The sequence below is a fragment of the Hirundo rustica genome, chromosome 16 (assembly GCF_015227805.2).
Source record: "Hirundo rustica isolate bHirRus1 chromosome 16, bHirRus1.pri.v3, whole genome shotgun sequence".
Classification (NCBI taxonomy): Eukaryota; Metazoa; Chordata; class Aves; order Passeriformes; family Hirundinidae; genus Hirundo; species Hirundo rustica.
In genome coordinates this window covers 5,123,226-5,195,038 of record NC_053465.1, presented here as the reverse complement: position 1 = coordinate 5,195,038, position 71,813 = coordinate 5,123,226, and the positions used below count along the sequence as shown (strand labels likewise).

At 47.2% G+C, this 71,813-nt stretch overlaps 1 long non-coding RNA gene across 2 annotated transcripts; it reads right to left on the bottom strand.

Annotated features, from left to right (window-relative positions):
* Nucleotides 1-22,260: 22,260 nt before the first annotated feature.
* LOC120760238 (uncharacterized) lies at nucleotides 22,261-35,471 on the bottom strand. 2 transcript variants are annotated; one of them, XR_009208353.1, is made up of 5 exons: nucleotides 35,401-35,471; nucleotides 35,112-35,270; nucleotides 31,863-31,950; nucleotides 23,202-23,308; nucleotides 22,261-22,957 (listed from the first exon to the last, which is right to left on the bottom strand). It is a non-coding gene; the product is annotated as an uncharacterized LOC120760238 (long non-coding RNA). The 2 variants fall into 2 exon arrangements; XR_005703342.2 differs by lacking the exon at nucleotides 35,401-35,471 and having other exon boundaries at nucleotides 35,112-35,311.
* Nucleotides 35,472-71,813: the final 36,342 nt, after the last annotated feature.

Sequence of the window (71,813 nt, the reverse complement as noted above, 5' to 3'; positions counted from 1 at the left end):
CAGTGCACATTTCTGTGCCTGTGACAAATGATTTCTAAAGTTAGACTCAAGGACACCAAGCTTCCAAGAGGTCACTCATCTCTGGTGTTTATTTAATTTGCCATGCCCAAAGAATTTTTTTAAATAGTTAAATCTAGGGGCGGGGAAGGGGGGAAGGAATGACATGGTGATCTGAAAAGGATTGAAGCGTTTTGTTTTAACAGGAGTGATGCTCAGAGCCATAAAGTATGAAATACAGGAGGGGAAGCAGATTTGGGGCTAACCTGTGATATCACATTAGACTTTAAAGCTGTTCCAACAGACTAAGCATTTGAGAAAGAATCGGAGCAGTTGGTGATAAGTTGCTCCTCTTATCGGCAAACTGTCATCTGTCTTGAGTGAGAACATTTTGTCCACCCTACCAAAACAAGTCAGAAAAATAGGATAAAAACAAAAATATAAATCAGAAGGGTAGCTGGGAGCAGAACTGAAACGATGGCAATTTCCTGGCAAGGATCGCTGTACAGCTAAATGTCAGATGTGGCAGAAAGAATTATATTTTCGACTTGAGGTCAGGAATTATGTGTGAGCATGTGGTGGCCAGAGCCCAGCCAGCTCAGGCACTGCGGGCCCCGTGTGGCCTCTGGTGACAGCTGTGGTGTCCCCACGGGCAGCGGAGCCCGGCGTGTCCCGGCTGCATCGCCCTGGAGTGCCACAGCTCTGTCCCTTCACCGTCCCTCAGGATGGATCTCTCTGCATGATTTCAGCTGGATCTGTCCCTTCAGCAGCAGCCCTTGGTGCCTGCAGGTGCTGAGGGCGCCCGGGCAACCTTTGCAACTGGAGCTAAATGATGCCAGAGCCATCCTGCCCTGTGCCTGGCTCCCCGCAGACACTTGCCCATGGCAGAAGTGCTTGCAGACAACAAGAAATTAGGTGCTTCTCAGGCTCTTTCTAGATTGTTTCTTTTCTATTTAGTATTCAATTTACATCTTAATTTACTTTTTAAACCCTAGTTCCATTGAATTTGCAAAGCACACCTGGAGCCACGGTGTCGGATGGGGAATGGAGGTGCACGATCTCCCAAGGAATGTTGGTGTGTGCAGGGTCCTGGGGCCCAGCTGCGCTGCAGGTGCTGGGCTCCCCCTCTCCTTCTGGTCTCCTGCAGGTAAATCCTGCCCAGTTCAGGGGGAAACATACTGATGCATTAAGTTTTAACTTTCATGTTTTACAGACTCTGTGCCGCCCAGGGGTGCAGTTCTGAGCTCACATTCAGTGTTAGTGAGCTCTCCTCACAGAGTAGGGAGACAAAACAAATCCTTTTCCTGCTGCACACCAAGGACAACTTTCAGGCCCAAAAGCACAAGCAACGGTGGCTGAAGGGAGGAACAAGAGGGATGGGACTGCATAACCTGGAGCTGTAATTGGACAATTAAACCCCAATATGCAAATGGACCAAAACTGATCAAAGTGTAAGACCTCATGACCAGTCAGTCATTTTGTGACCATTTTGGGTTCACCTTGGGTGTAGCCTTGGCCAGGCTCTTGTCCTGCCCAAGGTGCACGCTCAGGGTCTTTCAATCTGCTTTTCTCTCTAGCTGTGTCCAGTCCCTATTTCAGGTCAGCCTTCCCAAGGCATCAATACAACCCATTCCTTGGCATGGATCACCACCCTGTCTGCCCTCCCCTGCTCACAGACATTTAGCTGCGTCCAAAAATCTCAGTGCTTCGTGTCCTCAGGCTGAGGGGACAGTGCACAGGAGGTGACAAGGGCATGTGTGCCCCTAGAGCACGGAAAACTATCTGGGGACATTGGCACGATGTCACGGCAGCACCTTGGCATTTGAGCTGGGGGTTTGGGTGACACCCCAGGGATGAGCCGTGCTCCTGTCCCCTCCGGAGGCCGAGGCTCGGCAGCCCAGGAGGGCAGACATTGCTCCGTGCTCAGGGCACGCACCAAATTTAGGCAGAGCAGGGTGGAGGGGAGCCAAGGTGCTGCCTGCCAGCCGTGCCTGCACTGCACCTGATGCTCCCCGGTGTTTTTCTCCTTCACTTCAACACATTTAACACAGTGTTCCCATTGCAGCAGCCAAACTGATATCACTGGAGGCAAGACCTGAATCAGATCCTGAAAAAATCAGCTATTTAAATGCGCCGTAGCTGCTGCGCTCTCGGCAGCAGAGAGACCACAAGACACACAAATTGGAAGTGGAGGTATAACAAGGGAAGGTTTGGTGGTTTTACAAAATCACCGAATGGGAAAAGAAAGCTGCTGGGTGGAAATGAGGCATGTGGCCCCTCAGGTCCTGACTGGTGAAGACATGACAATGTCAAAGGCTTGTGCAGCCTGGGACAGGGACAAGGCTGCTCTCTGCCCTGAGGAAAGGAGCAGATGAAAGGGACTGACTGGAAAACCCCAAAACCCCTTTGGGGCAGGGTGAGTCCTACAGCCCCAAGCACCGCTCCCTGCCCAGCCTGTCCCAAGGTCACTGCACCCCTGTACCAACAAATCCCAGCCCCTGGTGCTGCAGGAGTGGAGTATCCAACGCCACGGGGTTGTTGGACCTGTGCTATGCTGGGCTTCTCTGCTGGAGTTTGGGGTTTATTTTATTTTTTTTAATCATTAATTTTGCAACAGTTTGGTTTCAGGACACTGCAAGTCCTTCTGTAAATCTGGATGAATGAGCTGAACCTTTACTTCAACCCAGCTGGAAGCAAAACATCCTGGGAAGGCTGGACTGGAGGGACTGCAGAGCCCTGGTGCTGACAGCCAGTGCCTGTCTCCAAAAGGCTGAGCAGGGGTCTGGGATAAGGGACAAGTCATTTCTTGTTGGAAATATCCCACCTGTAGGACATCAGAGCTTCCCTTTAGGCAGAAGCTGATGAGATGCTGGTGTAAACTCACCTCCTGAGAGCACCATTAATGCAGGTTTTGTTGCAAGAGGAGGGTGACCCAGGCAAGGGTTAATCGAGGCTGTGCTGTGCACCTGGCACACGTTCACTGCCTCTGCAGCACAGTGGGTGCATATACATCTATATATATCTTATTGAGAGATATTTATTTATCTATGGCATGCCGGCTGGGGAGCAGACAGGCTCTCCTCTCACCATGGTGGGGTGTGGAATGCCACACGAATTCTCTCTGTCATTGCTCTGGAAATCCTGGCAAGCCCAGGGGAGCCTGCAGTCAATCAGCTCAGTATCACTGTGTACCACTGAGGGAGGGCTCTGCAGTGTTTTGGGACACCCTGGAGCAGCCGTCACCCACACAAACACATCATCCCGGGCACCCCAGGGACAGCCGAGCACTCAGCACCTCCTGGGCTTCACCTGCTGGGTCCTGGGTTTGCTGATGAGACCTTTCAGTTCCATTTAGAAGAGCTTTATTGGCTTTTTCTTTTTGAATTGCAATGCCCCAACATCATGGTTTGTAAGAAGGAACTGGAGGATCAGGCAGGTCACAGCCATCGGAGACACGAGGCTGAACTTCTGCTTTGGCTGCTTTTGGCTGTGTTGTTTGTTTGCTTGATTATCATCTTTCCTGCCTGTATTGTACCATGAAAATAAATTCAAAGCAACCAGGGGCCAAATTCTTGAAGAGGTTTCCCTAAGGGAATGTCAATTACCTTTCCCTTCCAGCACCGCAAATGTCCTCTGGCACTTAAAAATCACAGCTTTGTTGTGAGAAATGCTCTAATTATTCATGCTGCACTCTAAGGCAAGCGAAAAAGTAATCAAAGTATGTAGTAGGTAAACTTGAAAAGGCAAGGGGTTGGCAACTCCGGGCATGGAGAAGTACAACCCTGAAATAAACAATCTATGCAATGGTTTGTGTATGAAAATATGGAAGGAGTGGAAGAGCACTGTAGATTAACTCTGGAGGTCTCATTTTGGGTGGGATTTCCCCTGGAGGCAGCTTGTACTGCTTTCACTGCTGGGAATCTGATTAGACAAAGTGCTGCTGGAGCTGGGTGGGTATTTCAGCGCATCTGAGGCCGCTGAGACCCCTGTCCTTCCCTGTGCTGGTGGCTGTGACACCACTGCCTTTGCAAGGACAAACTCCAGAGCCTTTGGGTCCTGAAGAGGATGGAGGAGAGCCTTCCTTCCCCGGGTTTATTGACATCACCACAGGGACCAAGGGGTCCTTCTGGTGCTGGAAACTCAGGGAATCCCTCGGGGAGGAACTGTCCTACTCTGTCTGTGGGGGGTATGTTCCCTTCCCAGCACTTATCCTCCAGGTGCCTTGTCTCACTCCATCCCCACTCCTTCCTTTCCCTGGATTTTTCTTCATGGGCTGCCTGGCTCCTTCCACATTTAGATGCCAGTCTGTCCTTGCTCATTGTTATTCTCCACCCATCCCCTTAGCTCAGCCTAGTTTCAAACTGCTTTGTCAAGGTGCCAGGATCCCCTGGTGGAGGTGAAGGTTGGCACATCAATGCCACGGATGCATCCCAGAGGATGAGCCTCTCTGCACGTCTTGTGCCTGGAGAGAGGGAGCGGGGGCTCAGAGGTGCCCAGGACCCCTCCCTGCAGCAGCACTTCCAGATTTGCAGCCCCGCCTCAGCTGCCACTTTACTCCAGCCCCTGGCTTTCCCCTGGGCTCACCAGCCCAGCTAGGAGTGCTGTAGTGTTTGGGAACCAGCAGCCTTAATTATCTTTTAAACCTCATTATGCTCTTTCCTATGATCTCCTCTTTGTTCTTCCTTCCAACCCTCTGTGTCTGCGGGCGACGGAGAGCTCTGCCTCTCCCCACAGTTCCTCATGGCACCACCACGTTCCCAGACAACGTGCACACGGAATTTTCATCTAAATCACCCCAAAAGCAGTGACAAAATCCAAGGTTTATCATCATGAATCAAAACCAGACCACAGGCAGTGACAGCAACTCAAGAAGATGCAAATGCCTTTGTAGAAATGCCAGGAACATTCCCCTTTGCTGACAAGGGCTTCCAGGGATTTCCAGCCTCGTCCCATGGGAGAAAAAAGTGCTGTTATCCCGGGACACAGAGTCTGTCTTTGTGTAACGTATTGTTTGTAAGCAGAATAACCCTGTTTGTCCTCGACCAGCTCGTTCTGGAGGCTCTGAAATTAGGTGTCATTACCAGGTGTTATTACTCTGCGGGCATAAAGTTGTACCCAGCGAGCTGCAGACAGATGAGGAGGATAATTTGATTCCATCTTTGGAAATGTCAGACTTTATGGGTGAATAAAATACATTCCATTTTCTTCTGTTTACCAATATTGGGCGAAAACAGACTAGAAATTGCTTATAAATGGGGAGTGTTGAGATCAAGGCAATCTATTTGTTACCCCTTGCAGATGCACAGCACTGCCACATCCACTTCTGTGTTGTGCAGAAGAACCACATAAAGCAGCAAAATGAGGCACAGATGGGAGGAAGAGCAGCCCTCTCTGCCTTTCCATTTCCAGCCCTCACAGCCCAAGCAGGTCCAGGTCCTGCAGCTGATAATGGTGGTCACACAAAATAAAATGTTCACAAAGCCACTGCAAATTCTTGGCTTTGAAGGGGAATGTGAAGAAGCCTGTAAGGATATGCTCACCTGAGCTCTGAGCCAAAGGCAAAGCAGAGACCTGGGGGTGGATTAATGGAGCTCTGTGCCCTGAAGAGCGGATGAGCACATGGCCAAAGCAAGAGGGGACAGATAGGGCTGGTCCAGGGAAGCACCAGCACCAGCTTTGTTGCGTGCTTGAATTGCCCGAACCAGGTGACAATCTGAGCACACAGAAAAGATTCAGCCCCTGAGAGCGCCGTGATGGCAAAGGGAGGGGTTTCAGGAGGGAGAATAGAACAGCATTGAATGAACTTTTCAGACAAATTATATCTAAAGAGGAATGAAACATTATAGTTTCAATTACTGCTGTGCCCAGCCACGCAGGTAGTAATTCAAACAAGAAACAATTGCTGGATTGTCACCCTCAAATCAGACACATACCATTTAATTCCATTTACTGAGGGTTCAGTGACTGTATTTTGAATCAAATACAGCCATTAATGTGCAAAGATCTGAAAAATGCATGTGTCCCTTTTACAAATGTGACAGCGAGACTGTAATTCCTGTAAAATCTGTTTTCTTCAGGTTGGGCTGCTCCTATTGCCGTTAGTTATGCAGATATTTCTTATTCCAAGTTTCACTATGCCAAGCTAGATCCTTTTGAAATGGTTTGCACCTTTTTGTTCAGGGCACACGAAAAGCATGGTCACATCCAGCCTTGTATTCCATCACCCAAACTTAGCAAATTGATTCGATTGCAGAAAAAGCCACTTTCATTAAAACAATTAAACCCTTACTATTATTGCCATTCCAGCACAAATATAAATCATCAGTTACGGGAACTAAAAGCTTTCAGATGGAATTGCTCTAACACCTGCCTCATGCAGTGGGCACAGGAAGGGTGATGTGAGCCCGGCTTCTTCGGGGCAGCACTGCTGCCCAAATAAACCCCCGTCACATCCATAAATCGAATTTTATTGTGCTGCCCCGCTTAGCTCCGGCAGAGAAGCAGCACACACCTGTGGGCAGGCTGAGCAGCAGCAGCAGTGCTTGGGATGGGAAGGGATGAGAGGAGCTGGCACCTCTCCCCAGGTGGTGTCCTGTCCCCATCAGGGCTGTCACGGGGTGCCTGTGACCCTGGCTGGGTTTTGCATCATTCAAACCCTGCACAATGGCTGAGGTGATGCCTCCTTCACCCAAGAAACAATTCCATGGGTGGAAGTGTCCTGTTGAGTGTGACACAGGGGAATGGGTCTGGCACAAAGCTTGGGGGTTGTCTGGAGTCCTTTTCCTTTTAGAGAAAACACCTGCACATATTCCCTGTGTCAGCACTGTCACACGTTCTCTGTGGGGTCACGGAGTGTGTTGCCTAATAAAACCAGACCTTTCCATAAAACTGCACTCGCCCTTCTGCTCTGGCAGAGGATGCATCAAAGGGCAGATCGTTTAAATATTTCACTGGTTACAGTGTGGGTCATCAGAACTGGATATATGTAATTTCAAAGGCTTTTCTACTCCTGCTCCTCACATCATCCCAGGTCACACTTCCCTACGGGTGCTCGCTGTTGACTCAAGGACACTTCCAGGCAGCAGAATATCAATGGGGCAGGGATGGACAGGCCAGCTCATCCTACACATTTTAAATTGCTTAAAAAGACACAAAAGCCTTTTCTCAAAGAGAGTCTGTGGCAGGGACTGAAGTCAGTGCTCAGCATGTGGCTTAGACAAACAGAGTGGTCATTAGTGACTGTTCTCATTGTCACACCGGTGCAGACTGTTAATTCAGCACAAGAGTCATTAAAAGCAAGCCTCAGTGGAGAGAGAGGTTTTTTGTAAATGCCAGATGACTTGGCAAAAAGTGAAGAAGACCCTCAATATCCTGCACTGCTCTGCTTGTAAATTCAGAACAAAAACTCCCAGGAATTTGCTGTCGACAGGATTAGGCACTAATTATTTTCTTATGCTGAAAGCTGTTAAAACCCAACCCAGATTTCCTTCACCTTGTAACCAAGATAAACTCACTGGTCATTCCATGGGTCCCTCTCTTCCAGAAGAGTGTCACTACTTCCAGAGCTCTCCCCCTGACTTCAGTGCTGGGTTGAGAGGGTGGTATCAGCCTTGCACTGATTGATGGCTTTGGCACAAAGTTTGGGGATTATCCGTGGACTCTGTCCCCAGCCCTGCTCCAGCTCCAGGGCTTTAATTGCCTGTGAGCTCACAACTGAAGAGCAGCATCCACTCTGCTGCATGGGTGTCCCTCCCTTAGAGTTCCTCCTACCAGGTGCTTTAATTTATTTGTATTTCCAGCAGCGATAATTGAGTTATCAATTTTGTGCTCTTTTGGGCCAGAAGTAGAGATCAGAGAGCTATTTTATACACCTAATTATGGATTATTTCCCATAGCTATAAAACCACGGAGAGACAGATCCAGAAAATATGTATTGAGGTGATCTGTGTCCTCTTCATCTCTACTGGCTTCTGCCTATTGCTTCCTTAAACTCCAGGCTGAATGCCCTCCAGACAAAACAGTTGTCAAAGGCAAGGGATACCTATTTCCCCACAGGACAAAATCTCTTCCCACCCCAGCAGAGAGCTGCTTAAAATTAAATTCAGCTTTTACTGAAATGATCTGTTTAAACCTTTAGCACCTCGTTGAGTCAGGCTGAGATTTATCCCATTTCTGTGCAATTTGGCTATAATCTGACTCATAATGGTGACCCAGGGTCCTGCTGAGGGGTGAAGAATTTTATTTTCTTTCCCATTAATGGTTTTGAGGGGGGTTGAACAGGATGGTCTTTAAGGTCCTTTCCAACCCATTCTGTGGCTCCTGTGAATTGGATGTGGCTCTTCACACCCCCCATAGCTCCCAGGGTTTTTTTGCTGCAGAGCCTCCCTCCATCCCAGGCAGGTCTGAGCTGCCTGGAGCACGCTGCAGTGCAGAGCCAGGGCTGAAGTCCAGCAGATCCTATTTTTATATTTACGGAAAGAGACGGGAATCATCTGTGTGTCGGGATTAGGTTTCTGGTGGTGACATGAAGAGGCCATCCGAGATGTATGACCCAGCAAATGTACTGTAATGCACACATCACATTTGTTCTCCCAGTAAGTAGATATTGTCTAGGGTATATTACAGCTGTGCTTTGGTGTTTAATTTAATGTGAGTGAACTGCCTTAATTTCTCTAAATTGTAGTAATAAACATAATGTTAACAGTGATATTGCTAATAATTTATTTTGCAAGTGATTAATCAACAATGAACTATTTTAATTACCTGTTTGGAAATGCCAAATTCAAAATTAATTATGTGTCATTATATGAGTTCACATGTATAAATATATACACTTATATATGAATTCCAAGGCTAATTAAAATGAATAAACCATCAGATTTGGTGAATTCATAGAGCTGAGGGAGGATGTGCTCTCCCCTGTTCTTCTGCCTTTTTGCATTTCATCCTCAGCACAAAGAGAATCTCATTCCAGTGTTTTATGCAAGTCGTTTGTGGCCCTAAAAAAGATATTACCTGGAGAAAGTAGCAAATTCCCTGGATCCCACACTGCACAGAGCAGTGTCGAGGGCAGGGGTGTGGAAGTGGGAGCAGGGGAGGGGAGCGAGGGGCTGCTGCGTTTCTGTCTGTGGGAAATGCAGAGTGTGACTCCTTGGGGTGATCTCTGTGCCAGACCTTGGAACTCCCTGGAAATAAAACCCAACGGGAACTGGAATGGGGGAGAAGGAGGTGATTCCTCCCTCAGTGGTTACCAATGATTTCTAAGGGATTCAGTTAACAGATTTGGGACACAACCAAAGAGTTTTTCCTTTTCACCTGGGAGGGGGCTACATCTAGAGATGCTGCAAGGCACAAAGCCGGCAGTGTGGGGTATTTAGCAGTAGGAACACTCCCAGGGGCCCCAAAATGAGGCTGGGCAGAAAGGGGAGACCATCCCTTTGCAGTAAGACAAGCCCAGAGCTCATAGCCAAGAGGCCCCCAGGCATCCAGCACTGGCCCAGCAGCAGCCGCAGTGGTGCCCAGGGGGTTGGTGGCACCTGAGGCACAGAGGGGCAGGGGAGGGAATCTCTAATTTAGGGGTGGGATGCGAGATAGTTCCAATGGTTTGAAAACCAGAATGATTAACGAGAGCAATGCCATGGAGGAACTGGAATCTATGAGACCTTTATTTGATACATAATACCACTGGGACCTTCTATAAAGAGAATACCAGGAGTAGGGCTAAGTTTTTCTGGCTTGGGAGTGCATGAGGAAGGAGGAGAGCATTGCTGACTCTGCAGTCAGATGCTGGGGCTGTGCACAACGGGGCTGCAGAGCTGTTCAACGTGAGCCTGGGACATGTTAATTCAGCCATATATTTTCAGATGCTGGGAAGACACCCTGATTTAGTGTGCTGTGTGGATCTATGCAGAGGTGTGGGTTTAAAATGCGGTGTCCAGAGCCTGATTCCATCACCTCATGGTTGAACTCAAGGCGGGAGATGAAGAAGCCATTAGATACATATCAAGAACTTCCAGCCAAAAAAATTACTTATGGTTTCAATTGAAGGAGAAGAAGTTGTAGAGAGTTTAGGTATGGGTGTCAGAAACACAGCAGTTAACAGCAGAGACGGATGAGAGATTGGGTGGTGATAACTTAGATAAATTGGTGTCTCATCCATATTAAGGAGACAGCTCATCCTCAGTTGCTGCCGGATGACATGAACAGCGGAGCGTATATGGATACTAAAATACATTGGTCTTAAAGTTAAATCCCCAAGAACCACCAGAAATAAGTCTCAGAGGCCAAAGAGAGATTTGATGTGCACTGCAGAAATATGCAGTCTGTCAGAGCATGCTGCTCTCTCCATATAACTTCCACCGTTTGTGGGACAATTATAGGGAAAACAATACTGTGATCTGTAAAGCAGTTCCTGGAGTGGTTTTATTCACTAACTCAATGCTATGCATAATCATTGCCAGCAACATCACCAGAGGTGTGTGCATAATAGAGAGACATCAAGTCAATGAGTCAAAACATCAGAAAATAAAATTTAGATGAACCTCACATTCAAAAATTGTATTATCTGTCATTTAACACTGTCTCAAGACCTCCTTACTGAAATAATACATCTAAGCTACAAGCTACCCCAGTCAGTAATACCATATTGCACTGCCGTGTTCAGGAGCTACCAGGAACTGGGGTTTTCTGCACCTTGAGCTGGCTGCCAAAGAAGGAGAGCTGGGGTTACAAGACCTGTGGGGATCTTCAAGCTGAAGCGTCCAAATGACTCGTAGAGGGGAAACAGAGGGCACTGGGTTGGTCTGTTCCTCTCCTGTACCCATGTCAAAGCCTGCTGAAGTGAGGAGTGGCCCCCCAGTGTCACCCATGTCCTTTGCTGTGTAGATGTGTGCAATATTTTTCCTTTCAACGGCCAAATTTGCCTCTAAAAGAGAGCTTGCGTCCAAATGCAAACTTAATTTGCCCTCACTGACATTACACTTCACTGGATTAGTTCCTTCATGCCTCCCATTCCAAAACACCCATTGAGATAAGAAGTTACCCTTTTTGAAAATGCAGCCCTGGAAGACCTTTAACTCCCCTAACTAAATTCTTATCGTGCTATTTTCCCCAAGCACCACGTACAGCATTGTCTCTGCACTGCAGCTTGAAAGGAACTATTCCCTGCAGATGCAGGCGCCTGCAGCCAGGAAAATCTGCTCTGGGATGCTTTGGCAGGGATATCACAGCGTGGGCCATAAGGCAAGAATATATACATGTATATATAAAATGTATATGGCCGTGTGTAAGCTGCACACAGGCAGGTGCAGGAGGGAAGCACCAGTGCTGGATAATGAGCCCGAGCTGCTCCAGGGTGTGAGAATGAGCAATGAGCATCTCTGCTGGAAGCAAAATCAGGAACTTGGGTGAGCTTTGCTACTTAGACAACAAATCACTGGGTGTGCTCGAGGGTTCATTTTTCACCGGGAAACACCAGTGAAACAAGTACTTTGCTGCTTATCTCTTTATTGCTTATCTGTGCTTCTTTGCCCTTCATTCCTTGGAAAAGGCATGGTGCTTAAATGGGTTGAAGGGTGGATGCTGTGAAAGCACTAAGCCACCTCTTTAATCCCAGAGGCTTCATCAGGGGTTCATTTTGCTCCCTGGGAAAAATCTCTGTCTTCCCAGATCACTCTCCTCCCTCTCTCCGCAATCCATCTAGGTTGCTTCGTCTGTATCTGAAGTCATGCTTGCCATCCTTTGAAGAGGTAGTCTCCTTTAAAAAATCAATAGTTAACATTGTCTTTAAATAGTCTGACATTTACCTTTACTGCAGTTTTCATTTCTTTCTGGGATTGCTCAGACATTTGTATTACCCGTGTACGTTCCTTTTTTCTCTGCCTGTAGCCAAGGACCAGGAGCTTTGCAGGGACGGCAATCCTGGTGGGGTAGCTGCCAGCCACAAATAAGGAGACTTTTGCAAGATAATTGAGAGGACTGGAGCTTGCTAATAGAAGCCTCTTTAATTTATGGAAGGCATCAGCTGAGAATAATTACAAGCGAAAGGGTATCGTAAATCCCTGAAGAAAATACATGCTGAATGCAGTTTTCCCAACACGCAAATTTGAATGCTAGCCCAAAGGTCAAAATAAAAGACTGTGAGCTTTAACCTCCTGAGCCATCCACCTTTCCTTTGGCTCTTGTCAGGAACTTGTCTGGGGGTTCATTTAGAAAGCTGCCTGTTCAGAGCAGGGCCATTTGCAATCTGGGAAAGTTAAGCAAATTAGCAGAATTATTAGGTAAGAGGCAATTCTCCACAGCCTGCAAAGCAACCGCTTGTTAAATTAGCTCACACAGGAGAATTGCACTGATCGAATGATGGTTGCAGTGTTTGCAGAGGGAAGACTGTGCAGGCATTTCCTTTGAAATAACACCGCTGTACTCCAGCTAAAGAATAAAAAAGGAGAGTTTGTGCACATTCCCTTGGCAGGCTCCCTGCACAAATACACTGGAAGATGCCTTTGTCCTTTAAACACATTTCTTCTACCCACTTCCTTCTGCAACAATAATAATAATAATAAAACTAATAAAGAGGAAAAAAACAACCCCCTCAAACTATCTACTGCTAAAAATAGGGAGGATTGCAGGAGAACTGATGCCACCAGACCCCTGGAAGCAGATGGCTCAATGCTCCCGGTCCCCTCTGGGACTTGCAAGGACACCTGGGGTTTTGCAGCCTTGCAGTCCTGGGAAGACTGTGGGATTGTGGCTTTCAGCAGCAGAAAGAGTCCCCCCAAGGAGAGGGTGGCTCACTCATGGTTTCTGGTCTGTCAGTCTCATTTTTATATACTCTTTGGTTATTGATTTAGTATTTTTATACCTTATATAGTGCACTTAGTACAGGAAAAAATGGATTCACCAAGTAAATGTGCTTTATTAGCAGGTCTCTGATGGAAAATTATGTCAGTTTTCCATTTAAAAGATGCATCAGATTAATTCACTCATGAATCAATCTGTCTATGCTTGAAAATCTGCTCACACCCCACATTAAATCGTCTGCTGTGACACTGCAGGCTGGAGATCACAATGGAAGTTTTTAAATGATGAAAAGGTATTATTGTGAAGTTTTTAGCACTTCCAAGGCAGCTGGGAAGGAAATGCTCATCCCCAAAATGAAGTGAGGATGTTACACCAGCTTCCCTCACAGGAGATGAAGCTACATCAGTTAAAGTAATCTCGTGTTTTGTTCTTTTCTTTCTTTCTTTTCCTGATTCTTTCTCTGACTGACGGATGTCCCAGCTCAAAGGGTTGTCCCAGGTTTTGTCCTTCACAGGCTTTTTTTGGCTCACAGGGCCATGATCCTCACCATGGAAAGATGGATTATGCCTGTACTTTCCAGGTGATCCACAAAAGGGGGATAGAAATTAATTTCTTTCCCTGTGCTGAGCAGAGGCTGCAGGATCATTCATTTTTTGCTCCTGAGTGAGTGCTGCATTGGGCCACCTCTTACTCCTGGCAGGATATCAGGTCAAGGCTGGACACTGGAAAATTTGGGAAACATTTTCAAATCTTTCACTCTTTCACTCTTTCCCCACTCCTGTTCCTCTGTGTAGGAGACAGCAGAAATCATCTGTCAGGCATTGCACAAAATGATTTATAGGTTGGGAGGGCAGAGCTGGAGGCAGATTTTTTCAGAGATGCTAAGAGATGTGAAGCAACTATCCCATGTGGAATTGTAAAAGAAGCCCTTGGTGTTGAGTTTCCTCAAGAGAAAGAGTGGCCATGCTCTGCCCCATCACTCAGTTACTCAGCTCCTTGTAGCCCCCCTGCAGCAGATGTTGCTTCTCCTCAGCCCCAGCTCTGTGGTGCAATCCCACCTTTCAGCCCCGGGGCTACATGAAGTATCTCAGTGTTTATTTTTGGTGTCGTAGAATACAAGACAAGTGCTTAGAGCCAGCTGAGATCCCTGGGTGAACATCAGTACCACAAGCATAAGGCAAGAGCAGTTGAACATTAAAATAGGAAGTCTCTCTTGGAATCATGCAGGTTGGAAGAGACCCCTAAGATCATCAAGTCCAACCATTAAATCCATATCCAATCCCAGCAGGCCAATTTCCTAATCTAATTTACACAGAGCAGCGACAAGCTATTTTCTGTTGTCCCTCTGCTTTCTGAACACCCCAAAATGAGGGATTTTGGCCCTTGTGAGGAAAAGGAGGCTGTGTCCACACCCGAGGCTGGGTGCGACTACAGCTCAGCACTGCTGCAGGAGCTGAGGTAATGCCAGGCTGCTACGCCCAGCCACGCGCCCGCTGTCTGGCCACGTCAGACACAAAGGGAAGGACGTCTGCTCCAAGCTCAGCCAAAAAAGGGCGCGTGGACACGGTTCATCTCCTGGCTGCAAACAGCTCCGGCAGTCGCCGGCGTGCAGCTCAGCGGGAAGGGCGGCGAAGGAGCAGCCCGCGTGTAGGAGCTGAGGGATCCTTCCTCTGCTCCTGCTTGGGTGTGCGGGAGATCCCATCATCCAACCCTTCCTTCCTTTGGAAAACACGCGCAGCACATCCCGCTGTTTGTGTTTAATCCAAATGAACGTCCTGCGGCTATGATAGGCGTGATTATGGCAGTCATTTGTAATTAGGGGTTGTGTCAATGTATTGACATTTTTATCGCTTTTGGGGGAAGTAGAGGATATTTTCCTGCAGGTGAACACCTCTCTTCTTGCTTCTCTATCCCTCCAGCTGCACTGCTTGCTTGTTAAAAAAAATGCAATGTTATTAAGCCCATTCTCTGTGCAAGTTAATTAAGCAGCTCCACACAACACCAAATTCAAGGAATTCAGAATTCAAATTCCCTCCATCCTACGGTAAGATTTATAATCTTATCATGAGTGCAATATTTATCATTAACAAAAGCCCTGCCAGGATCTGGGAAACAGTGTGATGAAGAGAATGCATTCAATGTCTTGCTGGGAAGTGGAGTTAGACAGGAATGGCTCAAGCCATTGCCTGCAGTGATTAACACCCTGCAGAAGATATTGTTCAACCAGAAAGAAAAGGGAAGGCAGATCATTACATTTATTGGTCATAGCTGTTCAAGAGTCAATAAAGATGTACTGGAAAAGACATGGTTAGTAGCAGGAATATATATATTTTTGTCTATCTCCAAAATACCTTTAGCTCAACAGCTTTATATAACACCAAAAGAAGATTTGACTTCTGCCTGATATGTCAGGATGAATCTTCCTCCTAGATGATGGTCCTGGTGTAGATGGTGCTCACATTGTACAGTTTTTAACGCCTTTAACCATCTTTAGCTTTGTATCCTGATAGCCCCTTCAGGCTATATGTCAATGCCATCTGGGAGGAAAAGAAGAGACTTCTGCTCACTCGCCGCTGTAACACAGATCTCTTGACTAAAATTGTGCTTCCACCACTTGACAAACTGTCAGCACAGAACAATTATCTGCCTGTTGGATTGATTGTCCTTTCTTTTCTCCCCTCTCAGAAAAAAACCAAATAAATAAAAGAAAAACGTGAAGGAAAAGGACGTGCAGAAAAAAAACCTCCATGGACAGAATCCAGCTGGTCTGATCACACCACCTGAGACACTTGAAGATGTATCAAAGGCAGCAGTGGGTCCCTTCTTTGCCACCTCTTTTGCCCTCTCCTCTTCCTGTGCTTGGCTGGTGAATGCTCTCAGGTCTTTGGGACAGAGAATGTGCCTGTTTTTGTCTGTCTTAAGCCCTGTACAAATATGGATATTAGAGTATTAGTGTATTTAGGCTGATGTGTTCGGTAGCTCTAGATTATGAATTGCTCCTCAAAATAACGTTTGCATTCGCCGACAAAGGTCTTTATTACAGAAGAGGGTCAAGCAAAAAGGATTATTCTTGCTAATTATTCGCTGTTACTTAATATTTGCACAAAAGGTTTGCAGGACTGAGTCCTCAGGATTGCCTTGTTTGAGAAGCTAATAGGGTTTCCAGGAAGCCAGCAGTGTCTGGTGAGCCATCAGAGCAGCCTCTTAGAGAATATGGGAAACAATTAGATATTATGTAGTTTAAGGATGGTTGGCTAAAGATTTCTAATGACTTAGCCAGGACCTGATCCTGGGATTTTCAAAGTCAGTGGTAAGACTTCCACTCAGAGCTGTGCTTTATGGGAAACCAACCGAAGCAGATCCAATTTTCAGACCATGGACGGGTTCAGGATCTGGGCAGCTCCCAGCTGCAAAGGGCAGATATCAGCGAGCTCCAAACCCTGCTGTTGCCTCAAGGAAGGATTTGGGAGTGAGAAGGACTGAAACACAAATTGTTGGGAAGGATATTTACGAGGTTTTGGCCCATGCCTTACAATTGTTCCTATGCATTATCAGTCCCTAGAGAGCTCCCATGAAGTCTACCTGCTGCCTTCTTCTTGGGCCTCATATTTCCTTGACTAGACCATTATGGCTGTATTGTTATAGAAATTCCATGCTAAGTGAACTGAATTTCTCATTCCATAAAGATATAATTAGGCAATAAAAACACAGCCAGAAATCTTCAAGCATGGGTGCCTGAAGGTGGGATCCACATTTAGGCGTTTAAATGCGTGGCCCAACTTTTGGGATCCCTGTGTATTCATATATTCTCTTGCTTCCAGAGGACTGGAAGCTTTCCTGCTATTCAAGGTGGCTTTGGGGGTACCAAACTTCTTTAAGGAAAAAAAAAAATCATTTACGTTCCCTGGTTTTGTTCAAGTTACACTGCCTCCAGCTTCCCCATTTGACATTTTTTCGTAACTTAATTATCATTACCAAGGAAGAATGTTAATAATGATGTTGTTTACATTGGATGCAGCCCTGGGGAACAAGAAAAAATAACCCAGATTGTGGGAGCAGCCGGGAAGAGCATGGTATTTTGGAAACCAAGGCCACAACCTGCTGGAAGCATCTGTTTCTACTCAACCTTTTCCTCTAGAGTCCCAACATCATTCACAGCCTAGACTGCCAGCAATTAGAGGCTTGTGCTGAGGATTCCCCTTCCCTTGTGCTTCCATCCCAAGGATGTTCAGGAATCCCAGGACTGGCAGTGACAGAGTTGAGGTGGTTTGCATGGACAGTCATTTCTGCCTCAGCAGATGCCTTTGCTGGATGCTTCTGAGATGGGGATTGGGAATTGGGATTGCACAGAAACCAGCATGGATAACTACAAATCAATTAATCATCCAGGACAGATGAACGTGTCAAGAGGTGACTCAGAGCTGCAGAGGTGGTGGCCACTTGGCTGCTTTGCCAAGGGCAGAGCTGTGCTGTGAGGCTCCAGCTGGAAAGCAGCGAGCATCCTCACTACCCACGGCTGCAAATTGGCTCCATGCTAACACAGGGATTGGTTGGAGCTGCTCCTTTTCCTCTGTTTGCAGGCGAAAACATCAACAAATTCATTTTACATTCACTTGAGTCTTCTACCAAGCCAGGATAAATCCCTTTTTGGTGCATCGTTGGGTGCTTAGAAAGATGCTGCAGTTGTGAAGATAAATAAATTTAAAAACAGAACCTGTAATTTTTTTACATGTTCCTAAGAAATCAGTTGGTGGCAAGAAGGAAAATGTGCCTGATCGGACTGAAGTATATGGAGAAAAAAAAACCCCCACATGTAGACTCCAGTGGGATATCGACATGGATGTTTAGGCTCTGTTAAAGTACAGAAAAATGAGCCAGCAGGATCGAGTAAGCACTATTTTCCTTTTAGCTGATGAAAGGCAGTCCTGCAGTAACACTGCTCCTCATGTCTTTGCCTTTTAAATACCCAGTGACATAAATATTATATGCATGTTAAGCCTCAGATCCATCAAACAACTCCTTATCTCGAAGCACATGAATACTCTTGGCTGTAGTAAGAACACTTAACCGGTACCTGAAGGACCATGGATGTGAAATGAAGTAAACCTAATTTCTAGCGTGTGAAAAGAGACAAATCTCTGCACACCCTCATGCCAGGGGTTAATTTAGGCCAGGTGTTGTTAAGAAGTAAAGACATGAATAATCTCCCATCAGACTTTTGCATCCAAATGGCTCATTAAAGCTGCAATATTCATAGCTCGTGAGAGTCCTATAGATTTACGATGGCTAGGAAAGGATGACGCCCAGCTTACTTTCCCACCAATCATTATTACACGGGAAAGTGAGCGATTTTCTTTAACTCCATTAGCATAACATTAGTGCTTATAAGGACCAGACTGGGGTAGAGACTTTACAAGTTTTTTAGGTCAACAAAGTCAAACAGGGAACTCTTTTTTAGGAGCACAGCTTTTATCTCATTAACAAAAAATGCATTGTTGGCTAGTGCAGACAGTGGATATTGGCAGTTTGGAGCAGTGAGGAAGCAGTTGGTATTTCCCAACTCCTTCCCAGCTCTGGTAGCCCTGTAACAGCTCATTCCTTCACTAGAGCTGCTGAAGGAGCATCTCGGCGCGTGGTACAAAACACAAGGAGGGAACTTCAGATCAAAACCTTTATTCTTCCTTGCAGCAAATGAAACACTGGGGCACGGGGCTCCTGGGGGGAAGGTATGAGCAAACACACATGAAAATGCACAGCATTTGCCGTGAGAACACACTGGGTTACTGCTGAGATCAATGGAGGAGGGTGATAGGGATTATCAATCTCGAGTGGTCTCCGTTAGGCAGAATTGACTGGCAACCACATAATGACTCAGGCTCAGCCCACCAGTTTAGAGCCCGAGTGATAGATCTGTAGATGCCAATCATCATCATTTCCTTATCAGCAGTGTTCAAGGGGCCATTTGTCTTCAACCTGAGCCGCCCTGGTCGGGTTCAAGTGTTTCATCCTCCAAGGTGCGTCTGAGAGATCAATGCACAGCTACAGCTGGTTGAAGGGGACCAAATCCATTGAACAGTTGATTTGGTTCCATTTTACCAGCTTTAGCAAAGCATTTGGCCTCATGGGCTGTGGCAGCAGAGAAGAGAATTCCTCGGGGTCTTTTCTTTCCCAGCTGCCTGGACCTCTTCTGAACTTGCTGCCTGATTCCGCACTGGTTCAAATGGCTTCACTTTCAGGCAGTCAGGATTTATTTAAGCTTCTTAGAGGCTACGGCTGAAGAGCGGGTCTGAATTAAAGAGGCAGGTTGAACAGCAGTGGAACAGTCTGCAGCAGTAACCACCAGCCTGAAGCATTTTTAAACTTGATATTTGACTCTGTCTGTTTCGAGAGCCACGTTGCTCTTACAGTGTGACATACGTAAGGTTATTGTTTTCATCCAGATGCTTTAATTATCACCTCCTGCCTCCTTTCCTTTCCGTGTTTCATGGGCGTGCTGTCCTCCTCCATGCCCTGTGTTTTGGTGTCTGAAGTGACACCTGACACGCAGCAGCACGGAAGTCGTCTGCTACAACCAGCCCAGCTCACGGCCAAGGAACTCAGGCTGCAGAACTCTTCTCCCCTCAGGGCTCTCCTTGAAAAATGGGAGGGGAAAGGCTGGAACACCTGAAATCTTTTTTTAGAGGTTAGCAAACTCTGCTTCCCTACTGTGAAGCCGCCTGTGTTCTCTCATCTGGCATAAAAATCAGCATTTTCAGGAGGTTTAAGACCTGCTCAAGCAATGGTTGCATTTGCCATCACCAGAAACCAACAGAAAAGTGGTGGAAAGGAAACAAAAGGGAGGAATGAAAGAAAAAAAAAAATTAAAAAGCTTTCTTTCTTGCAATCTCAAACTCTGGCAATTTGTCCCCAAATGGGGAAAGCAAGTCCCTGCTACACCCCTGCTGTCCAAGTCACTGCTGCGATGGTTCACGTCTCAGCACCGGGGTGTTGATTTCTCCTGGAGAGAGCCCTGCAGCATGAACACCCCACTGCTAAAAATAACCCGGTAAATCAAATTTAAAAATCACAGCAGCTCCGATCATTTCTGCAGTGGGAGCCAATAAAGTCAGGCCTTTCCTTCTTAACCCGGAGCCACGCGCAGATATTGCACATTGCCATGTGCATAACCTATTTAAAGAATTTATATGCGTCATAAGGCAAAGGTGACTTTTCCCCCTTCTCCCTAGCAGCCCACCATGCTGCAAGATGATACCAGGGAAAAGCACCTGTGCTTGGAACCTCTGCATGCAGAAATATTGCAAGTGGGCCAGCGTTTTATCTCCTGAAGAATTACAGGCGTTGCATTGTCACGGTAAGCACTGCAGATCACTTAACTGCCCAAACCCGTTACTCTCAGCTGCCTATAAATAAATGGAGAGAGAGATGGAGAGAGGGAGAGAGAATAGTTTTTCAAAAAGAGCTCTCCAATTAATTTAATCAAGTTATCGCAAGGTACCTTTTCAGGAGATAATCAAGCCAAGGAACTAAATGGAAACTTAGACAGTGAAGACCTGGAAGTATTAAATTCATCCTTTGGTAACTTACGGGAGGCAAAGGAAAGTAATTATTTACCGGTGATTGGGTACAAGTGGAAGTGCCATTAGTGACTGAGGGTGTTCAGAGCTAAACCCTGATGGGCACATGGATTTTGGGATAGAATGCATCAAACTGCCTGAGCATCACAGTCTGCTGCCCAGGGATGTGTGCACTGTGCCAGACCTGTTGATTTGGGGTGTCTCCTTTGTGGGAGAGAGATGTGGGGTTACACTGAGCATCTTCTGCTGGGGACCAGATCTGTCCCCACTCCCCCCTGCTCTGCTTCGGGGAGTGCCTTGGAACATATTTGAAATCAATGTGAGTTGGCATGGATGCTCTATAACATTTTGTTTAAATTCTCTGCAGTGAGTTATGGGTAAGGTTTTCCTTTTTAGAAAATTAGGTTTTCTCTTCTGGATGCCATTAATCAAAACTAATGATGTCTCTCTGGTGGTGAGGCTTTCCCAGCAGCTGAGAAAGAGCAGCCCACGTTATAAAGCTGGAGAGGGCTGCAACCCACGGGGACTTGTAGCCTCCCAGCAGGGAGGGCCCAGGTCTCTGCCAGCCCAGGCGCTGCCAAGCTGGGCTCTGGGGCTGTAGCAAGATGGATTACAGAGGTCTGAGCTGTGCTGAAGCTCCTGATCTCTCCAGTGAGGCAGTGCTCGCCCCCAAATGCCTGTGGGCCCCCTCTACTATGAAATAGGAGGGACAGGGTTCACATCTGCCTGCTGAGTGCTGGATCTGGCAGCAGAGTTTGCCAATCCTAACAGCCAGGCAGGGATCGGTGCTGCTCTCCCTTCCTGCCTGTGCCAATGCTGGAAGTGCAGCCTGTAACAGCCCCCCAAACCGGGTAAAAAAACCTCAGCCACCCAACACCAGCGGGGTCAGGTTTGTGTCCAAAGCAAGGTCAGGTCTAATCATCTCCTCATGGAACTGGGTCTTGCTGTGGAAAAGTGTGCAAGGAGCAGGTGCTGGTGCCTCCCTGCACGTGGCCCTGCTCCTGCTCCTGCCACGCTGAGCTGGGAAAAGCCTACAGGAGCTGTGGGATGGCACTGGACAGCCATGGGCACACGGAGAGCCGGGGGCTAGAGGTGGATCAAAGCCAAAACAGCAGAACCAACACATGCCTGGCTTTTCCCTCTCTGGCGACCCTTGCCTGGTGCCTGTGCCTGGCTGCTGGCTGCGCTCTCCATGATCATATCCAGGAAAATGGGCAGAGACCCCAGTGCTGTGGCAAGTAGGATCAGCGGTACCCAACACGAGAATATCCTCTATTGCGGATCTTTCCACTTCAGCCTCAATATTCTAATAAAGACATGTTATAGACAGTACAGAAAAGCCAAAGAATTTATCAGCATTTGTCGATATTCCTAATGAAGCAGAAGATTCAACATGCAATAGAATTAGCCTACAACGAACCCTTGCATGGGGCCCATCCTTCTGAGTCCAGAAATCTCCTGCCTATTCCAGTCCAATACACTTTTGAGAAATGAGCAGCCCTCCAAGCCATTATCATTATAAGCTAAAAGGCCAAATGAGACAAAGTACTGTTGCTCTTCATCTGAATAAACAAATCATTTTTAGATCAAATGCATGAACAATTTATCATTCTAAAATCCAATCAAAAGGGAAAAACAACAATACAGAACATTGATTTCCTACAGCTTTATCTTAATGAAGTGCACATTCCCTTTGTAATTAGCTTTGGAAGGGTTTCTTTCCCCTTTCTCAAAGCTAATGTGTTATTTGATTTCCATCCAAACATTACTAAATTGGAGGAAATTTCCTCAAAATGAAGTGGCTTTTGATATTTCGGGAAAATGTCTACTCTCTCACTTTGCTATTTTTTCCCCCCAAACAGCCATACTTATACTGCAGATGATTCAACTTTATTGCATGGTGTCTTTGTGAGGATGTTTAAATCAATGCCACAGTCGCAAGGTTCTGCCCAATGTGCCATTTGTAAACCAGAAAATACAAGCTCGCTGCTTTCAACTTTTTCCTTACAGACATCAAATATTAACTGAACTTATATTATTACAGGGAAAAAGTAGACTGTGTTTTATCAACATTTCTAAAATTAAAGATGCTCAACCCAAAATTGTAGACTCCAGACAAGGCTCAAGAGCCTTCCTGCTTGGATTTTATTTGACTCAATTAAAAAGCATTCAGTTCCTTTGTGCACTAAAGCAGTTGCTGACATTGCAGTAGCCACTCAGTCTTTCAAACCAAAACTATTACCTGAACTTAATAAAGTGTCTATTTAATTTATACACCCTCATGAACTCACCTGTCTCCACCAAACACAACGTAGTTCTTGCTAACGAGCAGCAAAGGCAGCAACTTGACAGCAAACGCACCAGCACCCCAGGGTAACTCAGCTGCCCCAAAAACATTATTTCCATCTCTTTTAATCTGCCTTCTCCACCATCACTGCTGTTATCCAATATCCCTGATGCATTGCTGGGAATGCTCTTTGCCAGGCCACCTCTCCCTTCCTCCCCTAAGTCTCTCCTTTAGATCTTCTCCTCTTTAAATGGTGCTGCCCAGAGGACTGTTGCTTTCACCCTGCTTCAATGAGTACCTGCTGAAATGAAACTGAAACGGCTAATTTAATAGTCTGGTTTTATTTGGGTGTATTGCCAAGGTACACGGCAATATCTGTGACAGGGAATGAAGCCCCAAACCCTACAGTTATCACCTTATTGGTTATACAGAGCATCTAAAGCGACCTTATCTCTGCCTCAACCCAAATTTTGGTCCTAGGCCTCCTGTAAAAATAGCAGTCAAGCACGGACCTGCTCTGTTCCGACAATGCAGAGCATCATTACCTGGAGGGAGCTGGCTCCACGTGGGATCAAGATGGGCCCTCCAAAGCTCTTTTCCCGAAGCACAAGGCTCTGAGCAGGTCTCTGGGAGCTGCACCTCCTGAAACCGGCTGTGGAAATAGTTGTGGAGTTGGATTTTTTTGTTTTGCTACTCACACTCTCAAAAGAGAACAAAGCCGTCCCCTAATACAGTTTGTGCATTTTATGGACCTAACAATTAAAGAGGTTCTAAAACATGTGCTGACTGCATAATCCCATACAGGGGAGTGCACTCAGCGTTTTTAAACAGCAACTGATACAAGATACCACTTAATAGTACAAAACACCAGCAGTCCCGTTAAAATCAATAGAAAATTAGATTCTATGAAAATGCAATACGTGTCCAATTAGTTATAATTGGAGCAAATGGCGATGCAGATAAACTCCTGGAGGCAGAGGGATTTGTCCGGAACGCTCCCCGCCGGCCGCGGGCGCGGCGCAGGATGGGCCCCGGCGGGATGTGCCGTGCCCTGGGCAGGAGGGATCAGCCACCTCATACAGGAATGTTAACTCTTGTCTAATTATGGAGCTGCTCCGAGCCAGCAGGACCGCTCTGGTGCACCACTGTGCCTGGTGAAAAACAATCGGCTGCCACACGGAAACCTCCCTGTTGGACTTGACAAATTATGGCAGCAGACCTGTTTAAGAACTAAAAAATCCTTGGGCACGGTGACAGGCAGAGAAAGATGCTGTGTTATTTATTTATTTGCCCAGCAGAGTTTAAGAATTGTGGCTTAGTCCCACCAATGCTCACTTTTTTCCCCCTGCCTGGCTGTTGTCATATCAGTTTAAACTCCTTCCCACCAATTATTTCTCAGGCTTCTTTCAACTCTTAAAAACTCAGCTGCATGGCAAAATGGGAACTAGGTTATGCAATTCTAACGCTTTATTTTTAACATCTTTGGTGCAACATATTGGCCTCCTCTTTGTTTCGTCTTATGACTAAAGAAAAAGAGCGAAGATCCCCTATTGCAGCGACGCCAAGGGACATCTCCAACCAAACATCGCTCCAGCCCCTTCCTGCCCTCACACTGGATGAAAACACATCCCTTGCAGTACAACAGTTATTAATTTGCATCATTTTTTTAAATATAAGCACTATAAAGTAACAGTTATTTTACCAAAACTATTGTCTCAGAGCTAGGCAGCAATAACTTTCTCCAGGGTCCATATTTTCTTATTTTAAATTAGTTATTCAAATAATAAAGTTATTAAAGACTTATGGGCACAAGGAGAAACAAAACCCCCTGCGTTTACGCAGACCTGAAACCTTGTTTGCATTACTGGACACAGTTACTTACACTGTTAAGGGAACTGTCTCTCAAGAAAGGGAGAAAAAAAAAGAAGTGGCAGCTTTTATTTGTTACGCTGACTCAGCCGAATGGTGGAACAAGAAACATTAAGCCCCAATCCATAACTTTTGTGGCTGCTCAAAGGACGTATTCTTCCTCGACACTGATAAAAGTTTAATATGTAGTTGCCCAGGTTTTTAATAAACTTGTCAACAAAAGAGCAAGGCAAATTGATGGGGACCTTCCCAGGAATAAATTCAGTTTCAAATAGGCCAAATGAGCGTGGAGGACAGGGAGGGGACGGTGCACGGGCGACTTTTGCTGGGCTTTGCAAAAATGGCACAATAGATTTTAGTGGGTGCATCTTATTGTCTCAAAGACAAGGCTTTAGGACAAAGCTGGCTTAATTTAAAGAAGGAAAAGTGGTGCAGCACAGCCCTGATGCCATGAGGGACAGAAGGGGCAAAGCCTGGACATAAATACCCATCTCACCCTGCCTGCACATCCCACAGCAGACCTGCTCAGGGACAAGCTGCAGTGTTGCTCCGTGATTTTGTCCCCAATCTCCCACTGCACACATTTCAGGACATCCTGCAGGTATCACCTCCTCTGTTCGGCCAAACCTTCCCCGCTCCCTGCTCCATCTTTTCCTTTCAAATACTCCAGGCTGAGCTTAATTCAAGCACGACACAGTCCTTTTCCTCTGCTCTTTCAGAAGCTGTTTCACTTTCCCACGGTCCATAGCTACAAGCACCCCTCACTTTTAGGGACCAGTTACTCCACATCCCCATGGCCACGAGCTCCAGGCACTGCCCACCTCCTGTCAGGTTGGGAGTGAAATGACCTCACAAGATTCATTACTTTCTGCTAGCTTCAATCAAGTTGGTGTCTTAAATTATTAAGACTTGAGGTGTTTTTGTTAATTTGTTTACCCAAAGTAAACACAAATATTAAATCAGAGCTTCCAATAGTCTCGCTGCCAGGAAATTAACAAGCAAATTAACCAGCAGCCTCCCAGAAGGGAACAGCAATCTTTTCATCTCAGCGGCTCCTTGTGGCACTTTGCTTCCCGTGTCACCATCTCCCTGCTAACACCTTCCTCACACCAAACAGCTCAAAAAGCCAAAAGCCAAGTCCTGTCTCCAGTGCCAGGTCACAGCTCAGATTGGAAGCGCTGTCCCGGCCGTTGCGGTGAACTTTATTCTCAATTGCTCTTAGGTCACTGGATTCCTGCTCCTGTGGCTTTATCCGACTCCCCAAATGCCAGGGTTGACTTGCCTATGTAAGGTCTTTGCAGGGATGGCTCCTGTCCTTACAGCTGCTGGGTGACTTCTGCGGTTGGTGGTCACGAGTCCCACGCCTCCTGGCTGCCCAGATGCCACCTAATCCTGTCCCCCCAGAAGGGCAGCTGAGAATGAGCACTATTTATAGCAGTTGTTCCCCAGTTCCCCCAGGCTCATCAGCCTGCCCAGGGCGTTTTTAGATAGCGGCACAGGTCCCAGCACAGGCCATATCTGGGCATGGCGAGGCATTTACAGGCACAGCTCTGTGCTTCAGGAGAAAAAAAGGAAAAGGGAAAAAAAAAAAGGAAAACCCTGCATCTGTTGGAGATGTCAGTCGCCTGCTTCCCTTGAGCCTCCTGAGCACCACCAGCAACTGTTCCAACTGCTAAACCCTTTGACTATCAAATCCTGTTTTAGTCAAGACAGATCTGTGTCTGAAAGCCTTCCCCTTGCACACAAGAGGGTCATCCACCAGCTCTGCTCCTCCGTACAGACTGCTCTGGAAAAATACAGACTAACCCAGGGATGCTCGCTGGTGCTGCTTACACACTGCAAGCAAAAACACCTCAGCAGCATCACGGGGTGCTGCAGTGGTCAGGAGACAGCAGCCCACAGGGACACGTAGGTGCCCACCAAGGGGCTCAGGGCTGGGCACGTACAGCTGGTTAAGCCTGGCATAGCCCATCCTACTGGGATACCCCCTAGGCATCCACGGCTCCATGGGCTCATGGGTGAGGTGCAGCCTCCACACCTCACACCTTGCACCAGTCCCAAGGTGTGGGGAGTGCAGATGAGTCTTGGCAAGGCAGCACGAGGGCAGGGGGGCACAGTCCAGGCAGGCTGTGCCATCTCCCCAAATACACACCGGGCAGAGCTGTGCAAGCCAATGCCATCCAAACCAGAACAATCTCGGCCTCAGGTCATTGCCTCCCCTCACCTTGGCCACCTCCACCTACAGCCTCGCAGCGCAAACACAGCTTCAACAACTCCTCAGCAAGAACCTGCTTTGCCTCGGAGGGAAACTGAGGCAGGCGAACTACGAAACCTGTCTGCAACCCCAGCGAGGCAGCAGTAGAGTCCATGCTCTCTCTTGGCTCCCATCCTTGGAGCGCTGGGCTGCTCCCAGCATGACCCCCCGCATCCCAGAGGGAAGGCAGCTCTCAGCATCGCTGCCCGCTTGGCTGAGGTCAAGAGTGACTCCAGCATCACGCAGCAAACATTTAACCCGGCGTCTTCTCCGGGAGGCACCCGCCAGTGCGGCACTGAAAGCAGCCCTGGGCTTTCCGGGGAGGGATCCGAGCTGAGGAGCCAGGATATTTCTCTTGCTAGGAACACACCACCCCCTCGCCCACAGTCACTGCTAAGTGCAAGATGTGGTGAAAGTCTTTAAAAATAGATATATTCCCAAGCAATTCATGCCGCTTGCATCTGGCAGGGCAAACCTAGCATGGAAGCTCTTTCTTACTGACTAAAAAGGATTGTTAGCAGCTCGAGGCTCGTGCAACCTTGACTCTCTCTTCCTCTCTTCAGGGCCTTCTCTTGTTCTTGGCCTAAACCAGTCCTGGGAAACACAAGGGAAGCCCTGCCCAGCTAGGCTGGTGTCAAAGGCAGGGAAAGATACTGCAGTGCAGTGCTGATCTCTTCTGCAATCGGACGTGCAGACTAGCCTGAGTGCTGAGTCAGCACAATTTCTTTTTTGATTGGTTGATCTGAGTAACATATTTTCAATGTATGCTAAAGGGGTAGCAATTAATACCTTTTCCCCCTTTCCCCACTTTCCCAAACCGCTTCAAATCGAGTGTACAAATCTCACCCCCAAAGTCACACTCTGGTCCTAAATATTCTGAGGCTCTTTCATTTTTAATTTAGGGCATTAAAAAAAAAAATTTTTGCAATCTAAGCGATGCTCACTTTGATCGACTTGTGCTGCTGCAGCTAAAATATCTGTCCTGCAGGTCAATCTAATCATGCTTAATAGCAGTTTATTCTTCAACGCAACATTTTTCACGTTGGGTCGACAGTTTTAAATGAGATTGCTGATGCACCCCTTTACTAATGCTTTTACCAGGGCCAGCACATCCCTTGAAATACTTGTGCAATAAAATGCTTTATTGCTCTTGATGAATGCACTATTAAACTTGAATTGCAAACATGCCCCCCCCTTAAAAAAAAAAAAAAATAGAGGGTGCTAGAATTTATGGGACCACCTGTCTTCCAACATTAAGTAATAGTAACAACTGTAATAATGGATCATCAATGTAACAAACACGCAAAAGTACGGAAAAAAGAAAAACCCGCCAGGGAAAACCGCCTGGCACAAATTTGTCCCTGTGCTCTCATGTGCACGTGCGAAAAATCCATCTTATACCTGCCGGTAGCTCCGCTTACATGCGGGGAATTCATCTCCAGAACGGCTGGATTTTGTGAGGCATAGAATAGAAAAATTTAACTAATTTGGTCCACTGGATTTATGGCTTTTACAATTCTCAGAGCTCCTGTTTCTGTGCCTGGCGCCGCACAGCCCTCGGCTCGCAGGATGGATGGGAGCACCTGAGCATCCCAGCGCTGCGGGTCCAGCACGGGTCGCTCCTCGTATCACACCCACCACAGCACTCAAGGCCAGGAGGAGCTCACCAGCTTATAAAAAGTTTAAGAGAAGTGGCTTTAATTTAGCTGTAAAATGGAGCGGGCCCAGTGCAATGTAGCGGCCGCAGTTTCATTCCAAGGAGGTGTAAATGTGATGAAGAGCTCCCATGGAGCAGAAGAACGGCGCAAAGCGGTTGGCAAAGGCCTGCAGCCATCACCCGCTTCCACTGGTGTCAACAGCAAGGCTACCACGGCTCTTGGGGGGCAACATCCACCCCATTTCAGTTTTAACATCGCCCAAGCCCAGGTGACACCGTCCATGGCAAAGCCTCCCCTGCCACCTCCGCTGCCATGCTGCGAGACAGCGCTCAGAATTATACTTTTGAAAATATTTACATAAAAAATAAATCTGAGCACTTAGCGACTTCCTAAAGTTAGCAATTCCGTGTGATTAACAAGCGTATTAATTCAGAGAGGCGGGGGGGAAGGAGATAAAAATTGCATTACAAATGCAGGTATCTGCTGTAAATCAAAACCATGAACACCTTTGCAAGAGCAACACGCACTGGCACAGGGGTTTTAGTATAACCTGTGCTGAGAAGGGGAAGAAAACACAGAGAGAGGAAAGAAAAAAGAAAAAAAAAAAAAAAAAAAGAAAAAAAAAAAAAAAGAAAAAAAAGAAAGAAAAAGAAAGACGGGAAAAAAAGAAAGAAGGGAAAAAAGGAAAAAAAAAGAAAAAGGGAAAAAAGGAAAAAAGAAACAAGAAAAAAGAAAAAAGGAAAAAAGGAAGTAGAAGGGAAATGAGAAGGAGTGGGACAAAGGGACAGCAAGGAAAGGAGGGGAATTTCATATATAAATTATATATTAGACATAATGTTATGTTATATTCAGAATGGTGAGAACTGTCCTCATTTTTCATCCAGAGACTCAAGGAAACACTGCTGATTTACAAAGGAGCGGAACTGCAGTCCTGCGTGGAACCAGTGCCTTCCTGCCTGGGTTCAGCTCGTTTCCCAGCATCTACCAGTTTCATATTTAAGTCTGACCCCAAAATGGGGCTGGACACCCACAGGACCGATCCTTGCGGGGTCATGGGGGCCAAGGATTGTGCCCAGGCAGGGTGGCTGCTGCTGGGGCTGAGCCCAGGGGTTGCTGCATCCCTGCAGCCTGGTCCTGAGGGACTGCACCGCAGCCAGCCAGGAACACCCCGGCTTTCCAGGGCCCAGCACAACCAGAGCATCCGAAAAAGCCAAGAGGATGATGTGCACACCAGCCATCCTCCAATGCAAACCCTGCCTCCCCAAAGCCACCTGGCAAGAAAAGCAAAGGCTCCTCCTCTGCTGGGAAGGGGCTCAGCACTGCCCACGCCTCCATCAGCCATGGTATGTAATTTAAACAACAACAACGAGAAAAAGCACCTTGATCAACCCCACAAATCCTACAGGTAGGAAAATTCCCTGAAAGCCCAACCTGAACTTCTCACCCACTACTCACGAACAGCTGCTTACAGTTCAGTCCCCTTGGCATACCTGGAACAAGTGATGACGGCGCTCACCGTGTACAGAGACAGATAAAAGCCCCAAAATCCAAACTCAGAGCCTCGCCCATTCCCCATGCCTGGGGCCATATGCTGCCATGGGAAAGACTTGATTAACCTCTACATGACACGTGCTGGCACCACAGCTACCCAACGATGCCTGAGGAGCCAGTGAGCAAGGCAAAGATGGGGTTGCAACTGCAGGGAAATCACTCAAAAGCAAAATGCTGCCCTCAGTGGCCCCACAGAGATGGAAACTGGAGTTTGGGAAACTGGGGAGCGGCTTTTTGAGGGGTTCAGCTTTGCACATCATTGCAACTTCACAGAAACATGAGGAAATTTGGGGCTGAAATCTTTAAACCCTTGGATGTGGCTCCCGCCTAGGCAGAACATCAAACATGCCTTTAAACCAAATTTCTTTTATCTTGCCACATTATTGTAGGATCCTGGAAAAATGACCAACTTTTTTACATTGGAAAACGTTACAAAGGAAAAGGCTTCCAGAATTAAAGGATCTAATTTTCTTGTTTTACTTGGGGAAAATAAGACCCCTATATTCAGGGCACTCCTCCAGCTTTAGCTGTGATCCGCTGACTCCATGGCTCACCACACTGACAAGGAAGGTCTCCTTCTCACCAGTTTTAAGCACAAAAAGTTTTAATGTGAGAAAGGTTCAAAAAGCGGAATTTGCGTACTAATTTCAGGCTAAAACACCACACACCCTAGTCACAACTGCTGTCTCCTTTTCCCCTCTCTTCTTCTCCCCCCACCCTCCATCTCCTTTTGTTGTTCCTAGAATTAAAGATCAGCCAGCTTTGTTTGCTCCCCAGCCTTATTTTTGGGGTAAAAAGGGCGGATGGGGAAGCAGGAAAAGGGAGCGATTGGCCTGCATCCCTGCTAAAACCCAGGAGCGGACAGCCAGCTTTCCTCTGGCATCGCCTTTCAAAGCCCATGCCGCAGTCAGCATATTGAATATTTAATGTCCTGATGAGCATTTCCACCTGCTGACACAGGCAAAGTGACAGAACAATACACGCGCTGGAACAAGATCATCAATTGACTCCCCAGTCAGTCTGCCGGGTCAGGCAGTTAAAAAAAATAATAGTATAAAATAATCTGTCTGTCTTTCTCCCCCGCCTTGCCCGGGGTCACACAGTGCTCCTCTGAGAAGGATTCCCACCTGAAATACATACTTCTTTACATTCCATAGCTTGCCAGGTTCATATGGGCATATAAAGAAGTATGTCTCTCAAGCAGGTAGTTTCAATATGCGCATTTATATGGTCACAGGAGGAAAAATAACGCTGATTTACAATTTACATCCTGAGAGTGAGTTACGGCTCAGTTCAAACCAGCAGACTTTCCTCCTGCCCAGCCCATGTGCAGACAGACACACACCCCAGCTCCCGATCCTTGCCGGTAATGCTGGGCTGAGCCCTCGGCAGATGATGGATTTTGGGAAGGGGAACTGAATAATTCACTGGACACAAAGCAGCAGAGGTCCAGTGGCTGCCCTGGCAGGGGCTCTTTGAAACGTAAACGGCACAGAGTAAAAGCCAGCCTCCCACCCCACCTAAAAAGTAGGCGTTTCATTCTAAATCATAAACTTCTAGCATTTAAAAAAGACCTAAACCTGGTTTAGAGGAAAGCCCTTGCAGTATACACATACAGGTTTCATTTCAGACAAAGCCATGTGGGAGAAAGTTAAATATGTATCAATTCCCAATTGCCTCCATCCTACAATTTGGAAACAAAAAGCCAATTTGCTCTCAGAAAGCCAAGAATCGAATGGCCAGCTACTGATTTACAAACCACCACCGGGAAGGACTGCTCCATTCACCAGAGTAAGAGAACTCATCAGCCCCAGACACGCGATTGCTTTATCAGTAAGTAGAGATTAAAGCATAGGAAGAAGAAAGCATCTTACCTAGTGAATCCAATGATTTTTCTTCTGCTGGTCACTGGGAAAGAGACACTACCCCGCAGATAAGCAACTCTCAAAAGATAGCACATGCCTTTGGGTGCGTTCAGTGCATTAAAAATTTAAAAAAAAAATAAAATTAAAAATTGCTTCTAATAACTCATCCGGTTGAGCTCCACGCCTGCTAAGGGGCTTTGGGAAGACCTGCAGACATAAAAGGCAGCCAAAGCGAGGTGCTGGGAGCTCGGGCCAAAGCCTCGCCGAGTTCTCCCCGCAGCCCCCGTGGGCTGCGCGCCCCGGACAGCACCGCGCCGTGCCCCGCCGGGGCTCGGTCCCGCACGCAGCCCTGCCCCTGCCCCTGCCTCTGCCCCTCTCCCTCGCCTCCCTCGCAGCCGCGCTGAGCTTTAAAGCTCCCTGAACAATGTGGGCCGAGTGGCAGGGCTGCGCTCGCCGCCCGGGCTGAATGGGAGGCTATAATGGGCAGGATTTAGGCAGGAGCGCGGCGGAGGTCACGCCGGGCGCTGCCTGCTCGCTCAGCAGGGCGGGCACGGTGCCTCCTCACCTGCGCCCGCCGCGGCCGCCGATCGATACCAATTTACAGGCAAATGTGCAATGGCCGCCTCCGTGTTAATGAATTTTGCCGTTCCTCACGGTCTTCTAATGAACCCTTTAAAGAGGGTTTAAGTAAACTTAGCAAGTGGCAAACTAAGCGCTTTGGAATACCTAATCGCGTCGATGCTTCTCGCTGCTTTTTGAAATATCACAGCCGCCCGGGGAGCAGGTATTTCCCTGCGCCCCATCGACTTCCAGCACCGCTGAAAAGCGAAGGCCGCATGGGGCCCGGGTGTAAATCCGCCGTGCTCAGTCCTAACCCCCAAAATCGCTTCACACCCCCCATGCAACACCGGCACCTGCCTCGGCCCTGGCTCTGTGCAGCTTCCCCCTCATTCCCTCAGTTTGTTGGCCCTTTAAACCATCATTATTTGTCTCATTTAAAAGCAAATTTCAACCTTTAGTTTGGATTAAGGGGAAGAGAGATGGAGCTGTGGCACTGGTGTAATGCGTGGCTGCAGTGAAATTGAAGCAAAAGGAGAGCTGAAGAGTGTGAGGGAAAGTCTGAGTGATTCAGATTAAAAAAGAAATCCCAAACAAACAACAAAGTGGTGGTGGTGGGGTGTTGCACAGCCAAGCACTCCATGGTATTGAATTTCCTTCTGGCTGACAGCAGTAGGACAGCTACTTGACTTCTTGGGCTGTTAAGCATCCTCACCTTGCACCCAATTTGATTTCCTCAAATGCATTTGACATGGGCTGTCCCAAACAGCCCCCAACTTCTGCAGACCAGCAGGACAGCAGCTGCCAGCCTCCTAAAGTGAGCCCTGTGTAAGAGCTTTAAAAAAATGACCTTTCAAATCCTTACTAGAACTGAAGACAACGGCGCAACCACAGCAGCAGAGTTCATCGTGGCCATTTAAATTTGCTTTGAGGTTCTGGGTGAAATCTTATGCCGTCCAGGGTTGTGCCTTCTGGTGGAGGAGCAGACAAATGGCCGTGATGGTGCCTTTAGTGTAACATCAGAGGCACCCTGAGGATCCCATCCTCCAGCTACCAGCAGCAGTAGAGTGGTGGTGGGTGAACATCAGCCACTATCCTCAACCCACTTGAGCTCGCTGAGCTCCTACGCCTGCTCTTGGCAGAAAAACACGCGCAATAAAACTGTGGCTGTTCTGGAGAGAAAAACGGATGGAGTCCTGGATCATGCAGAGGCCAAGGGGCAAATAAAAGGGGAGGGAAGAGCCTGAGGTATTGCCTGAAGGCGAAAGGGGAAGGAGCGGGGTGAGAGGGTTGGAAAGCAACATGCTGTATATCATATCCCTGCTCTGCCCTGGCTCAAGTGCTGCTCAGGTCCAAGTGGCAAAGTCAAACTGAAGCTGTGCAGCACAAACCTTTGGGGACTTTGAAGTCAGCCCCTGTGTAGGGCTGGACACTGGGGAAGAGAGAGACCAGTGGGGCCGAGGTGGAGGCAGGCGCTCGTCCCAGCACAGCCCATGGCAGAGAGACTGGGCTCAGACCTTGGGAGCCACAGACACAACCATCTGCTCGAGAGGAGCCCAGCAATTAAACTGACAGCACAAATCACGGATTTCTGCCCATACAATTACACAGTGCACACTCCCTCGGGCACAGGCACACACATACCTGTATCCACATTCCCCACACAGCCTGGAGATGGGCTGTGTCTGGGTGATACATTACACCTGCTTCTATATAGCATCTGTATACCTGTGCATAAAGATGCGTATAAAATATCCATATGCATGCTATAAAACGTACCTAAATCTGCATAAGTGTGTGTGTGTGTGTGTGTGTGCACCACAGTATCCACCTCACCAAACTGGTGTCTATATATCTGTTTGATAGGTACCACCACTATCATATAAAATATAATGAACCACAGTCAACTCTTGAGTTGCAGAAGCAATAACAGTCAATTGATGCTACACTTCATGTAACCTGAATTCCAAACCCTTGCAGAGAAACCTAACTTCTCCTCCTCCCCATATTCCCTTTCTGATCGTCCACACACCATGCGCCTGTAATTAATACTCATTCCTCGGCGTTTTAACAGTTAATCACCACAGCATTGAGATCATTGCAAGTTAGGCTAAGTTTAACCACATTTCACCCTTTTGCTCTGCCTGATATCAGCTCATAGCCCTAGTTTGTTGCAAATAAATAAATAAAGCTCCAATCCCCCCAGGTGTCATTAGCCAGCCTGTGTCTGAATTAGGCATTTAAAGGCCGGTTTAACCTTGCAGAACGGTTGCATGTCAAAGTTCTAACATTTCAGTTCAGATTATTCTAGTGCACTGCTTGCTCTGCAGTTTGTTAGTTTTTGGTGGTTTTTTTTTTCTTTTTCCTTTTTTTTTTTTTTTTTTTTTTTTTTTTTTAATGCGGAGTATGCCACGGCAGAACAAAAAAAAAAAAAAAAAAAAAGAGGGGGTGAGGTTTCCTAAGCGATCCACAGATTAAACATACATCCAGCACATCCCCACACAGCCACACACACACATGCATTTGCCGGATGCAGAAGCCCACATTTTAAGTCCCCGGGTAAGTTGGATGGGCACTCAGTCCTGCCTTGGCCAGGAAAAGTGTTTAAACCAAGCTGAGCTGGTAGCGGTTAAAGGCAAGAACAGGGAGCAGAAGAGAGGGGGGGAAAAAAAAAAAAGAAAAAAAAAAAAAAAGACATACCAGTTAGGAGCTTCTGTTGCAGCAGAGGACTCACCAGAGCACTAGCTGAAAGCTGAATCAGCTTTCGAGAGTTAGGGATGCATAGAGGAGGGTCATGGAATCACAAGGTAATAATGCGCTTCATGCTGCAGCCGTCAGCCTTCTCCTTATAGCCAATCTCTAATGCAGGAAGGGAACAGAGAGCAGGCCCAGGGATGGGATTAGTCCTCACTTGGAGAGAAAAAAAAAAAAAAAATTCAAAAAAAAAAAAAAATCACCAGGCAAACCCTCCCCTCCCACCCACCCTTACCTCGCCCCCGCCGCCCGGCACCGCCACAACTCCATCCCTCCATCCCCGCCGCCGCACCGCATCGCAGCGCGGTGCCGCGGGGTGCGCGGAGGCAGCGCGGTGCCGCGGGGGCTGCGCGGGGCGGGCGGGGAGCGCGCTGGGGCAGCGCCGCGGCCAGCCGCGGGTTAAGGAGCAGCCACCGTGCCCGCCCGGATTGCAGCACACCTTGATGCGAGAGGCTGCGCCGGCACGAGTGCCTGCGCTCCCACCCCCCCCCACACACACACACCACCACCCTTCCCTCCTCCTCCTCCTCCTCCTCCTCCTCCTTGTCACCCCCCCGGGGGTCAGCCCGGGCTGGGGGTCAGGCTGCGGGGGGATGCGCACGGCTCTGGGAGGGGGGGGGTGGGCTGGCGGAGGGACGGGGGGCGCTCTGGTCAGGGCGCGAGTCCACCTTTCCAGTGCTTATATACCCAACGAAGCATCCCAAACACGCACCCCCGGGCGCTCGGCCCCTGCTCCTGCTCTTCCCTCCCTGACCATATTTAGTCAACCACGGCAAAAAATAGCCCGTCAGCTGGAGCCTGCCGAGCGGGGCTTGGAGTTCAATCGCTCCTCGCAGCCCATTGACTACTGGTCCTGCAGGGTCCTGACTCTGCCTTTTTTTTCCCCCCTCCGCTATTTTTAGCTAGGCCAAATAAAGAGAGAGCTCATCTTACTACTCTGTGCCGGGCCGAGGTTTTCGCGGGGCCCTGGCTATGTTTGGTAAGTGCCAGCGTGGAGAGACACAGAGTGGGGACCTTGTCCATGCCGGAAAACCTCATGTCTCTCGCTTTGGTTCTTCCCTTCTCCTTTTCTTTCTTTCATTTGTATTTCTTCCTCCCTGGCAGAAAGGTTACCAGGCAAGAAGGTGGGGAGGAAGCTCAAAAGATCCTGATTTTCACCTTACAGAAAGGTGAAAAAAACCCTCATGCTGGGGCCAAGTCCTTCACCACAATGTCCTGGGCACTTCATTGTCTGGCCATGCCTGTCCTCCTGTGTCTCCAAAGGTGCTGAAGGCTGGGAAGGTGTTGGACGTTCTGCCTACGTGGAGAGGCTCATTGCCAGGCAGGGAAACCCCAGTGTCAGGGTGGGTTAATGTGGATCACCAGCACAGCAGTGTCTCCTGGGTCGTGAGGCCACAGGATTTTCCCAGCCTCCAAAGTTTCATCCAGTGGTACAGCAAGGAGGGGAGATTTTGGCAGCTCAGGCACTGCCCTTGGCTTGTGCCCAGAGGAGCTGTGAACATCTCCAAAAACTTCAGTTACACCCAGCTTCAAAGTGAAGATGTCCAGGGCCCTGGGAAGAGCAGGAAAATGATGATAGACATGGCAGTGTCTGCACTCAACCAACCTGTCCTGCTTGCTTGCAGCAGAGCCCCATTCTGGAGCACCTCCCCAATCCCACATCCCTCTCTGCCAAGCTCTCTTTGTGTCTCTACACCTCACTGAGGCTCCCCATGGCATCTCAGAACCCAGGGCACCTCCTGCTGCTGGCAGACCAGCGCTGTGGGTGGGCTTGGAGGAACCAGGGCTGGAGGGACCAGCACCTGGCAATGGATGCTTGGGTGGTGGTGGCTGGATGTGGATCTGGGTTGGGAAGCTTGCAGGAGCCTGGTGAGGTGCCCAACACCCTCTGCTCCTAGCAGCGATCCATGGATGTGGAGTGGCGTGTGACAGGGACAGCCACCCACAGAGACCCGGCACTGTGATCCCAACGGACAGCTCCACTTAGGACACCCATGGGAGACCGTCAGGCAACCCATCTGAAACTGTCAGACTTGTTGGGAGATGACAGCGAGATAGCTAAGGATAGGAAATGCCTGCAGGAACCACCCCATAGTGCCACGAGGTGGGAAGGGCTCTCAGGAGGTCCCAGAGGTGCTTCCCTGTGCTCCTGGAGGTCCCCAGCTCCGAGGACAAAGCCAAAAATAGCCACTACAGGTGACATGTCTGCTCTCTGTCCTGGGCTGCTTTGGCTTTTTCTCTGTCTCAGCCTGAGCCTGTGCTGAGAACCTGGGTTCCCCTCTGCTGCCCCTCACTCCTAAGGACAGGCAGTTCCACACTGTCACTGTTTGGACACCCCAGGACAGGTGTGTGGCAGCAAAAACACAAAGTCTGGTGTCCCTGCATTGCCAGAGCCATCTCCGCAGTGACCACAACACAGAGCAGCCCTCAGGCAGCTCTGTCTGACCCCAAGAACCAAACCTGCCACCCCTCATGGACTGACAGTGGGGACAGAAAGTGCAGGAGAGCCTCTCACCCATCCCCTCTCCTCTGCCCCAACGTGGTCCTTGTGATCACCGCTGTCCCCTCAGCACCCTCAGCTCATTTCCCCATGGAACAGCTGGAATTTTCACCCCAGTGACATAAACCACGGTTGGGTTTTCTCCTCCCTTTTCCCATTGTTGCAGGGATGTCCAAGCTGCTCCTCCCTGGACATCAGTCAGCACTGTCAGTGCTTTCCCAGCCCATGCCCTTTCAATAACTGCGGCCATGGAAGCCCTTCCCCACCCTGACTCAGCTCAGGATCACCCCAGGAAGGCCTTTACCCAAAATACCAGCCCAGCCAGCACAGGGGAACATTGCCTGGCTCTCCCTGGGGCTTTTGAGGACCTGAGTGCCAGGACCAACAGGTTCTCATGGTGTTTTAGGGCGCATCCGAAATCACAGAGTCCCCGGGGTGTGTGGCTCCCTGTGCCCCAGCAGGACCCGGCCACAGGGGAGCTCTTGAGAACCACTCACTCTTATAGACACAACCATGCCCTTCTTTGGGTTGAGTGAGTTGTTATCACATCCCTGACAGGTTCCCCGGGGTTGAGAATCCCTCCCGACACCGAGACATGTTGGGAACAGGAGCAAACTATAAAGGGATATGAACCAAGAGCAAATCTCTGAGATGTGAATTAAGAGGTGGTTTAAAACGCAAACCTGGGTTTTTGCACACAGATTTCTTCTCTGCACTAATTGCTTTAAAAACCACGCTCACCCTTGAGCTCCTAATGGGACTAAAATATCTGTGTTCTCTCCAAAGTACGTGACATCTTTTTATCAGGACTTGGTTTGGGCTGATAATGCTGGGAGTTTGGGATGCAGGGAGACATGGGGCCTGGATGTGCAACCAGCACCGTCAGACAGGCTTTATATATATGTATATGTATATATGTGTATATTTGCATACATATATGCACATATGCCTAATAATATATTCATGTGTGCACATATTAATTCTGCATTAAAACAACTCTAAACGAAGAAACCTGAGGAAGCTGCATGGCAGCCTGTAAAACTGAGCCAGTTCAAAGTGATATGTGAGAGATTGCAACACTCCAAACAAAATGCAAGATGTTACTTTAAAAGGACCAGGCTCGGGCTTTTGAATTTTTGTAACCTAAACTGATTTTGTCTGTTTAAAATTGTTGTTGCGTGTTGGGAATCTCAAAGAGGTGAGGAGCAAAGCGGCAGACGTTTCCTTTGGAGTCCAAGATTACAAGCCCCTTTGCTTCTCCCTTCAGCTCCAAAGCTGTTAATGGTTTGCTTCATTTTATTAACAGCAGACAAGAAAAAAAAAAACTCCTCCTCGGAGCCTGTGTGAGGTGACAAGTTGGATAATAACAGCTCCTTTGGAAGTTTTTATAGTGCATTAGGCAAACATAGTGGATGTTTATAGACTTTTAAAAATGCTGATTATATAAAAATGCATTTATAGCCTTCTAAAATACCAAGCTACTGTAATATAAATATTTCCAATAATAAAAACTAAAAATGCGGATTATTGGCTTGATCGGAGCTTTTTTTTTTTTTTTTTAATCGATTTCTCCTTTTCTTTGGGCCAAAATCTGATCTCAAACCATGAGACTGGCCAACACCCTGTGAAATGAGTCAGGTCAGTCAGGTTTTCACATCCTGCAGAAGATGCTGCACTGTCCTGGGATGAAGCCAGACTGACTGAACGATGCACCCCATTCCGCTTTCCAGCACCTCAAGCGTCTCTGGCTCAGGGAAGCTCCTGGAACTCCCACTGCACCTCCCAGCAACCTGCTGGCCCAGCCACCTTCCTTCCCACCTCGCTGCTGCTGAGGAGGATCTTGGTCACCCAGTGCTTGCTCTTCCTCTGTTCTCCATAAGAACTTGTATGAATAATTAATTTTTTATTGGCACAGAAGCCTGAGTGTGGCTCTGTCCTGTTCCAAGCTGATAAGGTTGCTGGGGATGTGCCTTCTCCCTTTCTTGCCTTTTTTTTTTTTTCCTACTTCGACACGAAATTCCATCAGTAGGTGGAATTAGCTTTTGCCAACGGCAGTTGTCTCAACACAGATAAATTCTTTCAAAAAATTAAGCTTCTGACAATTTGGCATGTTCTTACCAAAAAATACTCCAAACACTTAGTGAAAAATGAGTTATTCTTTATTTTATAAAAGCAATTTTTTTTTCTTTGTCTTTTACTAATAATTTGGAAAGACCAACTCTGGACTTTGTAGCTGCCTGCAAAGTCCCTGAAGTCAGCATGAGATCAGGCTTTTACATCATACAATACAGAGATTGACACAAAAGAAAAGGGTATACTTCAATTTCATCTCCCTGGAGCTAATTTTCTTCCTTCTGGTCATTTAATTTATAATTTTTAAATAAAAAAAAATTTTTTTTTTTTTTTTTTTTTTTTTTTTCCCCCCAGTGTCCCACTTCTCCAGTAACAGACCCCATTGCAAAATTTCCCGTTACTTAAGAAAATCTCAGCCCCGCTGGTGAGGAAGGATGGAGGGAAGATGCTGCCTACAGCTCTGCCACCAGATGAAAGCAGCAATTGCATCACCATTTTGCAACATAACAGCGCTTAAAAACACATCCCGTAACTTCTCCCAGAGGCCAGCTCCGACCTCCTGTGCTGTACACAGACATAACCCATCTGTGTGACACACACAGTCCATGCCATATCATGAAAAAGGTGCGCTAGGTTTTCTTCCCCAAGGTGTTTTTTTGTTGTTGGGGTGGTTTTGTTTTTTTTTTTTTTGTTTGTGGGGGGTTTTTTGGTTTTTTGGTTTTGTTTTTTTTTTTTTTTGGTTTTTTTCCCTTCCATTTGGTGTTTCTAACAAGAGAAAGGAAATTAAATTGTTTTCCAAACTAATGACAAACAGAAGAGATGTTCATTGATGGCGCAGCAGTGACACCTTTCCCCCCAAAACCCCAATGTGGGAGGCAGTGTTGCGTTGGTCTCCCTTGTTTAGCTGGGAAACTGAGGCAGGAGAAGGAGTTCCTTTGCCTGGGAGGGAAAGGAACAGCCGGGGGGTGCTGGGGCTGCTCCCCAGTTCAGCCACCTCCAGGGTTTATCAGCCTCTCACTGCTGGCAGATGAAACGGTGACACTGGAGATAACTGAGCCAATTACCCGCAGCTGGCTGGAGTCCATTCACATGGTGGGGGCAGTTTCTTTTTTTGCCCAGCAAGACGTGAGGGTTGTGTTTTTCCTCGACTTTTCAGGAGCTGTGGAATCCAGCTGCCGGATGGACTCGCAAGGATGAAATACGGCTGCTGGAGGGGCTGGCTGGGAAGCTTTGGCTCTCTCGGTATGCACATATATGCAAATCCAGCATGTTGCGCCTGCAGTTTGCATGTGTAATTCAATACCCTTGTTTTGGAAGGTATTTCCCTGAAGGCACTATCTACCTCACCTCCCAACACAAATGTTTTTTAATTATTTGAAGGGGTTTTTTTCCCTTCATTGCTGGAGCAAAATGAACGGCGGGCAAAAAATACAGAACAAAATATTTTCATAGTGCTCTGCTTGCTTTTAAAGTACTCATCTCTCATATACTTGGCTCTTACTTAGTTTTAAAAGATTATGCCATCATACTCTGAGGGGAAGAACAAAGGACCGCTCATAAATTTAACCCAACTCCCCATATTTTCCAATCTGTCTGATGTCTCTGAAACCTGGGATCTTCTTTTGTGTCAGGGACATTTATGTCTTCTCCAATGTCCTTCCAACAATACGTGTTCCAGCAACAGGGATTGCATTATATACTGTGGTTTTGTTTGTGGCAGAACAAAATTAAATGAGTACATAAATTACTCTGCTCCTGGAATAAAGAAACAAGCTAAAGAGCGTTGTTAGTTTGGTTTTTTTAAGTTTTTTTTTCCAAAGTGGGGTGGGATGAATTAGATTTCCTGAAACCACGTGCAAATTAAAAAGTTCACGGTTCAGGCTTATTGTGAAGACTAAATCTCAGGCTCATTTTGAGAGGCGGCATACTTAGGAAGACACATTTGGATTTATATAAGAACTTGCAATTGGCTTCCCGCACCTTCCTTGAGCAAGCATGCCTCCTGCCCCTCCCAGATTAACTCTGGTGATGCTTAACAGCAAAAAAGGACACTTGTGTCTTGGCACACCCCACAGAAATATCTCCTGATGGTCGTGGAGCTCTGCAACGTTCCTCTGAGAAGACCCAGCACCTCAAATAACTCATTAATGAAATGCAGAGGTGCCCTTTGCACCCGCAGGTGCAGCCCGGTGCAGGGCACTGTCCTTCAGAGAGGTTTGAAAGCAGCAAGAAGAGCATCCCTGCAGGGATGAGGGCTGCAGCAGGGACACACCAGTGGAGAGGGTCCATTGAGCACCTCCTCACCACCCAGCGAGCACAAACCTGCTCCCGGTTCTCTTAGCAGGCTCCTCCTCCACTGCAGATCTCAGACCAGGAGAGCCTGGGGTCACTGCTGGTGGCTGGCCAGAGCCTGGGCTACACAGGCTGGTTTGGGAGCAGAGGATCTGGGGGAGGATGTGGGGAAACCAGATCAGGAGCTGACACGGGAGATGCAGAGGCTGGTGGGAGAAGCAGAGCGCTGGAAGGGCTCCGCGCTTTATTGCTCAAACACATCTTTTCCGTGCGCACAGGCTAAGGTAACAAGATGCATGATTTATTTAGCACAGGGAAAGCAGCTGTTCAGAGGCAGTGCAGGAGTTTTTAGGCAATCATGTTCAGTTCCCGAGGAGTCCCATTTACAAATGCTCACTGCTTCATTTTACCCCCTCCCTGCCTCTCGCTCCCCTGCCGTTATCTCGCCGTCGGGCTGTGCTGCGGATGCCTCAGGCTCTCACTCAGCCCTTACGTCTGCCTTCACTTCAATTTCCTGAAGTTCTTGGGACTGCCTGGCTCTGAGGGTCACCTCACCACTGTTATCTAATCTAGGAGACTATTTCTGAGTTTCTCACAGTGTCTGAGCCAAGGAACTCCAGCGGCACTGTGACATTAAATACAAGCCACCCACGGCAGCCAGGCATTGTGAGGCTCTGCTGCTTGCCCAGGAGCAGGTGAGACATCTTGGAGGGACCTGTGCCAGCAGCTTTGTGGCCAGTGCTCAGATCAAACCCTCTGCAAGTTCATCTTTCCTGCAGGGCTCCCACCCAAAATGCAATATACTGGACTTGTGTGTGTGCCTGTGACTGGGGGTCAACCTCATCCATACAAAAAAAAATCTTCTTCTGTTTTGTCCCATTCCAGGGCTAGGAATAAAACCACAGAACTTCTAGACACAGAGTTGGTGGTGCAGGGTTCACCAGCTCACAGGGTTTGGGAGTCACCTGAGAAGCACAGCACGTACCCTCAGCCCTGCTGCAGAATTCCTAAGCGGTCTGGAATTAACTGTTCTCCTGCAAGTAACTTACTAATAGACGTGATTAGCAATTAAGAAAAACATCATTATCTGTCACATGGGAATGAGGAAATATTCGCTGCAAACCTGTGCGTGACAGCTGTAGGAAAAGGGTCCAGGAAGGATAAGAAAATATCAGTGAGAGAGTGTCATGGCAAAGGTTATCATGGGCAAAGACGTAATGATGGGAGAAGAAGCCAACAACTTGATCCATGAAGGATGGGAACAAACAGCAGTGCCACAGCAGAGCGTGCACCACATTGCACTGAAAGGAGAAAGCAATTTATCACTAAATATGGGGAAAAGTTCTTCTGAAAGATCTGAGAAACCTAAGTAAATCAGGTTTAGTTAGGATACAGCTCTCGTGAGCCATGAACTTACAGGGGCACCGATGGGATTTTGTCCATTCCTTTCAGTCATGTTTCTCTATTTATTTAACATTAACCAATTTATTCAAGTGTAAGCTAAGAACCGCTGGATCATAATAAATATTTATTGGATTTTAACAAATCAGTAGGACCTGTATGTATATTAATCCTCATTAAAAGTGCTGCCACTTGCCATTTAACCTACAGAAGCTTTCTTCCAAATTTATTATATTAAATACATATTTGAGATGACTAATTTACAGCATTAGCAGAATACATTTATGTCACTTTCCATATTTCCTGTTTTTGCCAGCTCCTTATTCCTGAGAATCCCTCAGGAACTGGCCAACAGGCCCAGAAACTAGAAGAGAAATTAATACTTTGAGAACTTCACTGACCACTTTGTAAACCAGGAGTCCTGAGAGAAACAAACCCCAGACCTGTGAAGGACAATGCTAAAGCCAAAGGTCTCCTTGGAGGTTGAAGCAGAGAGCAGATGCCCCAACCTTCTCCTTCTGGGGGCATCAGGAGTCTGAGCCTTTTCCTCAGCCACATGTTTTTTTGCATAGATAGAAGTCTGAAGTCCTTTTGTCTGCAATTCCTCCCATGAATGTGATTAACTTCGGCTTTCACGTTCAAAATTTAGTGAAATGTCCACAGATTGTGAATGCCCAACGCACCTTCCTTTAGGAACCCATGCCAAGAAATCTGAGGGTCATCATCCAAAACTCACTGCAGTCAATAAATGGCTCATTTTGATGCCAGTGGCACAGACCCAGATTTTCTAAGTCCAGCCTCTGAAAGCATCTGTGGGTTTTGTACATATCTGACTTAAGGCTACAATTTTCCAAGCAAGTCCTGGATCTCTCCTTGAATTTTGTCCCGGAACTGAGTGTGTCCCACAGTGAGTGGTGCAGTGAGGTGTGTGCCCATTCCATGGCAGGGGTGAGGAGCGCTGCTCTGCAGTAATGGGATGGTAACTCCATTAGAAATAATGGTAATTATATTGTGACTCACCTTAACGCTACCAGATTATATCCTAATGACTGTTCAGTTAATTCATTTTTATTGTCTGTGTCTTGGAATGGAGTTTTCGGAGTGTGCTGCTAATGCATTGGAAATTAAGAGTGCTACATGGGCCGTGGGGTGATCTGCACCCAGCTGCATATCTGCGCCCCTAAAGCAAAGAGGCTGTGAAATCAGAAGGGATTTAGTCGAGGAATAGGAAGTGCAGCCCTGCCACGAGTCCATCAGGAATGTCACCCTTGTCGGGAGGCAGTGGGAAGTGCAAACAAGTTCCTGCGGCACGGAGCTCCCCGGCAAACTCAAGTAGGTGTCACTGGGTGCAGGGAAAGTGGAGCAGCAGCTGAATCATTGCCTGTTTTGTAGGGAAGATGTCTGGGACACACACTGGAAGCTGCACCAAGAGAAACTGCCTGGGTCTGCCCAAACTGCAGCCCCCAGCCCCCTATTCTTCGTTAACCTTTGTGCTAATGAGAGATAAAGACCAGACTCCTGGCTGAGGCTGGAGCTGGAGCTTTCCCTCCTGGTACTTCATTTAGAAGGAAAGGGCTCCTTTTCTCTGGTGTCTCTGTGGCTCATAACGGCCGTAATTTATTTGGGGACACTGTTTTTGTAATGTGCAAATTGCTTTCCTCCAGGGAGGACCTGGCTTCAGAGCGGAGTCACCACCTCTCCGGTTCGCAGCTCCCCAGCCACCCAGACGGATCACCGCAGGTATTTTTAGAAGGTCATTCCGAAGCAGCAATTTCATCTAGTGATTTTATCTCCTGCCTTTTAGCAAATATTGTTGTGTGGGTTTTTTTGTTGTGTTTTTTTTTTTTTTTCCTCCCTGCTGTTTTAGATGGCGACAGGTTTTAATGTCAACTTCAAATTACCCCATATTTCTCAGCCCAGTTCCTGCACCAGGACCTCTGCTGACACACAGAGTCACACTACTTGTCATTCTCAGCAGAGGGACCAAGACCGTGTGAGCCTGGATGAATAAATTTCTTCCCTCCCTTTTAGAGGTGGTCCCTCGAGACCATTTTTTCAGGCAGAGGGATTTTCCACTCTGCAGGACAAACAGTGCCATTCATAGAAAAAATATGTTAATGGAAGCAAGCCTCATGCCAGAATCTCTGTGCGTGTGTATCAGGCTCAGCAGCGATGACAGTGCAGCTCCTGCAACAGGCTGCTCCAGCTAGCCAGCCTTGGGAGCTGCTAAAGGAGAAATGCCTGCATTGCTGTGCACCCTAACAAAATAACCCAACATTTTTCTTTCTGTTTCAATCAGGACTTTTTTTCCCCCTCAGCATGTTTCTTTAATTGAGGGCATCAAATTTACAAGAGCAACTTTACTCAACACCCCCCCCAACAAATCCATCTTGATTTTAAAGAACAACCACATTTAATAAGAGCTATTTTCACATAGGTCAAGCCCATGGCCCAGAGATCCTTGGCAGTGTCCCTTTGATATATTTCAGTAGCCAGCAAAGGGTTTGATGTAAACAGACATACATCTCATAAAAGAGCAACCTGGCTTGCGACAGCTGATAATCTCATTTTGGGGAAGGACTTCTTCCATGTTGCCTTTAGCTGGAGGCTGAGGTCTCCAGGAGGAGCTGGAGGCAGCAGCAGGTTGCCAAGCCCAGCAGCCACTTCTTGAGGGGCAGGAGAATGCAGCCATACATTTGAAATTCCTGCAGAGAGAGTCAACCAGCCACCCAAGTCGGAATATTAATTCTCCTCTTATTGGTGAGAACAGCACCTAGAGACAGTCACAGCCAACTCAACTAAGACTGGGTTCATTGTTTTCTGCAAAAGAAACCCAGGCAGGTGAAACCCCCTTCCCCCTCAGCACAGTCCCACCCAGGATGGGGTGGTATTCGTGCCGTAGGTGGCCAAGTGGGAAGGAGCTCCTGATGGAAAACCCTCTCCTGCCTGCTGCTGCCACCCATCTCTCTCCCCAGTGCCACTATGAGCACTGTGTTCCCCATGCAAGAAGGTGCCAGATGGAGGCAGGAAGGACTGGAGGACGTTGTTGGTCCTCCCAGAAATCTCGAAGTCGACAGGTGCCACTCCTAGCAGCGACCGCTCCTTGCTCAGAGCAGGGCCCCGCACCAGCATGAAGTGATTTTCATGCCAGTAATGTGACATGTACCTTGGTCCTGGAGCCTTTTCCAGTCCTTGGAGCACTATTAACACAGAATTTTGTCCAACATGTCCTGGAGGTATTAGTTACATTTACTGGTCTGCCAAATAGCTATTTCTTTCTGGTTTGGCAGGAAGCATCTCATTCAGGAGGGAGATAATTGCCTGGCTCAATAGCTGATCTGTTTTCTGCCCAATGATGGTTTCCCTTTTTGAAAATTGATGATCGATCAGTTATGTTAAGGATCACTAGATGTAATACTTACCACATATTATGTTTATTCCAGTGTGGGAGGAATGCATTAGGCTTCATATCATTCAAAGGGGATATTTCTGATGTAAAACTGTGCTGCATTAATGAGACTACCCATCAAGATGGATGGGTCAAATTAAAGTAGAACAAATTGCAGACTCCTACTTAAAAGTCACATAGGAACCTCCAGCCTACGTTATTTGTAATTTTCAAATTGAGCCCACTTTTGGCTCAGACATGTTTACATTCATATTGGAAAATATATTAAACTGTATTTAATTATATCCATGGGAAAGGTTGTATATATATATATATTTTTTTTTTCTTGATGCCACCCAAGATAACTGAACCTCGAGTTCAGGACTTTAAGATACTACTGTAATTCAAATACTGATATTATCTCTGCAATATAAGTCTGGTCATAGAAGCAAAGCCTTTCCTCTTTTCCGAAGGAATCACAGTGATTTAGGAATCATTTCACCTTCTTTTGTTACATTTCAAGCTTTACATTATATTTTAATAAGTCTGTCATACTGTACAGACAAAAGGAAGTTCAGCTTCTGCTGTAATTAAAGAAAATCACTGCAATGGATAACATCAACCCAGCAGATTCCAACGATCTTGCTTTCAGCGCTGCAAACTCTGCTGCATACTGAACTAAAACAGTCTCCAGGCTGCTGCTCTCAGGGTTCATCTCTCCCAAATCCAGCTTCTAAAGACAGGCACTAAATCAGTCAGAGCCTCACTGCAGGACAATCTGGCCCATGCCAGTTTAGCCACCTGTGTTCAGCCTGTTAATGTCTCCCGCACCAGCTCTGGGAGCAAACTGGGCAGGAGGCTGGCAGTGTGTCTCCAGCAACACCAGAACTCTCACTTTGATGTGTCCCAAGGAAATCCCAGGGGAGAATAATGCTTTTGGTGCTCTCATTAGCATCCCTGGCCAGTATCCAGAATTTCTCCTGGAATTTCAAACCTAAATCAGCTTGCTAGACTGGAGGCACCCCTGCCTACAACCACCATCACCTGGTCAGAGCATCCCCCTGCAGATGTGGAGGAAATCCTTCCAGTGCTATATTCAACAGATTTAAATAAGCAGTGGAGCTCCCCTTTAAGATTTTACTGCTCCCTCTCCCTTGGACGAGTTAGCTGTGGAAAAAATCACCTATAGTTAAAGTTAGCTAATTGGAAACCGTGAATATTTTATTGTCCTTTGTGAGAGAAAGGAATTAAAGAAATGGATTTGGCCTTGATTTTTTCATTTGAACTTCTCTGCTTGAGCTGCACTTTTCTATTACCTCTGCAACTCTGCCTTCGTTATGTTATTAAAAGAAAAGTAATTTATGATTGCCAGTCTTGCAGTCTCTAATTATTTCTGGCTGTGCATCACAATTATTAACTTGAGTATCCACCCTTTTCCTAACAGGATAAAAGACTTTCAACCTCTTCTGGGTGAGTTACTACTCATAGGTAGCTACGCATCCATCCTTGGCACTGTCTCCAGCCAATAATCACACTTTTCCAGTTTGATATGTTGCTTAAACTTTGGTGCAAGCCAAAGATTGGATTTACAGTGAAGATGAAACACAGCCACAGGTTACTTGAGGCCTGGGTTTCGCACCTGGGTGTCCTAAAGCATCTTGCACTGTTCCTAGTCTCCTTCAAGAGTAGGCAATAAAGCACCACTCAGCAACAACCAGAATATCAACATATCACTGCTGTTCTCTTTCTTTTCCCTTGGTTGCACTGGCTTTCCATTTACTTCTGGTGGGTAATGAAGACATCCGTTCTCATCCCAATAGCTCTCTGCAACTTGCTTCCTGGGAAATGGAATAGCAGCACTTCAGCAATTTTGATCAACTGAGAAAATACTGCCCTGTATTTATGGAGGTCAGGACAGTCATTATATTCAGGACATTTCTGTGAAAAGTCTCAAGGAATGGATGATGAATGGAAAAATCAGATTTCTGAAACAAGTTTGGATACCCCAGAGATGTTTTACAGGTAGATCTAAAGCAGAGATGCCCTGGCCAGGTTTAGTGCTCATGAAAAGCAACAAAATTCCAAAAAGGCTGAGAAATCCTCCACCTTTCACAGCAGAAACCCCAGAGCCACTGGGGAAACTCATTTTGCGTCAGTGAGTGTGCATTCCCCAGCTCCCATGGCCCCCAGCCCCTCCGTTGACTAGTGCCAGAGTAAAAGCCTGGGAAGTGCTCTGCTGAATTCCAGGTTTCATCTGTATCAATCATTTTCCCATGTACCAGTACAAAAAAATATGCTCCCTGGCCCAAATACAGCAATCTAAGTGCTGCATGCCAAACCACACATCTCCCTGAGTGAAGCCAGGCTGGGCTGCTTTTGGGTCCAATCTCTCACTTCTCTGTAACAAGACCATTTGTCTACAAAGCACCTCATTTTTATCATCTTTAAGATGGCCTTTATGGTAGGTGTAGCTCCATGCAAAGGAAGGAGGGGGGGAAACCCTTTAAGCATTTTGCATTTATAGTTATATGCAGCTTTATTGCATAGTCAGTAAAAATCCCTGCTGATTATGTCATTGCTGAGGCAATCAGGTGCCAAAAAATATTTTTTTTTTTATTTCATCCGAGCAATAATCATTTTCTGCCTGAACAGTAGACCCAGTTATTGTTTCTTCCCTTATGTTTTCATTAATTAGAAGGAAGTGGAGAAGTAACAAACGACTCCCTGGATGCTGAAGTGTACATTTTTCACTGTCAGGTTATAAGAGGCAATGGGCAAAGACAATATATCCTGTCAGATGTGAGAGTACTTATTGTCAGCAGGGCTTGTAAAAATAGAAAGTGAGGTAGCTTTTCTGGATGAAGTTGAAGCTATCTATGGATGGGGTTTAATCTGACTAATTATAACTAAAGACTTTGGCAAACAGCATCCCGTAGCTGCGAGAATACTGGACAGAGCTTTTTTTCCTTATCAAGCCCGTGTGAATGTTAATGTGTGTAAGTGTAAAATCGACTTCTATTAAATCTTCTAAATTGCCGAGCACTCCTTCACCCGCAGCGCCTCGCTGCTTCAGAGCAGCGCCGTGGAGTTACTGGTAAAAGTACTAAAACTCTTTGAAACAGCCATATATCTTCTGGTTTACAGGAAGTGCTTCAAGTGAAGAAAAAAAAGAAAAAACAAAAACCAAAGAATACTTTCCAAGGAGCAGACAGGAGAAGGGAGTTTCATCTCCAACTGAACGTCTGGCCAGGCTCCATTTTATCGACCAGCTGCTGGATCCTCACCACAAGGAAGGCAGCCTGGCTGGAGCAGATGAGATTCCCCGCTGCAGAGGAACTGAGCAGCAATAAATGGGGCCCAAGCCTTGGTGTGGGCATCTCAGGGAGCTCAAGCAGCTTCTTCTGACCCTCTCTTGCCAAGATGCAGCCCCTGAAGGGTGCAGGAACCCAAGACAGCCAAGACTCCCCAGCCTGACTCCCAGTTAACTGAAGAGCCTTTGCTGTTGGAATGAGGAGCCAGGGGATTCATGGAGATGAGTATTGGGTGGAGTGAGGGCTACATGGAGGGGAACACTGTCCTGTGCACCCTGAGCATCGCCCCAGCCCCATGCCCCCTGCTCCAGGGCCACCCCACCACCCCCCAAGGGCCTCTCCAAGGTGAGCCACTGCAGAATATGCAAACAAGCAAAAAAAAAAACCAAACTGAAGCCTCTCTGGCATGCAAACGACAAGTTAAGCTCTGCTTTTTTTCTGCATCGGTGAATCTCATCTTAATTGCACCAAGCTGCTTGAGACTCCCAGATGCAGAAACTCTGCAGCCACAACCATCCCCACCTTTCTTAGCCCAAATGCTTTGCGAAAACCACCAGTCACCCTTTGCTTTGGCAAGGTCTGAGTGGCCCATAAGAGCCAGGGCCAGGGTGTTTGGGTTGGTGTGAGCTTTTTCATGCTCTTCTCAGAGCTTTATCATGCTCTTCCCAGAGAGGGACCCTCTGCAAGACCACCCCAGTGTCCAACAGCCCCTGGCCCCCAGCCACAGAGAGCTCCTCTCCTGTACAGACATCAAATCTAACGAGCTGATCATTAGCAATGCAAAGCACCGAGCCACAAACCAGCTCCAGGCCTGAGGAGAGGAGGCAGGAGAGGAAACCTGCCATGCATGAGAGATGTGAGCTGCACCAGTTAGTGCACACATGGCAAGGAGCACTGCCAAGCATGGAGAACGGCATGGAATGGAATGGAATGGAATAGAATAGAATAGAATAGAATAGAATAGAATAGAATAGAATAGAATAGAATAGAATAGAATAGAATATGTGTACTTGTAGTGCAACAAGCTGCGCTTTGCAGCTTTACAGCTACATCCCCATTTCTAACACACCCTGTTTTCTGTGCTCAGAACAGCAGCCATGGAATCCACTCTGTGTGTGCCAGGAGAAGGTTGACGTTTAGGCAGATGAAACAAACCTCACTTAATTTTATTCTGAGGATTCATTTTGCCTGTCTGAGATGGATCTGATTTTTTTTCTTAGTTTTCTAATTACTAGATAGTTACTGACTTAGTACCAATGTTAATATGCAGGAAACAGCAAGCAAGTTACAGCTGAGGTGCTCACTGGTTTAATTTGACTTTTTCTCACTGGTTTCAGTGAGATTAGAGACTAACCCAGCAAAAACCTGGCCCAGGTCTCTTGGCAGCGTCCATCCATAAATGCTATGGTAATATTTCCAGTGTATAGCTGTGGGTATTTCACAATTTCACATTCCAGAACAGCTATGATGACTGCTGAGAGCTTTTGCTTGATGGCATTGCTTCTGCTTGGATGACTTTTGGGGACGTGTGAAGGAAAGAAAGAAAAAGAGAAAGAAAGAAGAGAGAGTTAAAAAAAAAATCAAAATGAAAATTTATCTGAATTGAATGAAGATTTTATCTTTCATTCTGCCTAATCCTGAATGTGGAAGGTCAGCAAGGACAGCGCCATGCTGTGGGGTTGATATAGAGATGAGTACCAGTAAATTTCGTCAGTTTTACATAAGGTTGCAGCTCCAGCATGGGGAATTAGGTGACACCAGCCTGAGGGGAGGGCCACCACCCTTGATGGCCAGGGAAGCCTGGGCTTTGTCCTGGTGCAGCCTGAGCCTGGGAATGGAGGCTGTGCCTGGGTCCTCCCGCACAGGATCCTGCTTCCCCCTTGGAGCTTCTCTTTGCACCGTCAGGGCAGCGTGGCATGACCTAAATACCTCTCCATCCCCAATACTGTGCCAAAACCAGTGAGAGGGACCCGTCCTTGCTGTTATATCATAAAACACATCCATAAAATGCAGAAGGAAGAGTGAATAAAACCCAGAGAGCGGCGTTGTGCGCAATCGAGCCTTTTGCCCATCTTGGAGCTGCCTTTGCACCGTGTGTGATGGGTTTGGAAATGAAGGATGAGGACTGAGCAAACCTGCGGCCGTCAGAGTGCTCCTCGCCCAAGGACATCCCCCCTCAAACCCACGCACGCCGCTGGCAGCTGCCAGTCACCATGAAGAGGATGTTTTATGTCCTCAGAGGTATGAAGTCCCTTGCGACACTGCAGGTTTTATCCCCCCTGCCTGTTAAACACGATGGACACTGAGGGCCTCTCCCAGTGCATGCTCAGCATTGCAGCTCCCAGAGCCAGCACTGCCCGCAGTAATAAAAGGTGATTGCTTCCAAAACTGAATATCTCCTTCCTTTGGGTCATTCTTTTTAATTGATTTCATTAATAAAGGAAAGGCCCTGTTTAAACATAACTTCATCTTGTTGGCAGAATATAAGCAGATGTCATAAAGAAAACAACACACACTGTTTTTAACTCAAAACTTCAATGCTAAATTGCATTAACTAATAACATAAAAACACCAACCATCTGGCTTTTTGGTGGGAGAACTCTAATTCCATTAGGACTTTAATAAATGTACTGCACTGTAGAGACATTTTGCTCTGATAGCCTGGGCAAAAATGAGGAGCGTTTACAAGATTAGTTTACGCAGCAGCCCCGGGATCTCTCTCCTGGAAAAGCTTTAGATGGAGCCAAGGGGACATCACTGAAGGACAGAGATGATGTAAAAAGTACCTGCACTGGGGGGTGTATCTGGGGCTCTTGGGTGCCCTTGGGTGCAATGCCCTGGCATGTGGATGTGCTGCAGGGGAAGGAACTGGTGGCTCTGGCACTAGAGGGGCATCCAGACTTCGGGTGGAGTCAGCAGCAAAGATGCAGGAAAGGAGAGAATTGCTCCAAATCCTGACATTTTTTCCTCTCTGGGGTGAGCACTGTCAAACCCAGCACAAAGCCTTGGCAGCTTTCTTGTGCATCACTCTGCCAGCCCCCTGTGTCTGCCCTCCTGATGCACCCCAAACCCTCCTTCCTGAGCAGATCACAGCAGCAGACGATGGTCTGGGTTGGAAGGGACCTTAATGGTCATCTCATTCCATCCCCTGCCAAAGGCAGGGACATCTTCCACTAGACCAGGTTGTTCCAAACTCCATCCAACCTGGCGTTGAACACTTTCAGAGATGGGGTAGCGACAGATTCTCTGAGCAACCTGTGCCAGGGCCCCACCACCCTCACAGCCAAGAATTCCGTCCTGAAATCTGATCCAACCCTCCTCTCTGTCAGTTTGAAGTCATTCCCCCATGTCCTATCCCTCCATGCCCTTGTTAAAAGCCCCTCTCCAGATCTCTGGGACCCCCTTTATGTTCTGGAAGGTGCCATGCCACCTTCTGATCTGAGGCAGCCCACGCCAGCTCCCTGCCTGTCTAACCCTGTGCCCACATGAGTCACTTCTGCCCTTTAGGAGAAGGAAGCACAGCAAACATCACATGGATTGCAGGAAAGGTGGAGCCTGAAACACACCCGGCCACCAGCAAACTGAATTTCTGAGCTGGGTGAGCACTGACAGCATTCATTTCCCTGCTGCACTGGCAGGACCAAGGAGGCAGAGTCCCGTTTTGCTCTTAGGATGTTATTAAGGTGAATTAATCTGAGTATGTGAGACATAAGGGCAGCTCTGTGTCCTTCAGTGAGGTTGATCAACAAGCCCTGACTAATGAAACGTGCCTGTTCCTGGCATGCCGAACTTCCCTGGACGAGTACCAAATGGGAATCAGTGAGGGTAAAACCTGACAGCATTATTTTTCACTGAGATTAACATGTGACGCAGAATTATAGGTCTCCCTTCACGTCAGTTTTGTTTTCCCTGGCTCTATTTTCTTTCGACACATTCAGAGTGGATCCTCACCTCTCCTTGTAGCGCAGTTCACACCACAATAAAAAGGAGTAAGCTAACAAGGCTAAGAACATCAATATATGTTGTCATTATATTTTTTTTTTAACATAATTCATTAATGATGGGCATGTTTGGGTTATTTTGAATAAATTCCAAACTGGTCCTAATGTCACTCAGCCCTCGTGATCACCTCATTAGAGTAATTACTGGAGCTTTTTTAAAAAGCGTCCTGTGCCCAGAAATATTTGTGAGTAAAAGTGCATTTCCATGTCGGTATCTTTGGAACACAAAGTCGATTTGCAAGGAGTTGCAGTGTCAGACGAAGCTTTTAAAAAGTTGGCCGCCTTCCAGATTTTAATTTACATGATCATTAATACTGACTTACTCCAAATATATCAATCAGTTTAAAAAACACCATGTCTCACTCCTCGTTCAGGGAAGAATCCTTAACCAGGTGAATGCTTGAGCATTTGCTTAGCTTTAAGCAAGTGCTTAAGTCATATCGAATGGCTCAGTGTTAAGCACGTTTTCCACTGAGAGAGAGCTGGAATTAAGTCTTCAAAATGCAACATCCAGGTGTGATGTGAGAATAGATTCCCTGGGAAATCCCTGCATGGGGGACAGGTGATGGTCTGCACCCCCCCAAAATCTGAGGCTGAGCCATCCCGGGGCAAAGATGAACTTTTCCAGGAGCCTGTTTGCATTTAGACACGCTGCTACAACCGGGCAGATGTAGCTCTTCTCATTAATGCTCCTTGTGATCAGCTGAAATAATATTTCCTCAGCTGCCAGCACTTGCACAGCACGGCATTACCATCAGCCGGGAAACCCCGCAATCCCTTTAACCTGGCGAAGGATCAACCTGGGGTTTTTTCAGATACGGAAAAGCTGTAATAAAGCCATCCAGAAAATGACAGGTTACAGGGCTCTGTGATTTGGAAACCGCTTCTATTAAGTTGCCTTCTTGTCTGGTGGCGGCGGGAGGGATGGTGATAGTGGGCCCCAGCCGAGCCCTCGAACGCGCTGCTGCGAGAGCGGCTAATGCCATCCTTGTACCCCTGGCTGTTAGTGTCATTTCCCTGAAATGCACTGCAAAATAAACACCCTTTGGGTTTTCTACCTAAATCCACCACACAAAAGGGGAGCTGACTTGAATTGCCCGGCTGAATCATTAGAAAATGAATGCTTTGGGGGAGATGGGAAAAAAAAAAAAAAAAGAAAAAAGAAAGAAAAAAAAGAAAAGAATTACATTAGTGATCCCCCAGCTCGCCTTTGTGTCTTTTCTGTTTCAGAAATCTCTCATGTTGCTGCTCTCTGCATTTTTCTCACAGTATTGATACGTGAAATAAAGCATAAATAACCTCCCTTTCTATTCTTAAGCCTTCGATCCCAGATCACCCTGAGCCTCTTGCCGATAAGACCATTTTCAGCATCCGCTGGCCTGGCAGCAGCCAGCGACGGTCAATGAGCTTAGGAAATTTGTCCTGTCACCATCCGGGGTGTGCTGTCATCCCATCAGGCACTTCTCTGGTCTTCTTCCAGGTGTACTGTGGGAATTTGTTTTAATCCACAGATGAGCAGTCACGGGATGTGCTCGACATTTTTTGGGCGTTTCAAGGGTACAGGACACATGGACACGCTGCCAGTGGGATTCAGGACGGGGGCTGCCTTGCTGGTGCTCTGGTGATGGGTGCATTTTGGTGAACAGACTTAAATTAACCCAGAACTGCCCACATAAACTGCTAGCTTTACATTAATTGGGCTTTATTCTGCCCTTACACACAAAGGTTTCCATTTGCAGCAAGGTCGCTGGTGAGGGTGTAAAACTCATGATATATGGAAGAGGAAAAGGGGATTACTTGGTCCAAGCCCATCCTGAATTTACTGCTGTCCAGTCTTTTTGGTGTTTATGTGGAGCTTCCAGAGACGCTGTTAGCTCTTCCAATGAGGTGATTGCAGAATGATTGTTTTTCAAGGTCAACAATTTAAGTTTTACCACCCTTTCTCCAAAAGGACAAAAGAACAGCAGCAGGTAGGCAGAGATGCATAGATTAAGCAACATGATCAGCTGTTAATTAAAGTCCTTTAGGAGGAGGAAGAAATGACTTAACCCTTCCCATCACTGTGTGAAGCCTCTTATGAGGGGCGGGGTGAAATTTTCCTTGCCTGCCTGTCAAAACTTTCTATTCCCATGCATCACTGTCTCATGTGCTTTGCTCCTCCGTTTTCATTAGAAGTTATCAGACAGAAATTTCATTTTTCCTCAATATTTCCTGACCAGTTCAGTGTGTAATTGGTTCTCCTCTTCCATTTTGGTGATTGAAATACAAACATTACATATTATATATATATATATATATATATTTGGGGGATGGGGTGTATATATTTATTTTATATATATTTTTTTAAAAATATTTGATACATCCCTCCTGTAAAGCCCACAGGAAACTCATGTCATGGGCTGTTCAAACCTGTTCAAACCACTGTGATTTATATGCTGGTTTAACTAACATCGGGGCAGTAAATTAATTCTGCAAGGGTCCTGTCCAAAATAACATTGATTCTGATTTTCTTGAAAATCATCCATTAGCCAAGAATTACTACCAGTGTTAGTGGAAATGCTGTAGTGTCATTAATTGGAATTAATGGATGGGTAGTTTTTATAGGAGGTTTGAATGAAGGCAATATTCCTTTCAAAAACCATTTTATTAGAAATTTGCTTCCCAGCTGTAAAAGGCAATGCCACAACAAGCTATTCCACAATGTTTTATCCATGGCTTGATGTGTTTTTAATTAAGGGAGAGCAAAGCAGTTTGAAGTGTTTTTATTAAAAAAAAATAGCCATATAACAGATAGTTATTTATTTACCGCATAATGGGCGACCCAGACCAAGAGAGGCTGGGAAGGGTCACAGCAACACTGCTCCTTTTTATTTACTGGATCCTGAATGGTTCTTCTGGGCCTTTGAAAGGACTGCAGGTAATTATTGGTTTCTTGTAAATTGTTCCATTCACACACTTCTCGGGAGTTTAAAAAAAAAAAAAAAAAAAAAATCTGCTCTAGCTCTGTCCTAAGAACTGTTTATGACCCTGGAGGGTTAATACTGGAACTGCTGGAATAGCCCCAGTCCTGGCTGAACTGGGTCAAGCCCAGCTGAGAGTGACCCATTTTCTGTCCTTTCCAAGGTGGGCATAAAAAAACAGGAGAAGAGACAAGCTGGCGATGCTCCACTGAAGTCAGGGGAGCTCTCCTGATCCACGGTGTGTGAAGATCTTTTGCCCTGCCCTTCTCATCTCATGGGGATACAAGAAGCTCTTTTATACACCTCTTCCATGGCATTTGAAGCTTTTTACCAAGGCAGGTTGAGTTGGTGTTCTCTCTTTATGCTGAGAAGGCAGACGTGGAGGAGGTTAAAGGTTTTGCTTTAGACCACAGAGCAGGAGCTCACCAAGCTTGTTATAAAATATCACCCTCCCACCAAGAGAATACCTGAAGGTTTCCTGCAGCACTTACTTTAACTTTTAAACAAAACCCGATTATTTTTTTTAACCATTTCAGTGCTACCAGCACACAACCACTTGCTGCCTTTTCTTGCCTCTCCTTTCAACCTTATTGATCTGGTTGCATTTCCCCTGAATAAAAACCCTCCAGCGGTGCAGCATCAGCATCCTGCACCTGACTCCGGCAGCAGGAAGGCACGTGTGCTTTGTATGACCTGTGTGCAAGGATGCTGCTTCTTTTAAATGTGTGTTTGAGGCCGCAAAGCCCGAGGTGAGCGCGTGCGCCGGGGTCACAGAGCCACAGGGGTTACGCAGAGGAAAGGACAGGCTGGGTTAAGCCATGTGTGCATAAACAGGGGAATTGCACTTTAAAGCAGTTAAAGGCAGGGGTTTGCTCCTCCTTTGGGCGGGTGGCTCATGCAAACACTCAGCTCGAGTCCCTGACCTGCCCTGGCCTGCCGAGCTCACCTGGAGCAGCAGTCCCCAGGCTCCTGCCCACGGGAGCGGCCGCGCTACATCAGCGCTGCCAGAAACCCTTCGCAGTCACACTCAAGGACACTCACACAGCCCAGCCCGCTTGGAAATGATCTTATTCCCTTCCCACATCGCTCTAGTGTTGCTCTCCAAACAAGCTCATTCTCCCCTAAACCCGTACCCCACATTTTAGCAGACAGCGAGGGGCACGTGGCAGCCTTCAGCTCACAGAACCTTCCCGTCCTGGCCTTAGAAACAGGGGCTGGGGCCCTTTTCTGCTCCCTCAGGGCTCCACACACAGGAGGGATGCAAGAGACACGGGCGCTGTCCTTGGGTGGTGGGGCGGGCAGAGGGTGCTGGGGGACTCGGGTGGGCACAGCGAGCTGAGCAGCCCCTGCCTGCTCCTCCCCTGTGCCACCGGCCGTGACCCTTCACACCAGAGCTGGGCAGGTTTCAGGGGAGCACCACGGGAGTAAAATGGGGTTGCGTGATCAGAATCCTAATTAAGGGCAAAATATTGGAAATATGCCATATTAGAAATGCTATTACGATTAATAGTGACAATACCACTCTTGGGAAATAGGCAAATTTACACAGTAGCTATACATAAAATTTACTTAAGCATATTCCCCTCTCTACTTTGTTTGCACACTGTGATAACAAATTGCTTGTATACTGTATGGTGGTATTTTTTTTTAATATATTTAAATATTTGAGCCAGCAATTCATTTTGTGAGGAGGGAAAGGCATGTGGAGGTCTCGGAGCTGCAGAGCAAAGTAAATGATGGGTTGTGATATATTTAGCAAGTGATAATGAGAAAAAACACCAAAAAAAAAAATAAATCCAAGCATATTTGACAAGAAGGTAAACACAGTAAGAAAGAGCTTAGTTTGGGATTTCCCCAGCAAGAAAGAAGAGTTATTCTGCAAGTAAGATGTGAATCTGTCAACCATGGCACCATGTTTGCAAAGTTATTTTATCCTTCAATTCCTTATTTCGGCATGGTGTTTCCCCATCTGCTAATGAAAGTATTTTTTTGGTGGTAAAAATGACAAAATTATTGACTGTTGCTCGCTCCTCATGTGACTTGACTGTGCCATCACCCTGTCAGAACATTTATATGATACATTTATACACAGATACATATGTTTATACAACATGTGCCAGGCATACGTACCTGTCTCCCACTCGCTCCTCTCCATAGATACCTTTAGGTTCAGAGAGGAAGGTGGTGTGGAGGATGACACTCGGTCATCATTAGTATGGGATAGCTGTGGATCTCTCTCCTTCGTGGGTAATTAAAAGCTGCTCTGTGCTCTGAGCTGCAGGAGCCAGGAGAGATTCTCATTGGCATGCGTTCCTGCAGCACTCTGCGAGCTGGAGGGCAGCGAGGAGCCCTCAGCCCATCCCACCCCACCCCAGGATGTGCCAGGAAGGATATTCATCTGCACTCCAGGCTGAGCTGCCAGGCTGGGTTTGTCTCTGTGATGCCCTGGCAGGGTTGTGGGGACCCTCAGATCCAGATCCTGCTCCAGAATGGTGCTGGGGTAACTGGTTTTCTTCCAACTGGGTATCAGTTGGGAAAGAAAAGGGGAAAAAGGGTTTTTCCTTGCACAGAAGAAGTCAAATGAGAAAAAAGCACACTGGGAGCTGTGCCATGGTGTAGGCAACAGGCAAACGGGCTGCCTCAGGATTAGTGCCAGGATTAGTGCCAGGATGAGGCTTTGTTCCATGGAGTCAGCTTCATAAGTGAAGTTGATCTCACCTGGGAAGGAGACGAGATGGGCTCTAGACCCTCCAAAAGAATAAAAAGCTGTTTCATCCCAAGGTCCTGGAGAGGCAGTGCCTTGTTGCTGCCATATTCCAGGGCTAGTCCACACAATCCCTTTTCCAGTCCCACATGAGGGGCAGGCCCAGCAGACCCAGAGCATTCACACCCCAAGGAATTCACACCAAAATTCATTTTCCCCTGGGCTGTTAGGGGACATCCCCTTACCGAAACACTAATCCTCATTGGAAATGCAGGACAGATCCCCAGCTGTCAGAGCTCCCTGAAGCCTGCAAAGGTTTTATCGTTTGGATCAACTCTAGATTGCCCCAAAGGCTTTAAAACCAACAATTCGCAACACCGACACAATGCCTATAACTGATCGCTCTTAAGACTCCCACCTTCCTATTTAATAAAGCCTTTCAGGTCGCTTTGTACTTTATTCATAGGAGCTGTAAAAAGTCCAAGAACCCGGTATAAAGACTCATTTATTCTCTTCTACACAGCACTATAAATTTACACTGCATTTGCAAACTAAGAGCCCATATCTTAGGGCAAAGCAGAGCTCCAAAGTGAGAGCAGGAATGGCTTTCAAAAGGCCAATCTGTCCCAACTAGAGATTGTGTCGAGAGCTCAGATTTACAGCCACAAACTGAAAATGAGAAATTAGATATAGAATTTAGTTACATTGTTAGAACTGCCTTGGCTGTTTAAAATAAAGCTAACACCAGCTTTTAGCAGGTTGCAGATGCAGAGCATCGATCCCTCTCATGTGTAGATACACAGTGTGGGACAGTGAGGCTGGAAATGTATTATATGGGGCAAAGACACTGAGTGCCCAGTGCCTTTGGGGTGAATCCCAGATATGCTGCTTTGCAGCCTGTGCATGATAGTGGCACACAGGTCTAGCTAGTGGAGAAGGAGAAATGCTCTTCCTGCTGTGGCTTAAAACACTCTTTACCCTCCTTAGAGGTCTCTTTGTCCCCTCTCACTTCAAGTCAGCAGAAAAGGTGACCCAGGAGCCACAAGCACCAGCACTGGGCTCTCCAAACTGAGGCACCTTCAGCACCCAGCCCTGCTGTGCTCCCTCCTCTCCACCTCCTGAGCAGGCACTGGGGCTGTTTCCAGCTGGCCTGAGCGATGGAGCCGCTGATACCTCAGTCCTGGCTGCCCTTTCTGTGCACCAGCAACCTGCTGCACCCATGAAATTCCCCAGGCTCTGCTGCTCCCAGCTCTCGCCTCCAGCTCATTCAAGTAAGCCGCAAAATGGCTCAAATCCAATGTGATCAAATGCTTCCTTGGTGTCAGTCTTTTCTTTCAAAGGACAGAAAGGAAAGGGTACGCGGTGGGATATTTATGAGCCTGTCAAGCTCGCTGCTCTCACCAGAAAGCGCTCTCAGGTTTCCTCCCTAGCCAGGGAAGGCACAGAGCAAGTGCTGGGGAAGGGCAGCCGCGGCTGTGGGGGCTGAGCTGACGACCATGAGGCATCTCCTCCGTTGTCACAGGCATGGTGGCATCACACAGAGTCACCCCAGCTGAAAGCCTGGCCCCAGCACTGACAGAGTAAAAATCTAGGAGTTGTCTGAGCAGAATGGGTTTGGGGACACAAGTGCTGCTCCTTCCCTGAGTTCAATCACGGCATCCAAGCAATTATTGGCAGGACAAAAGGAGACAGGCTTGAATATTGCCCTGCCAGTTTATTTTCCCCACTTCCTCAGAGGACAAGTGTACTGTGGAGTGCCTTCTATTGGCTTTGGTTTTGAGTGTAAAGTGCCACACGTAACAGAGCAAACATGAGCAGGGACTGTGCTCAGTGCTCCGGTGGGAAGGTGGCAGAGTTTGTGTTGGCCTGTACCTCTTAATTTGCCCTTGCTTTAAACCAACATGATTAAATCTGTTCAGAACTGGGAAAACACCGTTTGCTTCTCATCTCTGTGCAGATAGTTTGCCATGTTGCTCCCCTGCTGGAAAATGATAGAGGCAAATTAGAAGTGGTGCCTCTAAAACTGAAGGGCAGATCCTCATCGGCTGCACATCAGCGCAATTCCTTTGATTTAAACACACGTTTATAACTGCTGAGGAGCCTCCAAAACGAGAGGACTGTAATTACAGCTGTATGATAATGCCTTCTGCCACATCAAGTGGAGGACTATTGACAGCGAGTGAAGACCTGAGAAACACTGATAAGAATGAGCTGCAAGCCCAGTCCTCCAGTGTGATTCCCCACCACCCGTGATTTATGAGCCCAAATTAGCTGCCTTGTCTTCAGGAGGAATTGACCAAGGGTGGTTTTCCTTGGAGCACCGTGCCAGGAAGGTGCCAATATCATACATGTTTCTGAGTGGTATCCGACCTGCCATTGATCTCTCAGGGTCACAGATGTCCTCTGAAAGATTTCCTTTAAGCTCAAGGAGAGTGAAATAATTTGCTGCAGTGATGGTTGTCCTGCTGGCTCCTCGTCTGAGGAAAAACAGCCACTCTTTTAGGGCCATTGCCAGGAGACATCAGAGCCTCCTCCTGACCCTTCTGACCCATCATCTGCTTTCCATACCCTCAGGGAAGGTGGAAGGAGCAGGTTTTTGAGCAATTATGCTGGGTTTTTTTCCTAAGAGCTTGTAAGTGTGCTGATCTCTTGGCCAGCTAAGGTCTAGGGCATGTCGATCTGACATTTCACAGGGAGGAGATCGGATCACTTCTCTGGTCTCTGCTGCAGCTCACAGTTCCTCCCCTCAGGTCTGAAGCAATGCTGGGTCTCCTCAGTCAATTATTGAGGCAGATGAGGTCTTCTCAGACAATCAACTTATCACTTCTTTAGTTTGAATGTAGGGGGGGATGGCAAGACATTTTTGATGAGTGGTGGCCTTGGACTCTGAAATTTTCCTCTTTTCATCCAAAACCATCTTGGCCTTGGTTTACCCCTCAAAGTTTTTCTTTTCCCCTCCATTTTTAAGAAAAAGGGCAGCCAAGGCTTACTTCTTACAGGCCAGGGAAGTAATAGCTTGTCATTTGAAAAAGGTTTATGAGCTCTGATTAGTGACCCTTTCTCTCTTGTGCATGTGCTTAGGGGGAAAGGGAGGAATTCATGCAACGGCAGAGAAAAAGTTCACGTTCATTTCAACAGAGCTGGCACTGTGCTGTTAAAGGGAAAACCCCAAAACAGATAAAAGAGACCCTAATCAGTTATTCAGCATGGGACCATGCTGAGAATACAGTCAGAAATACAAAGAGTAAAATTCCAAGATTTATTAATGCTATCATGCTTTCCCTAAAAGGATAATCGATGTACCCAAAGTCTCTGAATCAATATTTGTCCTTCTCAGGAGGGGTATGGTAAAGAAATATTCCCAAAAGCACTCACTTCTGAGATTTTGTCTGTTGCATAACATTTCAGTCAACTGCAGAATGTCTCTGATAATGATGATAAATAAGTATAAAGCCTACAGTGGTCTGTCTTATAGAGGAAGTAAAATAGACACTTATGTGCTTGGTAACAAAAGTTCAGCCCCAAGTAGACCTGACCTCGTGATCTTTTAAATGTATGGCAAAGATTTTATCCACTAGATTTAGGTTAACAGCTCTGGGAATTTGCAGGTGTTAAATTAACCACAAGAGACAGCTTCCTAAGTGCAGCAGGAACGCACTGAGCATGATAAGGAACAATAATTAAAAATTGAATTAGGGGGCTGTAGAGTTTAAGGAAAAATACGCGTCTTTGTTTGTACAAAAGTGGCACATACCCAGGAAATAGGTGTGATGCTGTGTGATACCCCAGGGCAGTAGTTCAGGCACAGCTCCATCATCTTCAGCAGAGACCTGGCCATGGCAGAGACCTCCTTCACCCAGCCTGGGAAATGTGGACACCCCATAAACCCCAGGGTGCCCCAGGTGCTGCACTGGCGCTCCCTTGGGAAGGGGACTGGGCTCTCCAGGCAGCAGGGACTCGTCCCACAGCGCAATTTTGCTGCAGCTCTGGCAGAGCCAAAGCTTTAACTCCTGCCTCCTTCCTCTGAGTCCTAATGCAGAGCAGGGCACACACCCAAATGCCTCTTAGCTCTTTCCTTGCTGACCCATTGGCCTGGTTTCTAGGCTCACTAAACATACGAGTAATCAAACGCTGTTTCATTCCAGGCACAAAACTTAAAGTGTATGAAACCCTACGAATCATTATTCATTTCTTTTTCTCACCCGCACACAGCCTTCTCATTTTCCAAGCGTGCCTCTTCCTGCAAGCATGCTCAGCATGACAGATTATACATTTCTGCAAGTTTGGCCAAGATTTAGGCTTACAGATAGTGCCCAGTGCTATCAGCTGAGCTGGAGTTCTGCACAGGTAATTATTGCTTTAGCAGGGCACTGAGTGAGGCTCCACAGAGATTCTCCTGCTCTTGGCTCCTTGCTTGGCTCCTTCAAAGCCATCAGACTCAGGCACTCCCAGGAGGCTGATCCAGGAGCCAGGGTGGTTGTTAGCAGTGAGGAGTGTGGGGCATGGATAGCCAGCTAGAGGGAGGAAGGGCAGCATTTCTCCTCCAGATGGGCAGCAGCATCTCCCGGGGCTGGTTGTGGAAACACTCCTCTGAGGTGCTTAAAAATACACCCGACAAAAGTGCGAAATGAATTGGTGGGACTGGTGCTTGGAGCTGCCAGGTCATTCATTCTCCAGTATCCATGATTCACATATCCCAGAACGTGACAGTCTCCCTGGCAATCACTTGGTAATGATATTAGAAGTTGCCTGGTTATTGAAGTCATAATTACTACGTAATTTGCAGCTGTAAGATCTCAAGATAATCCTCTCCCTTACAGACAGGAAAAAATAACCTGCTATTTTATTTACCCTGTCAACATGTAGAACTCGCCTTACAGTGTAATTACATGGTCAGTAGTTACATGGCTCTCTGGTTGATGGTGTCCTGTAAACAAATAAAGTCCCACAAATTCCACCTGTGGGGATTCAGGCACTCCATAAAAATGACAGATTTTTAAAGCCTCCTCTGTGTGCAATACTGCACTGAGGAAACTGCGTGCCCTGTTCTTGCCCTTTGCTCCTGGTGTTTGCCATGCAAACAGCTTCTCCCTGCAGCACCACATGATCTACCTGGCCTGGACCCCAGGTGTTCAGTCACTGTCACAGCATCTCCTGCAGACCCCAAATCTGGGTCAGCATCCCTCTCTCCGACACATCTGTGCTATAGAATTGAATCACAGAGCCATTTAGATTGGAAAAGACCCTTAAGATCATCAGGCCCAGGATTCTGTGTTTGTGTTCGCAGCCTCCTCCCCTGCAAGACAACATCCTACAAGTTTATCTAATTTACTGAGGGAGAAGGAAGTGGCTTCCTCACGGCCCCCAAGGACTCACAGGAGACCTGAGATAAGAACCTGGGTTTCCAGAAGCCAAATCCAACCTCTTGACCCCCAAATTCAATCTTTTTTCTGCTGGGATATTGCTTTTGGTGACTCTGCTCCCTGCTTTTGAAATGCGCTTCGTTGCACATCCTGGGAGTGTGCTGTGAGTGGCAGGGGGAGAGCTGGGATAAATCTGAGGAGCTTTCCTGCTTTGTTTATTTATATGACCTTAAAGATGATGTCTGTGCATAATGTTGAACATGACGGAGGGAAGCTGACAGGGCAGTAAGTTCTGGCTACCGCAGAGCAAAAAACAAAATTACACAAAAATATCAATCGTAAAATTGCTCAAATCCATTAGCTTAATTAGCATCATTAATCAAGGCGAAGCATTTGATACGTCATGTACTTTCACCAGAGATAAATGAGGCTTTGATGGGGGCCCAGCAGGTTGCCCTGCTCTTGGATGTGCCGGTGGCTGCCAGGACGTGGAGGTGAGGCTCAGCAGGCGTGGGGCACGCTGGCAGCTCGGAGCAAACGCCGTCCTCTGAGCGGGGTTCCAGCTCAGTGAGGGGCTGGCAGCACACTGGGCCAAACCTGGCCAGGGTTTCATATTGCCAGGCCCGTCTGCAAGAGTGTGGAGCTGCCAAACGGGCTGCACTCACGGCACTGTCATCCCCCCGTAGGAACTTGACTGGTTTTGAGGCAAGGTTAGCAAGGATACAGCAAGGATATCAGTAATTCCTGTAGCAATTACAATAATACGTCCAAGGACTGTGCTGCACTGTTTTACTCGAGGAAGGGAGGTTCACTGAGCTCTTGCTTTTGTTTGCTAGGGTGGTCTCTGGGGAGAGCAATATTCCTCTGTCTGTAAACCCTTCCAAGGAGAAACACTCGAGAGATCTCGACAGCACGCAACAGCACATCTGCAGATTCCCAAGATCATATCTGTCTTGGAGGGCACTCTAGGCTCTCATCTTTCCTTTCCCCTCTGGGATCACACTGTTGTGGTCCATCAGGTCTCCTGTGTGCAGTTCAGGGCATTGGTGATTGCTGCATGACTTCCCTCCCTTTGCATCAGCGCTCAGTTTGTTGCTCATTCCCTCTCCCCGTGCCAGGGCACATAATTGAATCTTCTCTCCTGCTCCTTGTAACAAGACCCAGCTACAAAGGCTAAATGCTTTATTCCCAAGAAAAGCCTTAGAGATAAGATTCACCAGCTGTGGCGGCACGGTGCGGGTCTCAATAAGAGAAATAAATGTCCCTTCGCTCCACCACTATCTCTCCAGCACTTTATCTGCAATGAGCCCAAGCACAGTTCTCAGCTATTTGTATTGCTAAATATAATAAAGGAGAAGTCAGCAGTTTCTGAGGGATACACTTCCATAAAAAACAGTTCGATGGCATTTTTCTGCATTAAACACATTATTCAAGGGCTTTTCTCCTTTCCAATATCCAGTTCTGCTGGGTGTACATCTGGTTGAAGCTTCCTTCAGCATGTCAGACACCCAGACTGCCACTGAACTGCGGAAAGCTTGGTCCAGTTTTGGAGCTAAATTTGGATTTATTAACCCTCTTTGAGGATACCTGGACAGTAACTGGTGGAACAGTGATGGGGAAAGGATGAACTGATTGAGAGCCCTTCTGGCTCTTTCATGTTTGCCTTTTTGTTTCCCTGAGCAGTAGCTGATCAGATGGGCCTGGCTGGAACCAGCAAGGAAACTCAGACTGGGGGAATGCAGGGGTTTTAAAGAACTCTGCTGCAGACTTGCAAGCAGAAGACGCAGACACAGTCTGGTCTTTTCTGAAGACATGAAGAGCTTTTCTGACCACCTCTGTCCCCTTCCCAAGGCTCAAAGGCAATGCAGCTTTTCTCCCTTGCTCATCCTGAGCAGCACTCAGAGACAGATGAATTTTGGGCTCTGCTTTGCACCTTCATGTAAATACAGTGATGATAAAGTAATCAAAAATGGGTATACTTGACTGTAAGCCTTAATTAACTATTAATTAAATTTTATTAACCCACTAGTAAAACTGATTATAGCAAGCAGTGACTAAAAGGCTGCAGTCAAAGCAGTTAATGTATCACTCATTTTTATGTGGAAAGAGGGCTCATCATTTTCCTGAGATGGCCAATACATAAGGAGCCCTCCTTGCTAAATCAGTCTGGTCGTTTTCCTACATGCCACTGATAAGGAAGTATTTACGAATTTATTCCTAAATTCAAAGTATACTTCAGGCCTTAATTTACTGTCGTAATTATATCACTGCCTCAATTAGTCCCCAATAAAAACGTTATGCTATTGTATCAAGGAAATGTAGTACCTTTGAAGTAAATGGATTCACTTGCAGAGTAAGAAATCTTCCCTTTTATTGTGTTTTCTCATCTGCTACTTACAGCCACCCTTGTCTTAAATTGCCCTTTTTATTTCACTCCTTGCCAGCTCGGTTTGTGCCTGAGCTCCGGATGCTTGTGTGCAGTGAAATACTCCTCTTAGCCTTGAGGCTGCATCGGGAAGCTTGGTGGTAACTTTTCCTCGTTAGATCCTCGCCAGCCTCATTTGCATGCTGATTTACATGCGATGTTTGCTCTGCTACACAAAGGCTACAGGGTCTGTGGGGTTTTTTTTTTCCTCCACTTCCCTGCTTTGTCTCCTTCTTGGCAGTGATGGAGCCGCGTTAGGAGCTGCAAGGAAATGTGGCTGGTACCTTCTGCCCTATGGATTTTCTCCTACTGCATTTGACAAGCCCTGGCAGAGCTCCCCACCTCACTCTTCCTGCCCCAAACCAGCTAAGACTGACACAAGAAAAGAGTCCCTTGTGTCCTTGCAGAGAAATCGCTGCAGAACCTCTGCATGACGCATCCACAAGGTTTGGGGACAATGTGGAGCTGCAATGGATGCAAGGTCCTTGTCTCAGAGAGTTCACCCTCCAGACAGGGCAGGAAAAAAGGTGAACTTGGACAAACGGTGTGTCAGAGGGATGAGGTAATAGCACAGCAAGGAGAATTTGGCAGGAAATCTATGCTCTGGCTAGACAGCACAGGACACAGATCCGTCTAAGAAATGGGAACGCGTGAGCGGGGTTCTTGTGGACATGGAGCTCTTTCAGACATCATTTGGCATCACTGCCTGTCCTCACTTCAGCAAGCCTCTGGAGGCCTCTTTGATTTTCAGACTCGGGGACTAAAGAGCCATCCAACTGCTCATCCAGAACGTTGTTCAATGTCTCTTTGATTGACTTCTGAATCCGCCATAACAAGATCACCTCCAGAACAGAACTGGGCTCAAAACCAATGATCAAATTAGCATTTCCTGAGAACCTTCTACCAATCCAGAGCTCTGAACTAGTTGACCTTGGAGGGGCACATCCCTCAGCAGCCACCAGCCTAAGATTTGCTACCTTACAGTCACAGTATAAAAAGAGGATTTGCGATGAGCCCATTAAAAGATGTTTCTCCCCCACAAAATCATTTCTCAGTTCTGGCCAGCGCTGTTTGCACAGCCCCAAAGTGTACAAGGACTAAATCTGCACCTCTAGCAAAAGCCTTTGCCTGTGGTTTGATGTGTTTCAGCTGCCAGTGTTGGTGTCCCCAGTTTCTCCCAGCCCTGGGCAGGGAATGCCATGGGAGCACCAAGTCACACACCAAACACAAATTCCTCATTCTCCCCATGCAATCAATCCAGTCATATCCCCAGGGTGGGCTGGGTGTCTGGCTTTTCTGTCTCTGGATATGACCTGCCAACGGGTATCAGGGGTCTGTTCTCCCAGTCAGGTTGGTGATCTTCAGCCAGCTTCTGCGGTTCAACAAAAAGTCACCCCTGAACTCCCGCATAAAACAGTCCCACGTATCCCTGCTTATCCCTAAGAAGATCCATGAGAACTGTCCCCAGGTTTGTCCACTGGCAGTGAAGCTATAATGAGGGAATAACCCCGTGTTCAAGTGCACACCATGTGAGATTAATACTCCCTTTATTGTATTTAGCAAAACCAATGTATTTGGCATTAAACATTAAAACCTCTAAATATTTTAAACCCAGAGGACATTCTTCATCTTCTTTTCACATCTTTATGGTATACGAAATTATTGGAGCCTACCATTTTCCCTCACCTCACACACACACAAAAAAGCTAAAAACCAAAGTAAAAAGAAAGTGAAATTTCTCTGCATATACTGTTTTCTTAATGCCTGACTTATTTATTTTAGCTGACAGTCTCTTTGCCCAGGCCCATGGCTAGTCTCTCTGTGCTACCTGTATTTATCCAGGTGGCTTTGTGCCTATTAAAAGGGAACGTAGCAAAAATAATGTATCTTTTACAGCAGGAGAGCTGAATTTATTGGTCCCACCACAGAAATTAATTTAGCACTCCCAGCTCCCCCTCGCTGGACAATAAAGACACAAAATGAAACTGCCACACAAAGTTTTGACAAAATTCACAGTCATATTGAAAAAAAAAAAAAAAAAAAAGAAGAAGCTAAGGGTAATTTACCATCAAATCTGAATCAGCCTTTTATGCCAGTGATGCACCAGTGACACCATGAAGGCAATTTCTACCCAGCGACACAAAAACCTACCTGCGGGCTATGTACAAGTGCAGAGTGGGAAACAAACAGATTTCTCTTATTTTTTTTCAGATTGAAGAATAAATTTGGTTAATAAAGCAGATTATGGGGCTTATGGAGAGCAGCATCCATCGGCCTCATGCACCCACTGGTGTGAGAACAGGGTGGTGGTGGATGTGTGGGGCCAAAGGATGCTGCACATGGAGGTCCAGCAGCAGTGGAAAACACAGCTGAGAGGAAGCAGAGGTTGCTCTGCCTCTCACGTGGTCCCACACCAGGAAGAATCAAGCCAACACATCCTCTGGATCAATGCAGAATTTACATGTTGGTCCCCACCTCTCTCTCCACATCCTCGTTTTAATGTTTCCTAAATATAAAAATCAAAGATCTACTGAGGAAAAACAAAACAAAACAAAACCAAAAAAAAACCAAACCGAGAGAACGAACAACTTTTTTGTATTGAGGTTGATTGGGCAGTGGGTGGTGAAAGATTTATCTCGGCAGTAAAGCTGGAAAATGGCTATAAACCTCAGCAGAGTGTCTGTGTGCTGGGTCCGAGGGAGGCTAATTGTTTGTTTGTTCTTCGTGTTTATGGTTTATCTGCAGCTCAGCTGACAGGAAACCTAAACCTGAAGGAAGCAGAGCATCAATCACCATTCTCTGCCTTCTGTGCACACACTCCAGACAGAGCCGGGCAAAGGGGCAGCTCCACACCGGGCCCATGGAGGTGCCAGCCGGGCCATGCCCAGCTCTGGGTGCGCCAGGGATGCAGGGGAAGGAGGGACGGAAGGGCATGGACTCCCCAGCATTGAGTTCACCTCCCACCTGTGCCCTCTGCCACGGCAAGGACACGGGTGCTGGTTGCACAAGAAAAAAGGTAATGGGGATTTTTTTTCTGCAGTACTGCCCCCTAAAAGGAAATAAGAATGTTCTGAAAGCGAGGCGCGAGCGCCACCAGCTTTGAAATTCCCTTGGGATTCAGTGATTTCCTTCACCCAGAAGGTTCTTGGGTGGTGGAGTGAGTTTCATAATCCTGTGTTTTTAGAGCATGATAAGCGTTAGTGCAGTCAGAGCAGTGCTGATTGCTGTCCTTGTCACCTCCCAGCCTTGGTGGGATCTGTGGTGTCTCTGTCAGGATGTTTTGTGCAGGTGTGGCACACAAGCCCACCTTGGTGGAACCAGCCCAAACCCCTCCTGTGGGGCTTCAGCCCCTCCAAGGGATGGACATCCTGCTGGAAGGAACACCATCTCCCTTGCCTTGCCCTGCCTGCAGGCACGGAGGATGGAAGAAGGACGGGGCTGAAGGAGCTAACCCTGGGGGGGAGCATGGCACACACACCTGTCCTAAAAGGGTCCAGAGCACAGCTGCATCATCTGAGCAGGTTTATATCCCTGCCAGAAACACAGATCTCCCAAACATCAGCCCCACACCGCGTTGCACTGGCCCTGTGCCTCTCGCACTGCTGCAGAGCTGCTCCCGCGGGCTTGGACACCCACGCTCCCTGCCAGGGCCCCTGCGCAGTGAGGATAGAGAAGTTCTGCTGCACCCCCAGCTTCTCTTTGAAAATAACTCTCTGCCTCAGTTTCCCTGTTTCTCCCTTTCCTTCCCGCACTGCGTCACTGCCAGCGTGGCTGCGAATGCTGTGAGCGGGGGCTGGATGCTGGAGCAGGGATGTGCAGTGCCCCACACACCCGAGACCCGGAGACACTGTCATAATAATTATTGATTTTCCAGTTTCCTTCATGTTTCATAGGGTGTCTTGCTGGAAATGATATAAATAGCTGCCTCTCTCTCTATCCCAGGGCACGATACAGCAATGTATTTTTTTCACAGTCCGAGGAAATAAAATGCAAAGTTCATTTCACAGCAGTTTAAAAGTTATATTAAGGTTCCAGGGCTGGATGAAGCAGGAGCAACGTGCCTGTAACTAGATAACTCCAGAGCTGGAGTGACCGCTGGGGTAAGTCACAGCTGTTACATTTGATTTATCCCAGCTCAGGGGCTCCAACCCTGCGCCCCAGGTTTCGGTTTACAGTAACTCCGCGCTCACCATCCTGCAGCAGAACCCAGCCCGGTAACACACCCAAGGG